Source organism: Odocoileus virginianus, chromosome 21, assembly GCF_023699985.2.
Source record: "Odocoileus virginianus isolate 20LAN1187 ecotype Illinois chromosome 21, Ovbor_1.2, whole genome shotgun sequence".
Classification (NCBI taxonomy): domain Eukaryota; kingdom Metazoa; phylum Chordata; class Mammalia; order Artiodactyla; family Cervidae; genus Odocoileus; species Odocoileus virginianus.
Window position 1 is genome coordinate 52,456,048 of NC_069694.1, and position 72,089 is coordinate 52,528,136.

Here is a 72,089-nt window from a genome sequence, read left to right on the forward strand (position 1 = left end):
ACAACTCCAAAAATTTATATCTTTTGTTAAGACTTCTCTATTAAATCCAACATGTACATTCAGATGCTTCTTAGGCCTCTCAATGAACACTGCAAGTCTAAACTATTGATCACTCCATTTCTCAAGAACATCTGCTTAGAATATCAAAGAGTATATGTAGATGCTCTAAACTGAATGGTGCATGTAGTCAAGGCTAAAATACTGAGCATTATTCTGAGACAAAGGCCCCTCACATTTATGGATACAAGTCTGACTCCCTTACCTCCCTGACTCAGAGAAGAGATCCACGCAGGTTTTGAAAGGAGGCAAGAAGCTATCCTTGGTAGCTCAGATGGTAAAGTGTCTGCCTAAAATGCGGGAGTCCTGGGTTTGATCCCTGGGCCAGGAAGATCCCCTGGAGAAGACAATGGCATCCCACTCCAGTACCCTTGCCTGGAAAATCCCATGGGCAGAAGAGCCTCATAGGCTACAATCCATGTGGTCACATAGTTGGACAAGACTGAGCGACTTCACTTCACTTTAAGAAGCTGTCTGTTCAGGGAATTCTGCAGTTGAGGTCCTAGAGCATGTCTGGGTGTGGGGACACAGGAACATCTTGCTCCTGGGGATTTCCTCCTACTGTTATAACACTTCCACAAACAACTGAGAAACCGTCCTGGAACAGGTCTACAATACAGCCATGAAAGGGAGGGATGCAGTTTCACGACTTTATCACTCCAAAATGGCAATCCATCCCTGAGCTGGTTTGTGAAGGCCTGTATTTGGGCCTTATTGCATTCCTTCCAGCCCAGGAGTATGTGGGCAAATACAGTCTGAGTATCAACCATAGCATGTGTGGGAGTTGGAAAGAGCAACTAGTGACTGAGCAATCTAATAATTTCCTGCTTCAGGTATGAGTAAAGCAGGGGAAAAAATCAAGGGACTTACTATGCCATGACAAGTTTTGCCTAGATTTATAGACATAATAATCTGTTCCTTGGTTGTAAAAATACTTATGAGGTCATAATAATTTTTCATATTTTCCACTGTCATTTTTTTGATGTTTTAAAGGACTCAGACCTAATTCCATATACATTTTATTTTTTAAATGGTACATGTTTAATATTCTGTTGCAAGTGTTTCAAGAGGATATCATTCAAAACCAAATTCTTAGCAAAAGTAATGCTGCTGGAGTAAATGTTCTTTTTACAGGTATATTTACAGGTATAATTACAGGTATATTATTCCTATACACCATTAATAATGTTTACTTGCCAAAATGGCAAGTGTCTTGCAGGATTTACATGTTTTTAATAGGAGATACTGAGTCATAAAGACTTTGGCTCATCATTATTTTCAAAATGAATGAAACATCTAATAGTATTAATAATTACATTGTGTAAAATTTAGTACTAAAATAGTTCTTTGTCATGATAAAAATTAAGCATTTTTGCTATTTTATTTTTTTGTAAAAATAATTTCCACAAACTTATTGCTAACAGGGTAATACTGAATATGGAGATAACAGAAAGATATAAATATACTTAGGCAAAGTAAGCAGCAGTAGGGACCAAGTATCCTGCAGTTTCATCACTATGAAAACTTTTCTCTTTTTTTTTTAAATCCAGAGAAGCATTAATTTTATCAATATTGCTCCAAAAAAAGCTTAAAATAACATAAAATGAAAAGCTATAAATTATTACTCTCTAATATTATCTTTCTAAATAATAATTTCTCAAACTAATCCTGTGATTTGTATAGATAGAAAATAGCTTCAGTTTGATTTCCATATTTAAAAATACTTATGAAGCCATAATAATTTTATATGTTTTCTACTGCCATTTTTTGATGTTTTAAAGGACTCAGACCTAATTCCATATACATTTTATTTTTTAAATGGTTCACATTTAATATTTTGTTGCAAGTGTTTCAAGAGGATATCATTCAAAACCAAATTCTTAGCCAAAAGTAATGCTGCTGGAGTAAAATTTTTTTTTTTACAGGTATATTATTCCTGTACACCATTAATCATCACATTCTGATAATTAGAAATATATTTAAATTATTTTATAAAAATCATATTAAAATGGAATTTAACCATAAGCTGAATACATTTTATATCATTTAGGCTTATTCTGGGCTATATCTTTGTTGTGTCCTTTTAAATCTCCAACTGCGTGAGTCGGAGAGCTTGGAAATCAATTTGATGTTAGCATAAACACATGATGGCCTTACCAAGAAAGAAAAGGTCCTTCTCACACAAAAAGAGATAAAACTCAAAATTCCCAGAGTCATTCATCATTTTGGGGTCTGACTTTACAGAAAAAAAAAAAAATGAGCTCTTATTTCATGAAAAACAATTTCCTCTCACTATTGTGTTGTAAGAAGGAGAATCTGCTGAAAGCGAAATTGATGCTGTAACATACCCTGCCTATAACTGGTATTCAAATCTTGGGAACTCACAGCTGGTATTCGGAGTACTGTGTCAGCAAGAAAATACCTCCTGTAGATGTAAGATTGAAGATGCTGACTTAGCTTAACGGTATGTCTTCAAACATCTGTATGACTTTGTGATTTTTGTCTCTAACATACAAAAGTACAATAAACATATTTTCTATTTAAATTTTGATATAGATAAAATCCCTTTGTGATGGTAAACCAGATTATTATAGCCTTAGAATTTAATGAAATATTTAGACTTTACAAATTTTTTTCTTGAAAATAAAAGGTGATTGCATTTAACAATATGTTACTGGGTTAAATTGGAAAAACAATAAGGATAATAGCAACAAAAACGCTGGACAAAATAGGAAGTCCACTTTTCCACTAAAGTTATTACTACTTGCAATACAAAGATAAACTAGCATAATGTTAAATCATAGACGATAAATGAAAAAATAAGTGAAACAGAAAACTTCTTGTCCTGTTTTAAAGGTTGTTTTCCTTTTTGAGAAAAGATTGCTTTTTAAAACAATCTTAAGCAATTATTATTTAAAATTTATAGATCAATAACTGGAAAAAAATGTAGCAAATTCAAGCAGATTATGAACCATCTTCTATGAGTAGCTCTTTCAGTTCCTCTTAAAGGAAAGCTCACTCATATGTAAGCCCTGTCAGCAAACTGACATAAAATCCCACTTACTAATAAATTATATTTTTGCAAAAATTTGTCAGTAACTGAATCCCATGGTTACTAAGAAAATCTGGCACAGTCAACAACAGTCATATTTTTAACATGAAATTCTTACTTCTAATACTATCAAAACAATTCAAAATGAATTTAATGTGCTCTCATTCACACATTTTGTAAAGTTAAATACTGCATGCATATAAAGAAGGAGAAAAAACAATAGGAGGTATATTTGACAGAAAGTCATGATTTCCATATTTAGTCTTAATCCATCCCTCTTTGAACAAACTTCTTAATCTTTTGAAGCACATTTTACTAATCTCTAAAATGTATGTTTTTCCAATCTATAAGAAATTTCCAAACTCTAGTTTTACATTTTTGTGAGAAGCCTGATAAATGACCACTAATAAAAGATAAAAGTAGAAAACAAAATAATTCATCAAACCATAGAATTATTATCATATGTATTTTAAAAGTTTTTTAAGACCTAGTATGCTTAAATTGAATTAAATTATTTCAAATGAGACTAGGAGGGCTTTGTCCTGCTTTGATACCTAATTATCAACTCTAATACATGTTACCATGGCATCCCAAGGACTTTCAATGTGTCTGCTCAATATAGTTTTTTTTTTCTTTAATTACAAGAGCCATTGGCTTTATTTATTTTTTAAATTTTTATTATTAATGTTTTAACATAAGCATTTAATTTTTTCTAAGACTTGTATTTTGTGTGCTATTTGTATACTGTTTTATTTATCCATTTTTGTTTTTGTTTAATGGCCACTTTTTTTGTTGTTTTAATCTTCTTACATCATTCAGTTTTAAGTATTTCTTGAGTATCAAGAAATCAAACTAATATCAAATATGCACTGGGGTCTATTTCTTGTCCTGAAACTAGATTTTTTTTTAAATGTGCTCTTTTCAAAGCAACCATACCTTTCTCAATTTTGTTTCATAAATATTATATTTGGTTTTATCATTCATTTTTTGATTTCTTTTTAGTTCTATTTTATTTCTGTATGCTATCATTTGCTGAACTATATAAACTTTGTAGGTCCCCATCATCTATACAATGAACTTCTCAGATATACAACTTTCTTTACAGTAGATCAACACTTACCTTAACATTTTAAACCACACATTCACCAGAGACATTCTTAAAAATATATTTAACCTACAGTTGAACTTACTATCAGAACAATTTTTGTTTCTTCCTTTTGGAGCATATTTTATATTCCAAATTCATCTCTTCTTTCAAATTTCTCCATTAAAGAAAACACTAATTTCTCTTATGAGTAAACAATTAGGCCATCTAAAAATGTGCCAGGGTTGGAGTATGCCTGTACTCTTGGCAGGGAGCACCAAACTCTTAGCTAGAGCTAGTTAAAGTTTTGATGGTTTCACTGCTTCATTAGTTAATATATCTCCTTGACAAGCACATTAGTTTTATAGCACCTTCCCAGAAATTATGGATACAAAAATAAACTGAATAAAGAAAACTAGCATGAACTTTTTGAATCTTAATTTTTTCCAGAATCACTCCCATAGTTTTCATTTGGTTTACTACTATTGTAGAGTAAGAGTATCTGTACATTCTCTTGATATAAAAAAAAAATCTAGTAAGGCTTCTCTTGATGTCATTAAATTCAGCTTCAAAATAAATCCATTATTTTACTTCCCCAATTTAGTTAATACAGTTAAAATATACAAAAGTGGAGTTTAAATAAAAATAATTGTAAAATAAAGTTAAATAATTATGAATGTTTGTATATTCTCAGATTTTTATACAACTTTGGGTTACCACTGACAACCTAATCTTAAAATATCACAATGGAACCTACTGCACATGGTAAGTACATAGCTTGCTAAACATTCAATTTGCATAAGTCTGACAGAACTCTTTGGATGTTTAACATTTTCTGAGATAGGCCGATTGATAATATACTTGCATGTAGCAGCCATGCCAAAATTCTGAAAACTTTTCTAATTAATTTTTCTCAGTTTCTGAATTTATCTAGTCCTGGATGGGTAATGAATAGTTTGGCAAGCAGCACTGATCTGCTGGATATACATTTAGTAATAATGTCTTAATCATAACCTTGGTATCTCAAAAACATATCCCTTAGTCAAGGAATTCATATAATTACCAAAAAGTGGGCTATCAGTTCATATGCAAGAAACCACGGGTCTTAATGTGCTCCATCACCCAGAAGCAGTTCACCTGGTAAAACTGCAAAACAGCCTACTTCAGAATGATTTATGATGTCAAGAAGCAAAGCAAATTCCCTGCAAACATAGAGAACTGCTCTAGAGCATTCACTCTTTGCCTTTAATGGGGGTGATTATGTAACATTATGGAAACCAAGATGTTTTCAGAGGGAAAAGAGCAACCACTCAAAGTCTCAATATGATAATGAACAAAAGGTGTGACCTGGTACTGCCTTCAGAACATAGGGAGCCACAGTCACTGTGAGCCAATATTCAGTGTGATCTCTCCCACAGAAAGGAAGCAAAGGCCCAGAAGCCATGGTGGGGGTGGTTAAGAATGCCCCTCCCTACTATTATATCTAATAACCCACTTAAAACATTTTTGCATTCAACTTCTGTGATCCTTCAGTTCAGTTCAGTGACCCAGTCACATGCAACTCTTTGCGACCCCATGCACTGCGGCACTCCAGGCCTCCCTGTCCATCACCAACTCCCAGAGTTTACTCAAATTCATGTCCATTGATTGGTGATGTCATCCAACCATCTCATCCTCTGTGATCTCTTTCTCCTCTGGACTTCAGTCTTTCCCAGCATCGGGGTCTTTTCAAATGAGTCAGTTCTTTGCCTCAGGTGGCCAAAGTATTGGAGTTTCAGCTTCAACATCAGTCCTTTCAATGAATATTCAGGACTGATCTCCTTTAGGGTGGACTGGCTGGATCTCCTTGCAGTCCACAGGACTCTCAAGAGTCTTCTCCAACACCACAATTCAAAAGCATCAATAACACAATAATAGTGGGAGACTTTAATACCTCACTCACACCTATGGATAGATCAACTAAACAGAAAATTAACAAAGAAACACAAAGTTTAAATGACACAATGGACCAGCTAGACCTAATTGATATCTATAGGACATTTCACCCCAAAACAATCAATTTCACCTTTTTCTCAAGTGCACACAGTACCTTCTCCAGAATAGATCACATCCTGGGCCATAAATCTAGCCTTGGTAAATTCAAAAAAATTGAAATCATTCCAGTCATCTTTTCTGACCACAGTGCAGTAAGACTAGATCTCAATTGTAGAAATAAACTATTAAAAATTCAAACATATGGAGGCTAAATAACACGCTTCTGAATAACCAAAAGAATAAATTTCTTGGCTTTCAGCTTTCTTGACAGTCCAACTCTCACATCCATACATGACTACTGGAAAAACCATAGCCTTGACTAGATGGCCCTTTGTTGATAAAACAATGTCTCTGCTTTTTAATATGCTGTCTAGGTTGGTCATAACTTTTCTTCCAAGGAGTAAGTGATTTAATTTCATGGCTGCAATCACCACCTGCAGTGAGTTTGGAGCCTTCCAAAATAAATTCTACCACTGTTTCCACTGTTTCTCCATCTATTTGCCATGAAGTGATGGGACCGGATGCCATGATCTTACTTTTCTGAATGTTGAGCTTTAAGCCAACTTTTTCACTCTCCTCTTTCACTTTCATCAAGAGGCTCTTTAGTTCTTCTTCACTTTCTGCCATAAGGGTGGTGTCATCTGCATATCTGAGGTTACTGATTTTTCTCCCAGCAATCTTGATTCCAACTTGTGCTTCCTCCAGCCCAGCATTTCTCATGATGTACTCTGCATATAAGTTAAATAAGCAGGGTGACAATATACAACCTTGATGTACTCTTTTTCCTATTTGGAACCAGGCTGTTGTTTCATGTCCAGTTCAAACTGTTGCTTCCTGACTTAAAATATTTTTGCATTCAACTTCTGTGATCCTTAGTATTACTCTATTTATTCTCTAGGACCCAAAAAGAAGTGCTTTCACCAGGAAGCATAATTATGGGTTTACTATATTGAAACCTAAGAGGTCCACTTCCTATTTGAAGCTTTGCTACTAAACTGAGAGGAGTTTATGTACTGGACAAAGTGATTGATGCTTATTACTAATGAAAAAAAAATAAGCTTCTCTTCCACGTCTGTGTCAAGAACACATATATTATTCTAACCATAAAGTGAGGAAGTTCTCTTAAGTGCCTCCTATTTCCCGTAGGAGATAACAGTGGTCACCCTGGTAAATACAGGTGCATGGAAAATGTGTGTCTCAGGGGAATGAAGATTTGCATTACGTTTACCCTCCACATAAAAAATCTCCAACCAGTTAATACACTTATAGAAGGTAAGAAAACATGTAATAAATGATATAAGAAGGAAAACTAAATTGCTACATAAAAGCAACCCTGCTTTATATTAATGTGTCATTTCCATTATTCTTCCATGTTATATGTCTTCCATCCAAATCATCTAAGTTGACACTAAGGGGGAAGGGGAAAAAGAAGTAGGTTGTATCAAGTTATTCCCTATTTGTCTTTCCAGCTTCACTATTCCATCTACTTTATGTTGCTACAAACACTGAACATCTGTCTTCTAAGGGCTAATAACCAACAAAGCTGTTATTTCCATCTTCCAGGAGAGTTATCCAATAGAGAGCAATGGAAGGCATTCAAGGGCAGTTGGAGAGAAAAGTCAGGGTATTTATTACCTTGGTTCATTTGATTTCTGTCTGGTTGCACTCTGGCAGTGGTTGCTCACCACTATTTCTTTATTATTGTTATTTTAAATAGGTACAGCCATCAGATATAATAACCACTAGCTCTAAATCCCTACCAGCCTAGGGGTGACAACAGATGACTGCTATTGCTAGTCTTGTGGTGATTCACCATCCCTTATTAGTTTTCTTTAACCTTGTCTTTATATCCATAGTTAATGTTTCATGAAACCCTCTTCATTTATACTTTTTTGAGATTGCCATCTGTTTTATTTTAGTATTCTGACCAAATGGACATTTTATGCTGTGATTGTTGTGATTAAAAAAATATATTTATCTATACTAATTATAGTTTCTGCTATACAGAGGATAATTACTGGTAGTAAAGATACAAGAAGGTGGAATCTAAATTTTAAAATAAAAGATAGCTTTGATACAAACAAATGAAAAATTATTTTCTACTTTATATCTGTATCTAGGTTAAAGTTATAAAGACAAACATATATATATATATGTATATATATATATATATATGTGTGTGTATATATATATATATATATATATGCACATACATTTATATGTATTGATATACAGCTGGAAATTTTTTATTCACACACACACAAAAAAACCCCATAATCTGCCTAGGAATAAAGACCTGAGGATACAGTTTAGCAAAATGTAAATGGAGAAAAGAGGACAGATAAACTGCTCTGCACATGAAAGAGTGTTTTTAAAGTAGGGATAAATAGAGAAGAGAGAAGATGGGATGTAAATCAAAAGGAGGAGGGAGTGATTAAGCAATTATGTAGAATGCTAGATATTATAAAAATTCCTTGAGGGGGTTGTCAGTTAACTTTTCATTAATTTCAGAGATATGTTATATTCACTTTGGGTTGATTGTCTTGTTACATAATAAAGCTGATTCGTCTACTCAAACATTGAGTAAAATCTGATTATGTCCAGGAAAGCCTCAAATTATGGTACTGTGTGCAAAAATATCATAAAGAAGTGCTGTTCGCCTCCAATATTCGCACCTCTGCTTTAACTACAATGGGGAGGCAAGCACTGGGAAGGGTGGTACGTTTTTCAGATCCTTCCTGCCGTGATAGTGAGCAGAGTGAACGCAGCAAACGGGAATGGCACAGAGAAGCAGCCACATCTTAGAATTACCCAAGGAAATTATAAAGACTAATTCTTCTTTTCCCGAATACTCTAGGGAAAAGAAGAGACTGATATCAGGTAAGTTTTAAAAAATTAAAGTCTATAATGTAAAATTGCACAAATCAGAAAACATATGTTTAATGGCTGAAAAGTGAAAGTTAAGTCACTCGTCGTGTATAACCCTTTGTCACCCCATGGACTGTAGCCTATCAGGCTCCTTTGTCCATGGGTTTTTCCAGGCAAGAATACTGGAGTGGGGTGCCATTACCTTCTCCAGGAGATCTTCCCGACCCAGGGATTGAGCTCACGTCTCCCACGTTGCAGTCAGATGCTTTACCATCTGACCCACCAGGGAAGATTAATGGCTGGATAGGCATCATACGTTCCTAATACATACGCTAATTTCGAATAAACTAGACTGCATAAGAGTCCATACAGTATTTTATAGTATTAGCATATACAGGTTTAAAGCATTTTGAATAAACTAGATGCTATAAGATAAACATTTTAAGTTTATTCATTATCTTTTCAACCTTTCCCCTTGAATAAAATTGCATACGCATATGTTTGTTTTCTCACTTCCTTGCTCTACATGTCGTTTCTGATTTTTGTCTTAGCCCCTTCCCTATGACAGGGGCAGCTTCAGGACAGCAATGGAGACACAGTGAAGGTTTACAGACACCAGTCTCATATGTATATAAATACACACACACACACACACACACACACACACACACACAGTGGATTCAGAATTCCTGCCTGTTTCCATGAGGCGGTATTTCTGTGGGGTTGATAGAGAATCCCATTGTGGGGCAGCTCTCTGAGAAGTTAGCGATGCCTCTTCTAACTGGGTGCTCTTCTACAGCCTTAGGATGGTCCCGTGCTGTGTACCCTAGCCGCTGCCTGCATTTCTACTGGACAGAGATGGGCCTGGCTGACTCAACCAATTGTACGGAAAATTACGTGCATCCTTACCTAGTCCACTTCTGGGACAGCCAACTATCCATGCTCTGCTGCTAAACGGTAGCAGCTCTAGTAATTACCGTTCACCCTAGAGTTGGTCAGATGGACTCCGGTATCCCCTGGACTCTGGTGAACACATGGCAAGTTTTCCCAATGATTATCTTGAAGTCCTTCAATGTCTTGATATATATATACGTATGTGTGTGTGTGTGTGTGTGTGTGTGTATATGTACGTATATATATATATACGTACATATATACATTTTCTTACATTCCCCTTGACATGGGAGAGAGAATACAAAATACACCAATAGCTCGATACAATTTAAACCTTCCTTGGTCACATAAATAATTCATATATACATCTTAACTAAACAAATGACCTAGTTTAATCCCCTCAGGCTCATCTTTACTTTTTCTTATGAAGCGTGGGGGTCGTAGGTAATATGCTGTTTCTGAGAGTACCCTTTAATTTCCATTTAGTGTATTCTGTAAAGGTGAATCTAAATGAGGATTTTGCATTGCAAATATATTTTTTATTTTTTCAGTGATATTAATTCAAGCTCTTTTTTTTTTTTTCCATGTTATTTTTCACACCTTCTTCTCCAGTTCTCATTCAAGCACTTAGGACTTTTGGTGCTCATTTTCCCAGGGGAAGGATGAAACGAAAAACAATTTTAAAAATTTTTTTAAAAGTTATTTTTAATGCTTTGGTTTCCAAGAACTCAAGCAATTTTGAAAGACTCTATTCATAAGCAAAATGTTTGATAGATGTTCAAAATTTATATAGCAATGGATCTGAGAAATAAACAGACTTTTTCTGAAGACTAGAAAATATTCTCCTTGGAAAAGGCAAAAAAAGGGCAAATAGTAGAACAGTCTGTTCCAAAGTAGTCTGCATCTTATGATTTGAAAGAAAGAGAGGCCCTGTGCCCTCCTTTCTATAGAAAGAGGTGTTCTGTAAGAACTTTGAAAAACAGAGATTGTGAACCTAGTCATTTTGGACTGTAAAGAGCTTGTCAGCGATTTTCTTACCTCGGTATGATGGAAAAGTAGCAAAGTTAATTTTAACTATAGCATGAGATGATTGGGGAAAGCTGCTGGACCCAAGAGTCTTTATTAGAGACAAGAGTAAAGAACATTCTCACAACATTTACAAATCGAAAACAAACAGATGGAATGATGCATCTCAATGGGTCAGTTGACATGTCTATAGACACATGATTCAAGGATTACGTAGGCTTCTTTGGAGACTCAGATGGTAAAGAATCTTCCTGCAATGCAGGAAGGGACAGGCTACCCACTCCTCTTGCCTGGAGAATTCCATAAGGAGTCTGGAAGACTACAGCCCATGGGGTATCACTGAGAGACTAACACTTTCATTTTCATGCTCCCAACTACTTGTCAGTGCAAAGTCCTCCTAGAATTTTTACTGAACCTTGAAAACAGGAGATAAGTGGCAGGTTAAGATTAATTTTCTCCTATCTTGGTTGAAAAGTAATTCAAAATAAAAATTAACCTGAGTTACAGAAAAATAAAGATGAACCAACAATGCATATCAGCTTTAAGTTTGAAAACTAAAATGTGCATCTATGTGTGAGAAAGAATATGCATTAAATAAGTACAACTATTTGCAAAAATAATATTCATATATCACAATTTACTTGCTTATATAGTCAGGATTAGTGGCAAATAAATTGAAAGCTCATATAGGATAATGAGTAGTAAAGTTAACATTTCATAAATAATGTAAATCTAAGTTATAATAAACAATCTGTGTTGTTTCACAGCATAGAGCATTTTCTAAAACCTGCAAAGGGCAGGGTGATGTTTTTCATTATCACTTTGAGTTAAAGTTCACTGCTTGCAGTGCCTTAGGTGTTATAAATTACTCAATTCTGCAAACATTATTTATGCCACCAGATGCTATATTTTCATAAAAATCAATTTCCCATACTTTCCAAAATGATTAAATTGTAAATAAAATATCGTAAGAATGCATACAAAAGAAGTTAACCTCAGAAATTCTTTAATGTCTAATTATTTTCAAGTCTGTCCCTTATGGAAGAAATAAAATGAATGACAGATAATTTAAGTGAGAGAATATTAAGCAACCTTTTAAAAATACTGGTTAATTTGCCCTTTGAGTATAATTTGTACAATGTGCATATCTCCTTCTAAAACCAACAGATCATTCACCCAGTCCTCTCTAATTGCAAAGCTGTCAGGCTCCGTACCTTGGCAAGCAGTGCCTGTTACAATGGCTGTTCAAAAAGTCAGTGCTGATGAGAAGACTTGTGCCAGAAACTGTAAGCAATTAATTTCCACATTGGCCTCTGGAACTCATCCAGACTTTTCAAAACTGAAAAGAGCCTCCCACACTGTCACTCAGTAAATGTATTTCCAGCTAGACTGCCTGATAACTTTGCTGGGAAAAGCTGGGATTAACTGAGTCTAGTATTAAATTATGTGGCTCCTATTATTATGTACGATGTGTAATACATGTTTTCATTAGTGAAAAAAATATTTTTAAAAACAAACAAATGAACAAGTCTAGTAGTTGTTAAAGCATAGTTTGGACTAGAAAAAATAATCTTAATTTCAACATGGATAAAAATGAAACATGGCAATTGGCACCTTGGGTTTATCCTTCCTCAAAAGATTAATTTACCTCACATCCCATATTCACTTTGTCTGGAAATTCTTATGGCTCTAATTTCCTTGTATATATTAGTACCTAAATATCTCCTGCCATTCCCCACACCTCTTTAGCCCATTTCACCAATATCTCACTCAGTAGTACCTTTAGTACTACTTCTAAACCTACTTTCCTAATACATGTTTTCCACATATTTGCCAAAGTCATTGTATTAGTTTTCTAGGGCTGCCATAACAAAATACCATACACTCAGTAGCTTATAAAAAAGAAATTTATTTTCTCACAATTTTGGAAGCTAAAGTTCCAAGATCAAAGTGTCAGCAGGATTGGTGCCTTCCGAATCTTCTCTCCACGCCTGTAGATGCCTGCCTTCTCACTGTCCTCATGGGGTTCTTCCTCTGTGTGCATGCATCCTGGGCATCTCTCTGCATGTCCAAATTTCCTCTTCTTATCAGTCATACTGAATTAGGGCCAATCCATATGAACTCATTTTACTTCAATTTTCTCTTTGCAGGCTCTGTCTTCAAATGCACTCACTCTCTAGGGTACCAAGATTTAGGGCTTTAATTTATGAATTTTGGAGGAACACAATACAGACTATAACAGTCATTATTTTCAAGCAAAAACAATATTCTGTCATACCTCTGCTCAGAATCCTACTCTAAATGACAACCCTACATCTAAAATGAAAACAGCACCTAGCTCTACCTCTTTCCTATGGCTTTCCTCTCCACTTACTGTACCTCAGGCAAATTGGCTCTTCCCTTTCCATGATATAGAAAGCAAGCGAGAACACCAGAGACATTCCACTGGTGGTCAATCTGGAAGAACCATCGTCCAGATATTACTAAGTACTACTTCCATGCATTCAAGTCTTTGCCTTACATTTCCTCTGATACTCACTGAGGCATCCTTTATCTGATTTCCTTTTGTTGTTTTTATTACTACTCCCAAATATTTCTTTAAATATCTATTAAGTATATGTAAATCTATTACTGGCACTAGGATATAAGTTCCACGAGGCCAAGGAAAACTCAGTTTCTAGAACAGCACGTGATGCATGGTACAAAGTCATTTGTTAGAGTGAGTGAATCAATCAACTGATAAGTGTTCCTGATATGTTTCAATCATTAAATCTCTCTTTGAAAAAGCTATATATTTAGGCAAATTTAACAACAATGTTTTTACATTTTCCAGGTCACTCAGTGTTCCCTCTATATGCTTTTTAATATAGAACTCAATGACTTCCCACAGATTCTGTATTAATGATCCACTCAACTGTCTCTGAGAAGTATCTTAGCTTTAGGTTTCTGTTTATAGAAATACATTTTAAAACCTATTATTTTTGTAGTTTTAGTCAGACATTGGATTCTTCTAGCTAGTTTCCATGGTAGATATGATCTAATAAACATATTTCAAATAAAAACACAATAATAACTATTTTACACTTACTATATATTCACCTATTTCCAGCTTAACAACCTCAAATAATATTGAGTGGTAAAATTTCAGATATCAAAAATAGGATGGTTTTGTCAGATTCTGGGTTTTGTTCTTCCAAGACCGGTTGAAACAGAATTTCAAGGAAAAGTCCATCTACCCTTCTTGTAAGTATAAACCTCATTTCTCATGTTTTAATTCCTACTCATTGAGATCTGCACTTTTTCTCAATGAAACATTGTTTTCTTCACTATTAGCTTATAGTCTGATCTTTCTCTGAGTAGGGTGTTTATCTACCTAGAAGGTCTTCTGTCCTATTGATATTTTCTCCCATATTTTATCTTGAGAAAAGGTTACATTTATTTCCTGTAGCTGCCATAACAAAGTAACACAAACTTGGTAGCTTAAAACAACTAACACTTATTTACTAAGTTCTGGAGACTTGAAGTCCTAAATTAAGAGTCTGAGCAAAGTCATGCTACCTCCAAAGACTCAACTGGAGAATCTGTTCCTTTCTCCTAGCTTCTGATGGTCGGCCCAAAATCCCTATGCTTAAGGCCTCATTACTACAATCTCTGCTTCTATCTTCAGATCATTTTCTCCTCTGTGTACTGATCTCTTTCTAAAGGTGCTTGTGACAGCATTTAGTGCTATGACAGACAGCTGATTTAATACAGGATTACATCTCAGAAACTAACTTAATTGTCTTCAAGAATCCATTTACAAATAAATATTGATAACATTCACAGATCCAAGGATTTAATGTGAATATCTTTTGGGGATCCATTTTTATATTACCATAGAAATAATAGAGGGAATTTTTCAGCATGACAAAGGAAATGTGTACCTTCCAAACTGAATGGTTCTTTCCAATGCAATTGAGATGAGTGAAAAAAAAAAGAAAAATTGCATTGCACAGAATGTAGGACTGAGGTTCCAGGTTTCTTGCCAGCTGGTGGCTGGAGGTCACTTCAGATCCTAGAGACATCATTCAGCTCACAGAAACCTCCCATAATATCTTGCCATGGACAGTCACATCATCAACCCAGCAAAACAAAGTTTTAAAGAGACTCTATGAGCAATATAGAATCCTATCTAATGAAACACTACCACAGAAATGACATCCCATTAATTTTGCTATAATCTATTAGTTTGAGACTTATTAGTTCTGTATCCATTTCAGGGAATGCATTATACTTGATCCCAGGAAACAGGCATCATAATGAGCCATCCTAGAGTTTGCCTGTCACACTGTGTTACTGTAGTGAAATAGATTTGCATAATTCAAAAAGTATACATACTTTTAATGGATTAAAACTTACTAAATCAACCTACACATGAAGCATGGAAGGCAAGAGATATAAAAGAGAGATATAACAGGCAAAACTTCAGCAGTATAACACAGCTTAGAGAAATGACCCTAGAATTCTGAGAGCACTCACCTTGAATAATTATGCTATATCCATGTCATTCATGAATTTTTTTGTCTTTGCTGATACTGGTATATGATGAAAAATTATCAGCACATTTGGTATATGCTATTATAAAAATCTCACAAGATGAAAGATTAATTCTCTCATCAAATTTAAAATGAACACTGAAGAGATCAGTCAATCCTGCTCATGGCACAGTCCTTAGCCACCACAAACAAATGCAAGATTATGGAAATGTGCAACAGACAGCACAACACATTCACTAAGGCCCAGTAATCTGTTGATAAATAGAATCAAGAGAGTCTAAGAAAAGTCTTTCAACTTTGCTTCCACTAGTAACACCTCTAGTAATGAAGCTAAAGATGAGTCACGTGATTATCTTTACAGATAACTGAAAATCAATCACAACAACACAACAATGCACTATATGTATGTATTACAATGTAATATGATGTACTATGAATTATGCCCTACTTAAAATTTTAAAATAAAGGATACACCTGTTTTCAACTTTGCTATTTGCTCTTATGGCCTCCCTGGTGCTCAGTGGTAAAAGAATCTCCCTGTCAATGCAGGTGACCGAGTTTGATACCTGCGTTGAAACAATCCCAGCAGAAGGGAACAGCAACCCATTCCAGTATCCTTGCATGGAAAATCCTATGGGCAGAGGAGCCTGGCGGGCTACAGTCCATAGGCTTGCAAAGAGTTGGACACATCTTAGTGACTGAACAATCCAGGATACCCAACATGAGAAATTCCTTGTTAACCTACAGATTAACTTGCAGATTATAAAGAAAAAACAAAACAATTAAGTTAACTAGTTTTGTACTAACCTAGCATTTTTTAACAATTTTTGTGCTCTTTGAATGAATTTCACCATTTTACTGGTGCCTGCGTGCAAGCTGAGTCGCTTTAGTTGTGTCTGACTCTTCTGGATGTTATGTACTGTAGTCTGCCAGACGCCCCTGTCCATGGGATTCTTCAGGCAAGAATACTAAAGCAGGTTGCCATGCCCTTCTTCAGGGGATGTTCCTGACCCAGGGATCAGGCCCAGGCCTCCTGCATTGACAGGTGGACTCTTTACACTAGTGCCATCTGAGAAGCCCTAGCTGGTGCCCAGTTAATGGCTTTCATAGAGTTTTGTTTCTTTGCCCTTGGCTCCATATTCATTGATATTGTATGAATATTACATTTTAACTTAAATTGTATACTTTGACATACACTTTGTCTCAAATTATGGCCCTCCAAGATTTCTTTTAGCCTTATATGTGTCTGATGAATCTTCATAATTTCATTTATTTTAACCTTGATGTTCCTCTGGTTTAAATGTCCATTTTTCTATTAATTGAAGAATTTAATAAGCTTACATTTATGGTCATAACAAACTTTAGTGGTCTTATACCGTCACCTTGCTTTATGCTTTTATTATTTTCTTTGTATCGTTGATTTTCTTTTATACAAGCCAATTTTGAACTTTTATGGAAAAATTTAACTTTTGCAAGCTTCTTAATAGAAAGAAGACACATTACAGTTTAGAGGTTATGGGAGCATCATTAGTCTAAATGTTTTACACATATCATATAACTATTGTGATATGTCTGTAATTGCTATACTGAAAATTTTATTCACAGAAATATATTCAAAAGAGTGGTGATATTCTTAAGGATCTCTTTTCTGATTTCAGCCAAAAAATGTTTAAAGGGTACATTTTCATTTTTGCCAACTCTTTTTAAAATCTCAAAGTCTTAGTATCCAAATTTGTATGGGCCGTATGGTTCCATCACTTCACGGCAAATAGTTGCAGAAACAATGGAAAGTGACAGACTTTATTTTCTGGGCTCCAAAATCACTGCAGACGGTGACTGCAGCCATGAAATTAAAATATGCTTACTCCTTGGAAGAAAAGTTATGACCAACCTAGACAGCATATTAAAAAGCAGAGACATTACTTGGCCAACAAAGGTTTGTCTAGTCAAAGCTATGGTTTTTCCAGTAGTCATGTATAGATGTGAGGGTTGGACTATAAACAAAGCTGAGTGCCAAAGAATTCATGCTTTTGAACTGTGGTGTTGGAGAAGACTCTTGAGAGTCCCTTGGACTGCAAGGAGATCAAGCTAGTTCATCTGAAGGGAAATCAGTCCTGAATACTCATTGGAAGGACTGATGCTGAAGCTGAAACTCCAATACTTTGGTAGCCTGATGCAAAGAACTGACTCATTGGAAAAGACTTTGATGCTGGGAAAGACTGAAGGCAGGAGGAGAAGGGGACAACAGAGGATGAGATGGTTGGATGGCATCACTGACTCAATGAACATGAGTTTGAGTAAGCTCAGAGAGTTCATGATGGACAGGGAAGACTGGTGTGCTGAAGTCCATGGGGTCACAAAGAGTTGGACATGACTGAGTGACTGAACTGAACTGTACTGAAAAAATATATACATTATTTAATGTATTTCAGAATAGTAGCATATTTAATTGATAAAGCCTAAATGTATAGAAGTTAGCCATTTTAAAATGAAAGCAGAATTTTATTATGCTCTCTACAGGGATATTTAAATCTTCTTTGTGATTTATTTTTTCATTTTAGAAGAAAAAATATTCATTAATTAGTTACAGGTACTAAATTTTATTTATACATTTGAGTTGTTTTATTTTACTTTAAAATTACAATAATCATTCAACTATAATCTACTTCTGATACTACCCCATAAAGACTTTCTATATAAAGTACTGAACAGTCTGACAATGATTTCTTTCTTTCTTTACTTTCAACATTGAGGATAACTGAAGAACAGCTTTTTAACATCAGTATAATTTATTCGTTATCCCTCAGGGAACAAAAGTATACATCGCCACATATACTGCAATTGCACTCACAACTGCACTCATCTCACACGCTAGTAGAGTAATGCTCAAAATTCTTCAAGCCAGGCTTCAAAAGTATGTGAACCATGAACTTCGAGATGTTCAAGCTGGATTTAAAGGCAGAGGTCAAATTGCCATCTGTTGGATAATCAAAAAAGCGAGAGAGTTCCAGAAAAACATCTACTTCTACTTTATTGACTATGCCAAAGCCTTTGACTGTGTGGACCACAACAAACTCTGGAAAATTCTTAAAGAGATAAGAATATGAGACCACCTGACCTGCCTCTTGAGATATCTGCATGCAGGTTGGGAAGCAACAGTTAGAACTGGACATGGAACAACAGACTGGTTCCAAATAGGGAAAGGAGTACGTCAAGGCTATATTTTGTCACCCTGCTTATTTAACATATAAGCAGAGTACATTATGAGAAACGCTGGGCTGGATGAAGCACGAGCTAGAATCAAGATTGCCGGGAGGAATATCAATAACTTCAGATATGCAGATGACACCACCTTTATGGGAGAAAGCGAAGAAGAATTAAAGAGCCTCATGATGAAAGTGAAAGAAGAGGAGTGAAAAAGTGAAAAAAAAAAGTGAAAAAGTTGCATTAAAACTCAACATTCAGAAAACTAAAATCATGGTATCTGGTCATGGCAAATAGATGGAGAAACAATGAGATACCTTATTTTTTGGTCTCCAAAATCACTGCAGATGGTGACTGCAGCCATGAAATTAAAAGACAGTTTTCCTTGGAAGAAAAGTTATGACCAACCTAGACAGCATATTAAAAAGCAGAGATATTACTTTGCTAACAATGTTCCGTCTGGTCAAAGCTATGGTTTTTCCAGTGGTCATGTATGGATGTGAGAGTTGGACTATAAAGAAAGCTGAGCACCGAATAATTGATGCTTTTGAACTGTGGAGTTGGAGAAGACCCTTGAGAGTCCCTTGGACTGCAAGGAGATCCAACCAGTCCATCCTAAAGGAGATCAGTCCTGAATATTCATTGGAAGGACTGATGTTGAATCTGAAACTCCAATAGTTTGGCCATCTGATGCGAAGAACTGACTCATTTGAAAAGACCCTGATGTGAGAAAGATTGAAGTCAGGAGGAGAAGGAGATGACAGAGGATGAGATGGTTGGATGGCATCACTGACTTGATGGACATGAGTCACTGACTTGATGGACATGAGTTTGAGTAAACTCCGGGAGTTGGTGATGGACAGGGAGGCCTGGCATGCTGCAGTTCATGGGGTCGCAAGGCGTCGGACACTGAGCTACTGCACTGAACTGACATACACTGTCTTTCCAGAACATGTTGTTATGAATGAGACTAAGTAGGAGATAGACAATTTTACACAAGATTTTCTTAATAAATATGTATCACACAAGGATGTTTCTGTATGTCTGTGTCTGTAGGGAAGGTAGAGAGGGTCAGGACAGGAGCTGGCAGTCTCAGCCAACTGTCAAAGGGCTGCTTACAGCTATTGAGAATCATATCATCATCTTAATATTCCCAGACACTTTAATGAGTTTTCACTCTAACTAAATGTGTGACTTGTAGAGATCATGGGTGCCAGATTGCTGTGACTGGCAACAAGCTTTCTTTGTTCAGTCAGATTTTACATCACCTAAACACCTCCATTTTTTGGTAGTTTCATTGTAGATGAAGTCGGAGTATATGTCAGTTAAATAACTTACATTAAATTGTGAAAAAAAAAAAAAACCAAGAACAGTATTTAATTAAAATCTTTAGGGAAGCAAGTGTAAACAGAACAGAGGAAATAGTAATAAAACTATATCAACCAGGCAGGAAAACTGATGGGAAAAGTGAAGTCATCAAAGTTCAGTATTAACATTTCATGCTGGAATGCCAGACTGTTTCTTAGAGTCAACCACGGTGTGGCTCCATGTTACTTCCATCTCTTGGTAGCGATTCATTAACAGAAATTTTTTTTTTCCTTTGCTGGCAATAAGGTCAAATGATGCATTTTGCATTATATGGTAACTTAGGTTAGAAGTCACTTTTAAAGCATCTTTTAAAATCCACTGGAAAAATCACACATTTTTAACTGTAGAACACCTAAAATATATCTAGTTATTTTTAAATTTTAGATTACTTTTTTATACTTCACCCATTTAAAATTATTCTGGTAGGGCCTGTGTTAAAATAATTTATCAGTTGTTTTCTAGATATTGATATTTTGTTAAAGATAGCCAAGTAGGTGTACAGGTTATCCAAGGAGGCACTTTAAAGTGCCATGCAATAGATATCATGTTATCATATTTCTGCCCAAATGCCAATCCATTTTTAGCTTGTCTCCTAAGCAGGAAGATATACGTGAGAAGCAGGATAAAATGTTCCCCATTGCTTTAATGTGCTTCAAAAAAAAAAAAAGTGAAAAAAAATAAAAGAATCCACAGAGAAGAATATAGGTCATGAAGGCACAGTATTTAGGTCAGCAGTCTGTGGAGAGAGCCAGTCCCAGGTTATAATGCAACAGGCTACAATACTTTTGCAGAACGTATCAGAGGGAACAAATGTTTCAGGAAGACAATTGAAAAAGACTGAATTTAAAATGAACTTTGACACACCTCATTACAGATAATGATATACTTTTTTCAAAGAAAAATAAGAATATCATGCCCAACTACCACGGTTAAACTGGGTCAGTAATATTCAGACAAGTATCAGCAAAAGATAATCCTTGTTAAAAGAAAAGAGAGATTTTTAGAAAAGCAACATTCATTATATAAGAGCTACATTATAGTTCGTCATAAATAATTATATAGAAGTTAACTGTATGCTGTTACTGCTTAGTTTTACTTAATAGTAAGGACTGATATTTTCTAAAGGAATCATTTACAAGATTACTTTTTTTTTTCTATTTCTTGATGTGACGCAATGATAACCTCTGTCCATAGTGTTGATTTTCATCTAACCTGGTTGCAGGGTCTTTTACCACAATAATTGCATTTATTTTATAGGATATTCATTCTGAAGAAAGAAAGGAGACAACACAAGCTGTTGTACATGGAGAAATGCCATGACCTCTCTGTAGAAAAGAGGAGAAAGAGCTATCTTTCCATATCTGACCACAGGAGTTAAAAAGGTGGGGTGATTAATGCTGTTAGATTGTGCAAACATTCCAGTGGGATGGAAAAGGGATTAATGAAAGAAGAAAGAGCAGGAGAGAAGGAACTTTCATCTACTCTTCATGGATGAATCTTGTTCAAAAGTGCCGATCAGAAGGCTTATGTTCTTTCTGGTAATGATTTCTTTACTTATGTTTTGGGTAAGGATAAACAATACAGGACAGTGCTATATTTTAAAGAATTCATAGTACAATCTATGCTTCTCATTTTCCTTCTTTTTATCCTTATCCATATATTAAATCAGGTAATCAGAATCTCTGAAGGAATAGACTTGTATTCAGATTTAATTCTCACTGAATGTATGTAACTGAGAAGATTCGAAACACTGGCGGTAAAAGCAGATGCCTATTATTCACCATCTACTAAGTTTCAGACACTGTTCTGAGTGCTTGTAAGTCCCTGGAAGCATGCATTATTTTGCCAATTTTATTAAATAGAAAGGTTGCCCAGAGCATCCAAGTTTACATAGCTGGAATGGAAATTGAATTGAAATTTCATTAACTGCAAAGCCCTTTCTGCTAACATCACACAAAGACGCGCATGCGCGCAAGTGCGTGTGTACACACACACACACGCGCGCGCGCGCGCACACACACACACACACACACACACAAAGACTCTCATAACACATTAGATTTGAAGCTGCCTCTGCCCTGGTGGATTTGGAGCATTATTTTTAAGCTCAAATATTTTTCTCAAGTAGTATACATTATAAAATTTTATGGTGGACTGTACAATTCCTCCCAAACATAAAAATCCCTGAATCTGTTCTTGCTGAATTCCTCAATTTCATCCATACTAGCAAACAGAAAGGCAATCTTTTCTGTCTTTTGTCCTAATACTAAACAAATATTCCCAAACGGATGCTACTCCTGCAATTTCTCTCCTTCTTAAATCTTTTTTCCCCTCAGCTCCTGGGATTCCACGTCTTCTGGATGTTTCTCCTACTTCCTGGGACCTCCTTTATTCAGTTTTTTTTTGCTAGCAAACTTCATATTTTTCTGGAAGCTCTATCCTTGGCCTTATACCTTGACAACTAGATAGTCAATCCCTGATCAACAGTATTTATTTTTCTGGCCTCATCTAATGATCTTGATGTCTCATCAAGCCGTGACACAATTATACATCATATTCATTCAAAATGATTTCATTCAACATTCATCCATGCAATAAACTTTCAGGAAGATAGTAAGCTGTTGGTGGTGCTAGTGGTAAAGAACCGCCTGCCAATGCAGGAGATGTAAGAGATGCAGGTTCAATCCCTGGGTTGGGAAGATTCCCTGGAGGAGGGCATGGCAACCCACTCCAGTGTTCTTGCCTGGAGAATCCCATGGACAAAGGAGCCTGGCGGGCTGCAGTCCATAGAGTCACACAGAGTTGGATACAACAGGACTTAGCATGGACGAAGGCATTGTAGGCACAGTTGGTGACTCTGGGGATACAGAGCCAAGCACCTCTCTCAAGAAGTTTGGATGATCCATTGATATCTCGAATTAATTATGTCCAAATCAGATTTTGCCATGTCCTCAGAAAATATTTTTCTCTTATAGTCTCTAAACAGTAACTAACTTGTTATTCATTCTTAAGTCTGAATTTTCAGGTTAGTGTATCATTTAATTGACCTTCGATCATGTCAGTAAGTCTGCAGGCTCTATCCATCATTATAACAAAACCCCTATTTCTCCCTCAGCTACAGTTCAGACTCTCATGGATTCTCATGTGGATTCATCAGGAAAAGCCTCCTGACTACTTCCCCAATCTCTCAGGTGGCTCCTGTGTAATCTGTTTCCCACCCTAATTCTGGAATGACCTTTCTAAAAAGCAAATTTGATCAAGACATTTCCCTGCTCAAGAGCCTTGCCAAAGCACTCAGTATAAAGTTCAAACAGCTCAGTGTACAAAGCTTTGTCTTATTTTCTCTCTTCAGACTGAGTTTCTCCTTATAAACACAATCTTATATGCATCCTTGCATGCTATATACAATTGCATAGTGCAATTTTTCAGTGCTTCGTATTTGTTCATTATGTCTTTCTAAATAAAACTTTCTCTGAGCACATCTTGATACATTAGAGAAATCTCTGGCATGTCTCCTTTCACATTCAACTCATCTGTAAAATCACTTTTGCATTGCAATTTAATTAATTTTTTGATTATTTTACAGTTTGAATTATGAGTGTGTTGAGTACATTTAAGATTTAGGAATCGTAGTTTAGGAACTTGTATTTCTAAACCTATTATACTTCCTTGGGCCATGACATCCACTCAACAGGTACTAAATAAAGTAATGTAAGGAATAACTGCACTCCTGATGCATGCTGTGGAATTAGTCCAAGGCTTCATGTAAGAGTGGAATAGACTTGTAAGTAAGTACACATACTATTTCAGTTGGTCTTGAAGAGAAAACCTTTTGAATAAAACAGTGTCATGTAAAAAGGGACAGACACACATATAAAATACAAAGTAAAGTACAAAATATAAAGTAAATACACTAACCGATTGAGAGATTGTGTCTGTAGCTCGATAACTTGAAATGTGCAATGGGGCTGACAGATGAGATCAGATGAGATCAAATGTCATGAAAAACTCTCGAGACTGCTTTTTCTTTGTTTTCTTATTCCACTCTCCCTCTTCCTTCCTTCTTTCCTTTCTTCCTTTTCTTTCTTTCCTTTAGTTGTTTCTATTAATTCCCTTTTTCCTTTTTTTTCTTTTCATTTTCTAAAGACACACAAAAAAGAAGCCCTCAAAGTGCGATGCTTTTCTATTCCTTGAGATCAAAGCTTTTCCATATTTATGCAATCTTTTCTCTTTTGCATGTTTCCTTTCCATTAGATCATGTGCAAAAATTTACTTACTTTCTCATCTGATTCACACAACATAAATAATTACATAGAAGTTAAAATGGGGGGGGGGGGCATGCTGTTTATCCTGTCTCGTCCTGTTCTACTGTTAACATATTATGAATCAAATCTTGAATTCAGACTTTATGGTCTTCTGTTTTATTTTCTTCCTCTTTTCTGTTATGTAGATTATAAATTAAACTTATGCTTCAAAGGTTCTCGGCTTGATTTTCAAAAGCATATTTTGAGGCTGCTTGTATACTGGACTAATACCTAGTCTCTTCCCCAAGATTATATTTTCTTCTATTTCCTCTCCTCCATAACACTACCTTATAGAACATAGAAATCTAATGTAGCATGATACCTAAGGACACAGTCTATGCAACAAGACTTTCTTGGTTGAAATAACAGTTCTGATCCTTACATGCTCTGTGACACTGTGCAAATTAATTAACATGTCTGTGCAGTAGCAATAAAGTAGAAATAACAATGTGACCCTCATAGGGAAGTCACAAGGTTTAAAATATTTGATATGCATAACATACTTAGAATGACTTTAGAAATACAATAAGAACTAAGAAGATGTATATGATAATATTCTTTAAAATCATCACCTCTTGCTAATGACAAAAAGATATATATATATATATTTTAAACATGTGAGGTTTATTTAAACACTTAGAATGGTGTTCATGGCCTGGTTGTTCTATGCGCTCTTCTTTTTACATAGGTTACAAATGTTTTAGCATTCTTCTTAAAAGGTCTTTACACTTTATTGCTCATTAGTTGATTGCCAGTGCAATAGCATTTCTTTCCATCATCATGAGTGACAAGATGTCAAAAGGAGGCATTTCAATACTAATTAAAATGGTCAATTATGTATCTTGATGGTTAATGAACCCCTAGGCAACAGTGCTAGAAGGTTTATGTGCATTCTACTGAGATTCATCAGCCCTCTCTGACATTCCAATATGATTAAGTGTATATCTCTATGCTTACAGATATAGAGATAGATGTATCATTAAAACAATTACTATTGGCAGGGAAATAAAATTCTCATAAGCTTGAATTTATATTTCTTGCAGAGTAAACAGGTTCTAGCTTTCTTTTTTCTTGAATACCTCATTTGAGATATTATATTGTAAGAACTCAGTGATATTTTAATATCTTCTATTCGAAGCAACTTTTTCTTAACTAAGAAGGGCCACTGATAGTAAGCATTATAATGTCAATAATCACATTAAATAAAATAAACCTGGAAAATAAACACTTTCACCCAAGACTTACAAAGCTGAGCAAAAGTGTAATACTATTTTGTGCTATTTTTAATTGACACATCTGAAAATTAAGAATACCAAAAAAATAAAAAAAATTAAAAAAGAGAATACCAAAAAAAAAAAAAAAACAAGAAGGATAGAGTAGAATTCAGGGCAAAGAACTCATGGGTACATATACAAAAAAAAAAAAAAAAAACCAAAAACACTAATTTGAAAACATACCTTAAGGTGCATACCTTAATGTTCATAGTGTTATTTGCAATTTCCAAGATACTGAAGCACCTTAAGTGTTCATCAACAGACAAATGGATAAAGAAAATGTTCTCTGCAAGTTATAGAAATTTACATAACAAACTGGAACTTATGTAATGCAGTCAGCCATAAAAAAGAATGAAATCTGGTCATTTGCAATAACATGGATGAACTTAGAGTGTATTATGCTAAGAGAAATAAATCAGACAGAGAAAGATAAGTACTGTATGATATAACTTCTATATGGAATCTATAAAATAAAACCAACTAGTAAATATAACAAAAAAGAGACTCACAGATACAGAGAACAAACTAGTGGTTACCAGTGGGAAGAGGGAAAGAGGGGAGGGGCAGGAAAAGGGTAGGGGATTAAGACATATGGACTATCAAGTATAAAATAATTAAGCTACAGCAATACAGTGTAAAACACAGGTATTATAGCGAACAATTTATGAAACTACAAATGGAGTATAATTTTAAAATTATGAATCACTATTGTACACCTGAAACTTATATCACACTGTTCAATTATACTTCAATAAAATTATATAAAACAATTGGAAAAACTTAGTTGCCATTAAAAAAATTTAAGTGCAAAGAAAAGTTAAAGGCTAGCTTGGATAGACACAAAACTCGCTAGAACTTCTCAAATTAATTTGGATTTTTGTTTTTTAAAATTTGATATTATGTAAAAATATGAGTTTATTTTCACTTTCATTTTCTCTTATGAGTTATTTCTTTAAATAATTTGTATAATAAAATTATTCTCAGCTATTAAGTATTTATATTTTAGATATAAATATGTAGTAGTCATATAATCATATATATCACATAGTCATGTATATCAAAAATATTTCTTTTTCTTTGCCAGTGGTATAATATCTGGACCATAGTTTTAGTGTTTTCATGGCTATGTGTTTTATTTGCTATTTACTCACTAAGTCATATCCAACTCCTTTGCGACCCCATGGACTAGCCTACCAGACTTGTCTGTTATGGAATTTCCAAGGCAAAAATACTTGAGTGGGTTGCCATTTCCTTCTCCAGGGGATCTGCCCGATCCAGACACTGAATCTCCATCTCCTGCACTGGCAGGTGGATTCTTTACCACTGAAAGTGAAAGTCGCTCAGTCATTTCCGACTCTTTGCAACCCCATGGACTAGACAGTCGATGGAATTCTACAGGCCAGAAAACTGGAGTGGATAGCCTTTCCCTTCTCCAGGGGATCTTTCCAACCCAGGGATCAAACCCAGGTCTCCCTCATTGCAGGTGGATTCTTTACCAACTGAGCCACGAGGGAAGCCCAAGAATACTGGAGTTTGCAGCCTATCCCTTCTCCAGCGGATCTTCCCAACCCCGGAATTGAACCAGGGTCTCCTGCATTGCAGGCAGATTCTTTACCAACTGTGTTATCAGGGAAGCCCTTTTACCACTGAACCCCCAGGGAAATTTGTGATTAAATCATATAAATTTATTTCTATTTATAATAAAATACATGCTCAGGTTTAATTTTATTGTTTTCACAAGTGGAAAGATTGTCATATCAATTTCTTATATTGAAACCTATCATTCCCTGGTGACTCAAATGGTAAAGAATCTGCCTGCAGTGCAGGAGACCTGAGTTCAAACCCAGGGTCGGTAAGATCCCCCCTAGAAATAAATGACAACCTACTCCTGTATTCTTGCCTGAAGAATTCCTGGACAGAGGTGCCTGGTGAGCTACAGTCTGTGGGGTCACAAAGAGTCAGACATGACTGAGATACTAATACAACCTATGTATATATGTCTGTGTACAATATATATTATAATATTATACTAATTATTAAGTACTAATACACATCAGTATTTATTGACATTGTGTACTACAATCTGTTTCTAAAATTTTTATATCTATTATTTCCTTATGGTCATTTCAACACCAATATCACCTTTCTGTTAATTTTAACAGTTTTATTGAGGTTAATTGATATACAAAAAATTGCATGTGTTTAATGTATACAATTTGAGGAGTGCAAACATATGCATACACTCTGCATGCATATGATACTACCACCAAAATTAATGTAATATAAGCATATTTCTCACCTCCCAGAGTTTCTTTGTGTCCCTTTGCTTTTGTTTTTGTGGTAAGAATGTTTAACATGAGATGTACTCTTTTAACAAATTTTTAGGTAAACAACATCTTACTGTTAACTACAGGCACTGTGTTGTACAATGGATCTCTGGGACTTATTCTTCTAGTATAATTGTAATTCTATACCCATTGAACAAAAGCTCCCCATTTCTCTCTTCCTCCACCTCTAGGCAATGACCATTTTATTTTATACTATAAGTCAGGTTATACATCATCTCATACCTGTTGGATGGTTATTATAAAAAATAATATAAAAATGACAAGTGTTAATGAGAACATACAGAAATTGGTACATTTGCACACAGTTGGTAGGAAAAAATATGGAGTTTCCCCCAAATTAAAGATAGACTACCATATGATCCAACCATTCTACTATTGGGTATTTATCCAAAACAATGGAAATCAGGACTTTGAAGGGATGTTTGCACTCTCATGTTTATTGCAGCATAATTCACAAAAAAGATATGGAAACACCTCTAATCCCCATCAACAAACAAATGGATGAAGAAAACATGGTATTTATCTTCATGTTTCTCTCTCCATCTCTACCTACATCTATATACTATGAACTGTTAAACATAAAAAAGGAAGCCTACCATTGAAAACAACATGGATGTATCTGAAAGACATTATGCTAAAGAAATATGTTAGTTACAAAAGGACAAATACAACATAATTCCACACTTCTGTGATTTTTATAGCACATATAAATTGATGCTGTATTTCAAATTAATTACATTTGTCACATTCAATCATTCATTGGCTGTGAATTACTTCACAGTATATTATTCTTACCAAAATTGCTTTTCATTCTTTTACTTCTTTTTTCATTTTTCCTTGGTATATCCTTGAATATAAATTTAATTTTTAACAGAACACTTTGGCATGCTGCCTTTTCCCAAGACAACCATAGCATCTTCTCTCAGCTAATATGCCTTTCTAGAATCTCACTAATTCTCCTCACAAATTACTGTATAATCTTCTTCTCTTGAATCTGAATGAGTTTTTAAATCATTTAAAACCATCAGAATGTGTCAGAAATTATTCAGTACAACTTCCAAGGATGGGAAGTGAAAGACAGTGAAACTTCTGACTTTTTACCTGAAACATCGGGATACTCATGTTTTGAAACTTCAAGTGGCATGTACGTATTCCAACTGGCATATCATCATGCTCTTAAGAAGATCAAATCAGCATTCCATGGAGAAAGACCAGCCGGACTCACCATATCTCATCCAGCACCCAGACCTCACCAACACTCCAGTCTTAGTCACAGTTAGACTAGATCTACATAAAATCCCAGGACATAGTCATTCTGGTGAACATTTCCTGAATCCATCATTCACAAAAACCATGAGAGATGATAAAATACTTGTTTTGCTTTATGTCAGTGAATTTTGAGGAGATTTGTTAGTTATCAACAGCTAGCTGGAACGAAATATGATAATTGGAATTAGGAATCTGATAAAAGAGAAATTAAAAATTGTATCATTGAGCTTGAAACTGGATGGTTGATGAAAATTAGAAAAAACTGAGGAGGCTATTGATGAATACTACAGATTAGTGAAGAAAATTTATGGGACACTGGATATGATGAGACCTAAAAAATACTTTGAGCTTCCCCCTAAATTATCAATCATTATGCAAGAATTTGATATCCTATCTCTGATTATAAGCAATGGATTGTAGCATACATATAGCTAGAGTAACTTTATTTTTAAATAGCTTTTTTGAGATGTAATTTATATACTGTAAAATTAACTCAAGTACACAAAGTAATACTTTTAGTGTATTTACCAACAAAATTTACAAAATCTAATTTTAGACATTTTCACCCCAAACTAAACCCTATGCCTACTAGCACTCACTCCTCATTAATCTATATTTTATATAGGCAGGTTTGATTATACTTAACATTTCATATAAATAGAATAATAAAGGATGTGGTATTTTTTTTTTTTTTTTTTTTTACTTAGAGCTTTTCAATGTTTATCCATGTCAAACTATGTGTCAGTTCATTCTTTTTTTAACACCTAAACAATTCACTGTATGGATCTACCACATTCTCTTTATCCATTCTTCAACTGAGAGGCAATTTGATTGGTTCCACTTTGAGGCTATTACATTAATAAATAAAACTGCCTTTGTCTACAAGTGTTGGGTGAACATCTATGTTTATTTATTATAGGTAAATAGCTAGGAGTGGTTCAGATGTTAAAGAATCCACCAGCAGTACAGGAGATCTGAGTTCAGTCCCTGAGTTGGGAAGACTCCCCTGGAGGAGGGCATAATCCACTCCAGTATTCTTGCCTGGAGAATCCCCATGAAGAGAAGAGCCTGGAGGGCTACAATCCTCGGGGCTGCAAAGAGTCGATAATGACTGAGAGAATAAGCACACATATAGCTAGGAGTGGAACTGCAGGGTTGGATAGTAATTCTATGCTTATCATTCTGAGGAACTGAATTTTTCTGAAGTGGCTACTCCATTTTACAGTATCAGCAGCAATGTATAAAAGTTCCAATTTCTCTATTTCTTCACTAAGTCAAGAATCATGAGCCCTCCAACTTGTTATTTTTTTTTTTCCAGACTGCCTTTAAATAGTCTGGGTCTATTGTGTTTCCAAATAAATTTGAGTGTCAGCTGTTGATATCTGCCAAACATTTTAAAAATAAATTACGAAGGGAGACAATAAAGAAGGGAAAATGGTTTTATAGGGATTGAATCTGTAGATCCACTTGGGTAGTGGTGAAATTTTAGAAATAAGTCCTTCAAGCTATGAGTATGGGGTGTTTTCCAGCCCTCAGAAGCAGGATGAAAAAACAGGGAAATGGAAGTGGCAGTTTCCCAGTTTAAGCATATATTCTGGAAGTGGCTGTTCTGAGCTGCAGTGATTTTCAGAGCTTGGCTACTTGGCCTCACCTACTACAGGGAGACTGGGAAATGCAGGCTTGTGTTTGGTCTGCGTTACTTGCTGTTTATCAAGATAAATGCTGGGCTTCTGTAACTAAAGTAGAAGAATATATATTCATACTATACTTTAAGATTCTCTGCCTCCTTCCATGTACTGCTGTTTCAAGGAATCAGACAAGGAAATCAGAATCATCTTCCTTCAGATTATTTTCAAGAAAAGCCATCATAGTGTGATATTACTCAGGCGTGTTTGGAAGGAGTAACCATTGCAAGCCATTATTAAACTATCCTTTGCCACCTTTTATTACATTTTCTGAATGTATCCATTCTAAGGAATGTATCCTTAGAATACATTAAAAGATTTACATGTTGTTTAGAAATATTTAACATTGCTTTCATGTTTTTCTAGCAAAATAACTTGCTTTAATGATTTTTATGAAATATTAATAATCAAATATAGTTGCCTCTTTAGCTTTATAGTATACTTAAGATAGCTATGATTTTTGTTTGCAAATATATAGAGAAAATAAGTAAAATAAATCATAATTATTTTCTAATTATATTACACAGCATTTCGTGAAAAAGTAGAAAATGTGGAGTTTCCATAGCTGTGCATTGGAGGGAAACATGAAAATGAAAGATTTATTTTTGGTTATGCTGAGCTTGAGATATTGATCATACATTTATTTGGAAATGTCCTATAGACAGAACAAATATTTGAAATAGAAAATTGAGGCTTGAAATAAATGAGATTTTTGAAAAGCAGATAGCTGCTCTAAATGATTTTAAATCTCTTGATCTCTGTGAATTATATCTTAAGATACTAAAAGAACTGACAGTTGAGCCTGATAACCTTTTAAAATATAGGCAATATGTCATTAAACTGGAAGTACCACAAGTTCATGTGAAGTAAATAAGGTTGTGGTTCCACAAAGGAGAAAAACATAGTTACAAAACAATCTATCCCAGGGAAGAGTATCAAGTACACTGCTTAAAAGATCAATTTCTCATCTCTAAAAATGTAATTAGAATCTTGAACCTTAAAAAGAAAAAAATAAGTGATTATCATAGGAACAATAAGTCATAACAGTACGTTATTTTGGGGTAGACTCCCAAGGGAAGTGAAACTCTAGCAACATTGGCATTGAGGATAGTTGATGTAGCAAATCATGAGAAACACCCTGGGTCTTGGATGCAACTATGAGGTGAAACAGCAGTTGACTGAAGCACCTTGAGAAAAGCTTTTCTTACTAGTCACTAAACATGGTTCGGCTTAATGGAAATAACATGCCTTTGCTTGTTGGCATGTGCTGTTTCTTGTGTAATAAATCCCAGTTTTCACTCATTCCTAAACATCCTTTGGAAGAACTCAGGGACTGTTTCCTCCACTAAGGATTATTTAACCTCAGCCTAAGAGAACACCATTTACCACTTTCACAGCACCACATTCTGGCTTTTTTGAGAATTCGCCCATTTGCTTGGGATGTTTGTTTATTTTGATCACACTCACTTGCAGTTCCTAGATTTAGAGGGCAATGAGTTCTGACTCTTAATTTTTTGTCAGTAGCTTGGAAAAGTACTTTGATACTATGCTGATGAAGATGCACGGAAGTGAAAGATTTAGCAATATTTTAGATAAAAAAAATTCAAAGGACTTTGAAGAGTAAGAACTGGATATATCATGATTAAATGAAATACCAACAATTTAAATTCATATGCATAAATACACAAAAGACCAAGAACACAAGAACTGAATAGGAAATATAGTAGTGTTTATGAAAAAGTAAAGAATATTTAACTGATTTTAATCTCAACATACTTCAACTGTGTAAAATAAATATTGCAATTGTCTGAAGTGTTATAGAAACATGTCCATTAAAACTGTCTAATTCATCAAAATACCATACTTTGGTCAGTACATCTAAATTGTTTACACTTCATTTATATTTTGAATTATTATTACATTTATTTAGTATAAAAGGATGTCAGCATTGAAAAGACTTCCTGAATCACAATCCCTCAACTTCTCAGTCTCTACCCTTCCCAAACTCTTCCTTGAGTTTTCTTAAGATATACAAGAAAATATTATTATAGATTATCAGCACCACTATTTTGTTTATACACACCTTGCCTAATTAAAATATATACTTTATAAATATTTAATTTAAATATATTTTATAAATATTTAAAATCTTTAATTTTAATTAAAATATATTTTATAAATATTTCCATATTAATATAAAATCTTCATTATTTTTACTGATGAGATGGCTTGATGGCATCACCCACTTGATGAACATGAGTTTGAGTAAACTCCGAGAGTTGGTGATGGACAGGGAGGCCTGGCGTGCTGCAATTCATGGGGTTGCAGAGTCGGACACGACTGAGTGACTGAACTGAACTGAATGTTTTATTGGATAGATGGTCTGAATTTTATCCAGTACCATACTGATGAACATTTTTATTCAATTATTCAAAGTTGCAAATGGCAATTAAGTTAAAAATATTGGAAACACTATGTTTCACATAATCACATGTGTGAGGTCACATAATCATATAGGATATTCTTAGATGTAGAGTATCTGAGTCACAGTGTGTGTGGGAGCATTTGCAATTGTAAAACACATTATCAAACTTCCATCTTACTATCTCATATTTTAAATATATTTTGCTGTAATGCACATATCTTTGTATATTATTCTACTAGGTTATTGGTCATTTATAATCATTTTGTATAAGCTTCCAGCTCTTAGAGAAAGTAATAATTTTTGTGCTATCAGTTGTCGTTTTTGCCTTTTGCTATTTGCATTTTTAATGGTATATACATATATATATATATATATATATATTTCAGCTAGTCAAAAATTTAATTAATTTTGGTAGTTGTGGTCTGCTTTTCAATCTTTTCATATCTGCTTCTAGACTGTGTCATAGCTTTAAAATAAAATTTTCTGTACTTAGAAAAACCTGTTCCTCTAGTGTTTTATATTTCATTGTTTCTATTAAGATTTTTGATTTATTTGGAATTAATTATCCTGTTGTATAGTTTGAGTTCTATATCCAACATTTTCCTCACAATCACTACTCCATTTTTCCAGTAATATTTAGTCAGTTGTCCCTGCATCTTCAATGTTTGTAGATGTTACCTCTGGCAGAGACAGTTGGCACTCACTAGATGATCCAAATGTTTTCCTATATATTTCTGTCAGCTTTGCTATTTGGTAGGGCCATATGTGTCTTTGTGTCCAAAGAGCAATAATTAGTTATATCATCACTTCTCAGTAGGAGGTAGTTGAAAGCTGGTATAACTCTCCCATCTCTCCTTTCTCATTTCATTCAGACTTCCAATACCACGTTTCAAATTTCAGTTCCAAGCTAGTCAAGCCTCCCCATCTACATAGAAATCTGAGTAAGGAGGCATAAATGAATTCTACCAAAAAAAAAAAAAAGAAAAAAGAATTCTACCAATCCAAGCTAGCAATGTAGTGTAAGCAAGAGACACACCACTGAAGTTTGGAGGTTAATAACAGCAACACAATCTCTCCTATCTGGAACATTAAGCCCAATTTATCATATACTAAAGCCCATGGATATTTGGACCTATTTCTGGATGTCTGTAACTTTCTACTATTCTGTGAGCAAAGAGATAGCAAAATAGATCTGGAGATGCCTCTACTTCTCCTTTTTAAATGGCTTAGCAGAAAACTTAGGGGTAGGTTAAAGTAGGAAAATAGCAATAGCACAGAATTCTGAGTATTTTCAACAAAACAGTTTTTTCCTTCAATCAGAGAGCTAGAATTTGGAAGGTGTTAGGTATTTATCAGCTTCCTTTTGTATACCAAGATGTGTTTGAAAAATAATATTTGGTTAAACTGATGATGTTAGTGCCCAAGCCTGTAAAAGTATATTCTTTATAATAAAATACTGCATTTGAGGTTTAAGACCACCATCATTAATATAAGCCTTGAGTATATTTTTTATATTGAGTTGTTCTAAATAAATCAGTGGTTAACATTTATTCTTTAATACATGGTTATAATGAGTTGATTTAAGCAATTTTGGACATTTCTTGCATTCATACCCAAAATTCATACTTAAAATTGTGCAGAGTGCTTTAAAATATGAATCTGCATATAAATTTGGGCTACTAATAATCTGCTCTCCTAACCAAAAAAAAAAAAAAAACAACGGTGAAACAAGGTAAATGTTTTTAAATCTGTAACTTCAGAGTACTTGTCTTTACCTGATTTATGTTGTGAAAACCTTTAAAAGTTGAATGTAAGTTAGGTCAATTTCCAAAGAGAGGGGGGGAAAAAAAAACATAACTAAAAAAAACTGTACAATATTTCACAGAGTTCACTGTTCACAGTACTTCCCAGGTAAGAATACTGACCTGGGTCACCATTTCCCTCTGCAAGGGATCTTCCCAACGCAGGGATCAAACCCACCTCCTGTGTCTCCTGCATTGGCAGGTGGATTCTTTACACTGAGCCACCTGGGAAGCCCCAGAGTTCACAGATCCTACTAAGTCCATAAAGGAGGCTCAACCTGTAAAGTTAGGACAGCCACAGATAGTTCTTGCAAATGTTTTGAAATGTACATGACACACAAAAAAATGTTTGAAATAAATGTAATTTTATAGGTACTTTAAAAGCTAGGATTAAGTCAAATAACAATTATATAAACCCTTTCAAAGAAAATCTCTGGTACATAAATGCCAATAATTATGATTGCTATATTTAACAGTAAAAATTTCATAAACAGTGTATATGAACTGAAATGCATTTATAGTATAAGCACAAGTCTAATATGATATCTTTAAGTTTTTAGATGTAATACAGGTATATACTTTAAAACATATTCAAAAGTTGAAAGGTATAAAAAATGTCAGTTTTTATTACTTCTCTAAGTTTTGGTTGTTGTGTTCTATGATGCTCAACATTGAGAAATTAACATTTAATGTATAAATCCATTCGCATTGTTCAGATTGTTCAGTTTTCCTTCACCCTCAGTACATCTGTTAACAGTGATTTCATTCAAAACCAAGTAACAGACTGGCCATCTTTCTAGTCTCTAGCACAAACCTTTGTACTGGGGAATATGGGAGACAAGAAGAGAGAAATCAAGTTCCAGCTTTTAGAAGGGTTAGGCAATGATTTGGAGGCAATAAAAAGCTTTGCATCACTTGTTCTAAGGCTACTGATTGAGAACCAGTTATAAAAATAAAGTGTGAAACTGTTCATACACTGGTTTTATGTTTGCTTTTGAATTATATTAGGTGTGAATGGTTTATAATTGATAGGATATTCTTTATATATTCTTCCAAAATAGTGACTTATAATGATAGTTAATACTATTAAGAGAAAAATAAATCATGTTCCAACTTGTTGACGTCTGTGTTTGTCCTGCTTTTTATGCAGCTATTGCTGTCCATTCCAAAATTTGGCCATTGCCAGCATTTTCAGGTTGATTTGATTTACAGCACCTTCTGCAGTTATATAATTGCTGTACTCTTGCCAACCATTATAAGATTCATCTTGTGCCTGTACTCTTAATTTGTTCTGGAAATTAGTTGGCATGAATTTCTCTTCTCTGTTCTTATTTGATAATTTTCCAGATTTACAACTAAACTTTTGCCTGAGTTTTGCTAAGTCCATTTCACATTTTTCCTTTGATTTTCATGAACTTTATAACTTTCCTGTGAAATGTTCTACATATAATTCTACTTAATTATCTGGAAGAAATTCAAAATGTGAAAGATTATAAATTTGAATATTGCTTCCATTGAAGGCTAATGATCATGTTTTAAAATTTTGATTTGATTTCATAGGTGATTTAGTTTACAATATTTTATGCATCTTATATATTGCATTTTAAAAATCAGTATAAAATATATACCTTGTATGTAATATATATTTCATTTTCACCTATCTATAAATTTCTTGTCAATCACTATTTAATTTTAATATAATACTTTTGCTTACTGTCTCAAACTTTTTTCCAGAGCATAACTGCAAATCTTTAATATGCTGTATTCCATCTTCCTCAATGTATATGTAATATCTCTGAGTTATTTATAAACTCAGATTAATAGCTTACTGATTATTCACTGATTTTTTTCCAGGATCAAAAAATGTCACACATATTCTAACTTGTGAACACATACACATGGAAGTTATTTATGTTAAATTGATATACAAAATATTATTATAGCATCACTCTTTTCTATTATTCCTTTTCTCATTCACCAATAATTGCTATTAATTTCTCATAGCGACAAACTTTCTCTCTATATTCCTATTTTGATATTGACCTCAAATTAGTCACTAATTACAGTGAAAATATAACTGTCAAAGCAACTATTATTTCGTGTGTAATTGTAGACGGTAATAAAGTGTAAGCAAAACTTACTTTATTAACTAATTAGAAGAAATCACTTTTGAATGAAAAAAAAAATCAAAACTATATTATTTTTGAATTTTTCCTCATGAGTCAGATCTACTTAAAACAAACAGGCAGTAGATGGCAGAAGTTAAAACTGCACAGCCTTGTGTAATAAAGACTTCCTTTTAAACTTCAGGAAGATTCTCATTCTTCAGCAGTGCAATCACTCTTTATCTTAATTTCCTTCCCAACAAAAAAAGGGACCGTAATAGAATCCCATCAGGGTGATTGCAAGAACAAACTGAAGCAACACTCGTGAAATGTTGATATTGGTACCTGGTACCTAGTTAGTATTCAGGAAATCATGCTATGTCTATAAAATTGTTACTAATAAATTGTTACTATTCCTTGGATGGCATTAGAACAAGAGAGATTACATGGTCCAAATATTAAATGACTACAAATTCTGACAGTCTAATCAATAACCACACAATAGAAATGTAGGTATTACTGAGGGGACTGTTAGTTTTAAATTATCATAATTTCTTCCCTAGTGATGATCCATAAATATTCAAGTTCTGATGGTTTCAATGTTCCTGGGTATCTTGTCTAGTATACAGATAGACACTGCCCAAACTTTTTTGAATCAACGTTTCCTATTCTTGTCTCCCATGACTTTAAAACTTCATCAAACATTTATTTCTTGAATGGATAAATTCACTCACATTCATATTCTAGCCAAACTTTGCTGACCTGAGAACTACTCTGTCTCTTTTGACATATATCTTATCAGATATATTATTTCAATTATTAGATTTTACATTCTAAATCTCAGAGGAAATCTCACTTTTCTATCAAGTTTTTCCAGCATTCCCACTAAGTTAAGGGACCAATTTATGGTACTATCTACCTGTGCAGGTCATTTATCTCTGTAATACATTATACAGATCTGGAAATCCAAATGTTGTAACATCAAATACATTCTTTCTGGGCATAATTATTGATAATACTCTGTGTAAAAAATTGCCAATTGTAGGTAATATTTTGCTAGTTAAACCAATCCAATCTAACTTTCTTCTATTGGAGCTATCATTAGGCAATTTGGTTTTATTTCTCCATTTAGATATTCTCATTTTCCTGATTTTCTACTTAGTTAGGCATTTCATATATCTTGATCTACCCTTCTGAAGCATGACATTTATATCCATTTTCCTCTGAGTGATCTGTCATACAATGTGTTGTTGTGGTTGGTATTTGTGATTCTCTTTTATTTTCCAATTTCCTGGCATACATTATATGTGAAAAGTTGTCTTTAGTTATGAAGCTATTCATTCCCCATACTTGAATTTATCAGTTTCTTTTAAAGATGTAGCAGGCAGTATGACAAAAGGAATTTTTCATGCTGTTTCCTTTGTGTATCCATATATTAATGGCTAATAAAGCATCTCAATGCCCCTTCAAAGTAGCTTATGTGTATTTCTGAACAGGCAGACGTCCTGATCTCATGGACATCTGGTTCTATGGCCTTTAACCTAATTTCAGGAAGTGAGGAGACTTTGACTATAAGTCTTATTTCTTGTAAAACAGTAATTCAAGGAATTTAGACTTGACCCACTGTATGGCTCCAAAATAAATATAAATCCAGATTAGTTCACGAGGAACCAGATTAAGTTACCAGAGTAGAAAGGTATGAAAGGCAAAATAATTCAGAGATGGTAGCTTTCCCAAATTGAAGTGGTCTAAACTCATCTACTTTTGTGTCTTTTGACCGCTTACTGCTGAGGTCTGAAATAAGTCTGGCTTCAAAGCCCAGTCTCTTAAACACTTGGTTATATCCTTCTCTAATGAGATCTTACAGATCTTTGGAAAAATTCTATAAAGTATGCATTAATAAATGACTTCCAGTCTCTGTGGTGAACTAAATGGGAAGGAAATCTATAAAAAGAGGGAACACATGTGCAGATGTAACTGATTCAGTTTGCTGCATAAGCAGAAATACATTGTAAAACAACTAAACTCCAATAAACATTTTAAAAGTTAATAAATGACTCCCCAAAATCACTGATTCAGAAGTTAACAGGAATGAAGATTATAACAAAAATGACATTAAAACTAATATCCAAATTACATCTTTGATTATAAATTTTAGTCACTGAATTTTTCCAGAAAACCATCAATATTCTTTAACATTGTACTCATTTTGCTATGTAATTGAATTTATGTTTTTTCTTTTAACAAAATTATTATTTTTTAAATTTCTACAGCCATGGTTATATCTTTTTTACTCATTTCTAAGTTAACCTAATTTAGTTAGCTTCCTCTTCCTTGTACCTTTGACCTCTGCAATTTATCTTTATTTTATTTATGGTTTACTTTAACAAATATAAAACAAGTTATTCATTTATTTACTTTTTAAAAAGCTAGTTTGGGATTCTCTCATCATTTCTATATATTAGGTTTTTTAACATTTCATTTTGTCAGCTTTTAGATTTAGTAATTTACATAGAAAGTTTCAAGTTTAACTTGTCATTTTTCTAACATTTTTAAAGTATAGTTTCTTTTCTTCTTTCTTAAATTATAATAAAGTCACTGAAAGCTAAATTTTTTCCTCTGAGCAAAATTTCCCATAGGCTTTCACTGAAATCTTTCTTTTTTTATTGGTTTGTGGAGAGAATATAATTTCACTTTGAATTTCTTCTGTGACAAAAGGATTATCTAAACATGTATTTCTTAATTCCTAAGTATATAAAATTCAATAATTTTTATTAACACCTAATTTCATTGGCTTACAGAATGTGAAATTTTAAATGTATAATTTAAAATACTTTAAAGAAAACCACAAAAACAAAACAAAAAAAAATAAAGAAAACCAGTACAATATTGTAAAGTAATTAGCCTCCAACTAATAAAAATAAATGAAAAAAAAAAAAAAAGATTTTCCTTGAAGTCAACTACAAGCATTTTTTCTGAAAATATCTCTAAGACATTCCAATTACACATCTCACTTTATGTTAAAATTTAAGAGAAGTATTACTGTTTTGCTTTGCTGTTTTTAATTTTCTCTTGGATTCCCTTTTATTTTTGACATTTTATCAACATAACAGTGTATTAATTTCAATGCCAAGATTGTGCAGAGATAATTGAAGGGCTTCTATTTCCATGCTATATATTAATTTATTACTAATATATTTCTCTATTTTAAGAATGTTTAATAACCATGAAGTTAAAAGACACTTACTCCTTGGAAGGAAAGTTATGACCAACTTAGACAGCATATTAAAAAGCAGAGACATTACTTTGCCAACAAAGGTCTGTCTAGTCAAGGCTATGGTTTTTCCAGTGGTCATGTATGGATGTGAGAGCTGGACTGTGAATAAAACTGAGCACCGAAGAATTGATGCTTTTGAACTGTGGTGTTGGAGAAGACTCTTGAGAGTCCCTTGGACTGCAAGGAGATCCAACCAGTCCATCCTAAAGGAGATCAGTCCTGGGTGTTCATTGGAAGGACTGACGCTGAAGCTGAAACTCCAATACTTTGGCCATTTCATGCGAAGAGTTGACTTATTTGAAAAGACCCTGAAGCTGGGAAGACTGAGGGCAGGAGGAGAAGGGGATGACTGAGGATGAGATGGTTGGATGGCATCACCGACTCGATGGACATAGGTTTGGGTAAACTCCAGGAGTTGGTGATGGACAGGGAGGCCTGGCGTGCTGCAGTCCATGGGGTCACAAAGAGTCAGACATGACTGAGCGACTGAACTGAAGTGAACTGAATAACCATGGATAACTAATTATCATACATCTGAATTATTTTAAAAATATGTAAACACATATATTAAAAGGTTGGTTTTTCATTGTAAATAACTTAAAATTACTTAATCTGATTTTAACATCTCTATAGCTTCCTTTCCTTTCTTGACTTATTTCTTGAATATTTCTATAATATATTCCTCAAATTGACATGCATGGGTATTACCATAGTTATAGGTAGGTTCATTTTTGTTTGCTCTTTAGCTTTTTTTCTTTCTACTATTCTTCACTTCTCAGTTTTCATTCCTACTGATTTACCTTTAGGCCTCAAAATCTACACTCTGATTTACTTTAGCAAGTTTTTTTCCCCCCCTTATTTAAATCTTGACCTAATACATATAACAAGTATTTAAGATTTATCACATTTGTATCCATTTTTTTTTTCTTTTGATTCAACCAATGTTTATTGGGAGTCTAATGTCAAGACTTGAGTGAAGCAGTAGAAGAGATTGTTTGGGAAGTAGACAAGTTATCCAAAGCTTCTTGTTCTTATTGGAGATCAAATTACTTCTCACTAACAAGCATAGAAGGGCAGACAAAAATGACAGTGCATAATTCTTCAGTGATGCCAGTCTAAGTAATAACCCTTTCTTATTTTAGAGCTTCATGTAGCAGAAGTACTTTCCTTAAAATATGCTTTTATTATTATCACATTTTGTATTAACAAAATTGTATCAACATTTTGAAACTTGACTATTTATAATAAAACCATATTCATGGAACTATAAAATTATGTTAATCAGTTTGAATCTAATTTACATTAAATTGAAAACTCTTGCTCAGTCATGTCCAAGTCTTTGCTGCCCCATGGACTGCAGCATGCCAGGCCTCTCTGTCCATTGCCAGCTATCAGAGTTTACTCAAACTCATCTCCATTGAGACAGTGATGAAATTATTGCTAAAATATATGAAAATGTTTCCTGAAGGGGTCCATGAAATCAGCCTTTTTGAAGCAGTTATAATAATTATTTAGACCCACTTGAGATAGCTGGAAGCTGAATTAGAGAATAGAGATCATAAAATCCTTGTGCTTATCTAGAATATGGCTATACTATTTCCATAAGAAAGGAATTTATAAACACACCTTTAGTATAAATAAAATATTTACTGGTTCATTAAATCATTTTGGCCTTACATAAGCCACATGTTACAGAAAACAAACAGGAGAAAACATCAAGTTTGCACTGGCAACATGAAGTCCTAACAAGCCTTTTAAAGTGACACAATTTTAAGCATAAATTCAAAATCAAGTATTAAACTTAAATCCCTAAATATGCCACCTTTACAAATTCAAAAGTAGGAACAACTCTTTCCTGTTCATTTTCTTCCAATTGATTCCCATATTGACCATCTGCCATTTGTTGGAAGGTGTTTTTTTTTTCTCTTGGTAACAGCTTTGTTGAGGTATCCATACAACCTACCCAATTTAAAGTGCACAAACCAATGGCTTTCAAAAATTCACCCATTTACGTGTACAAGTCAACATTTGTATAGATATTCAAGAGTTGGGTAACAATTTCCACAGTATATTTTAGGATATTTTCATCACCTCAAAAAGAAAATATGAAAAAAAAAAAAGAAAATATGTACCACTCAACTATCACTGGATAATTACCCTAAGCCTCGAAGTCTTAAGCAAATATTAATCTCCTTTCTGATTCTATAGAGGTTTGTTTCAGACATTTAATATAAATTAAATCATATAAAATATCTTTTGTAACTTTTCACTTAACAGGATGTTTTCAAGTTTCCTCCATGTTGTACTGTAGTATCTACCAGAAGGTCATCATTTTTCATGACTGAATGATATTACTTTATATCTACATATCACATTTTGTTTATCTGTTCATCAGTTGATAGATATTTGGGTTGTTGCTACCTTTAAGTTTTTCAGAAAAATTCTCATATAAACATTCTGCATCTTAAACAAAATTGCGATTCTTCAATTTTAAATTATGTTTGCATGATATATATCTTTTTTTTCTACTTTGTTATTCCATCTATTTGTATCTTTGAATCTAAAGGGTGTTTCAAGGAGATGCCATATGCAAACACTATTTATTCAAATCTTTTGATCTCTCTATTTTGATAGAATTATTTAATCAATTTAAAGTTATTATTAATACAATTTAATTTGTCTACAATTTTACCTCTATTTTTTGTCTCTTCATGTGTTTATAACTCTCTCTTTTACTGCTTTACTTGCGATAAGAGGTTATTTTCTACTTTTAACATTTTAAATTCTTCTACCATTTTCCATTATTTAGTTTTGAGTTAATGATTTCTCTAGGGTTACCACACAAATCATAACAGAATCTGTTTCAGATTTATTCCAGTGTGATATGAAATGGGAGTATTAATGTACATTTTTCATCTATATATATAACCCACTCAGTGTACTTTTATGATTATTATTTATAAAATTTGTGCAACTTTACATATTTCAAAGAATAGAGTAAAAGAATGGAGAGTAAGTACATATTTATAGCTTTTGTAATATTAACTATCTATTTGCTAATTTTGTTTCCCTTCATTTTTTCCAGTGGGTTTCAGTTACAATCTGGAGTAATTTACTTAGCCCAATACTGCCTTGCTTTCATCTGCCTCCTTTGTGCTAGTATTGAAAAAATATATGTTTTTATATGCTATATGCTCAGCAACATTATGTACATATTGTTTAATGTAATTGGTTTTTAAATCAGCTAAGAAAAGAAAGGAGATGAGATATACATTTACACTGTCTTTCATAATTGCATAGTTGTCTTTACTGGTGCTTTTTGCTTTTTCATATGAGTTTGAATTACTGTCTGGAATAATTTACAGAAAGCCTGAAAAACTTCCTGAAAAAAGTCCTCTGGCATACTTTATAAAAGTGGTTTACTAACTACTGCAAACTCAGTTTTTGCTTTTCTTATAATCTCTTTGTTTCATCTTTGCTAAGGTGGCTTTTCAGGGGATATTTAATTATTTGTGAATTATTATTGAATTATTGCTATTTTTTCTATTTTCATAGTTTGAGTATGTTATCCTACTGCCATCTGGCCTTGATTGTTTCTTGATGGCTTCCCAGGTGTGCTAGTGGTAAAGAAACTGCCTGCCAATGTTGGAGGCGTAAGAGACGTGGGTTCAGTTCCTGGGTAGGGAAGATCCCCTGGAGTAGGAAAGGGCAACCCATCCAGTATTCACACCTGAAGACTCCCATGGACAGAGGAGCCAGGCGGGCTACAGTCCATGGGGTTGCAAAGAGTCGGACACAAATGAAGCGACTTAGCACACAGCACAGAAGCAGTCATTTTTCTCTTGCCATCTTCCAAATTTCTCCTTGTCTTCGGTTTTTGTTATTTTTACTGTGATAAGTCCGTGAATGGTTTTGTGTTTATCCTACTTAGATACTGGTAAGCTTCTTGATTGTGTCTACAACATTTTCATGAAGTTTTAAGATACTCATCACGCATTTTTCACTCTTCTCCTTCTGGCATGCCCATTACATATACATCGTTGTCTTTAAGGTACTCGGCATTTCTCTGAGGCTCTGTTTGTCCTTTTTATGTAATTTTCTTTATTTATTTATTGGCTGCGCTGCATCTTCCCTGCTGCACGGGCTCTTCTTCAGTTGCGGTGAGTGGGAGCTACTCTAGTTGCGGTGCACAGGCTTCTCATTGCAGTGGCTTCTCTTACTGCTGAGCACAGGGTCTAGGGTTCAGGCCTCAGTAGTTGTGGTTCCTGAGCTCCAGAGCACAGGCTCAAGAGCTGTTCTGTGCAAGTTTAGTTGCTCCCTGGCATATGGGATATTTCCAGCCCATGGATCAGACTTGCGTCTCTTGCATTGGCAGGCTGATTCTTTACCACTGAATCGCCAGGGAAGGCCCTGTTCGTTCTTCATAATTCTTTCTCTTTCTTCTTCAAATTGCATAATCTCTACTAAAGTATCTTTATGTTAGCTGATATTTTCCCTGCTGTTTAAAAACTACTGTTGAATCAATGTAGTGAATTTCTAATTTCATTTATTAAATTTTCATTCATTCCATTTTTATAATTTTTATCTCCTAATCTGTATTCTCTATTTGATAAGATATTATCATATCTTCCTTTACTTCTTATATTTATTGTTTATTAAGTATAGTTGATTTATAATGTTGGGTTAGTTTCTGTTGTACAGAAAGTGATACAGTTTTATATATATATATATATATATATTCTTTATTCATATTTTTTCCATTATGGTTTATTACAAAATATTCAGTACAGTCCTCTGTGCTATACAGTAGGACCTGGTTGTTTATATGTTTTGTATATAGTAGTTTGCACCTGTTAATCCCAAACTCCTAATTTATCCCTTCTCCTCCGTTCCACTTCGGTAAATATAAGTTTGTTTTCTATGACTGTTAGTCTGCTTCTCTTTTGTAGCTAAATTTATTTGTATATTTTAGCTTCCACATATAAGTGATACAGTATGATACTTGTCAATTTATGACCTACTTCACTTAGTATAATATGCTCTAGATCCATCCATGTTGCTGCAAATGGCAGTATTTCACTCTATTTCATTGTTAAGTAGTATTCCATTGTCTACATGTACCATATCGTCTTTATCCATTCATCTGTCAAAGACACTTAGGCTGTTACCATTCTTGGCTACTGTTAGTGCTGGATGAACACTGGGGTGCATATATCTTTTTAAATTAGATTTTTCTCCAGATATATGCTCAAGAGTAGGATTCCTAAGTTATATGCAACCCTATTTTTAGCTGATTTTAAGAAACCCTCATGCTTTTTTTTGCAATGGCTGTACCAATTTACATTCCCACCAACAATTTAGGAGGGTAAATTTCCCCATGCCCTCCACAGTATTTATTATTTGTAGACATTTGATGGTGGTCACTTTGCCTAGCATAAAGTGACAACTCACTGTAGTTTTGATTTGCATTTCTCTAATAGTTAGTGAAGGTGAAAATCTTTTAATATGTCTGTTGACCCTCTGTATATCTTCTTTGGAGAAATGTCTATTCTGGTATTTTGCTCAGTTTTTAAAATTTTTTAAAAAGTTTTTGTTGGGGCATATAATTGATTTACAATGTTGCATTAGTTTCAGGTGTACAGCAGAGATAATCTGTTACACAAACACATACATCCACTCTTTTCAAGATTCTTTTCCCACACAGTTTATGACAGAGTATTGAGTAGATGGAGTTCTCTTTATTTTTATATTTTAAATTAATTCATTTTTATTGAAGGATAATTGCTTTACAGAATTTTGCTGTTTTCTGTCAGACCTCAACATGAATCAGCCATAGGTGTACATATATCCCCTCCTTTTGAACCTCCCCCCCATCTCCCTCCCCATCTCACCCCTCCAGGTTGATACAGAGCCCCTGTTTGAGCTTCCTGAGCCACACAGCAAATTCCTGTTGGCTATCTACTTGACGTATGGTAGTGTAAGCTTTCATGTTGTCTTTCCATACATCTCACCCTCTCCTCCCCTCTCCTCTTGTCCATAAGTCTATTCTCTATGTCTGTTTCTCCATTGTTGCCCTGTAAATAAATTCTTCCATACCATTTTTCTAGATTCTGTATATATACGTTGTTGAATGAAGTGAAGTGAAGTCGCTCAGTTGTGTCCGACTGTTTATGACCCCGTGGACTGTGGCCTACCAGGCTGCTCTGTCCGTGTGATTATCCAGGCAAGAATACTGGAGTGGGTTGCCATTTCCTTCTGCAGGGGTTCTTCCCAACCGAGGGATAGAATCCCACATTGCAGGCAGATGCTTTACCCACTGAGCCACCAGGGAAGCCCAATATGTACATTAGAACATGGTATTTATCTTCCTCTTTCTGACTCACTTCACTCTTCATAATAGGTTCTAGGTTCATCCACCCAACTAGAACTGACTCAAATGCATTCCTTTTAATGGCTGAATAATATTCCATTGTGTATATGTACCACTACTTCTTTAACCATTCATCTGTCACTGGACATCTAGGTTGGCTCCATGTTCTAGCTATTGTAAATAGTGTTGCAATGAACAATGGGGTACATGTGTCTTTTTAAATTTTGGTTTCTTCAGGGTATATGGGTAGAAGTGGGATTTCTGGGGCATAAGGTGCTTTTATTTCTAGTTTTTTAAGGAATCTCCATACTTTCTTCCAAAGTTGCTCTACCAAATTATATTCCCACCAACAGTGTGAGAGCATTCCCTTTTCTCCACACCTCTTCCAGCATTTATTGTTTGTAGTCATTTTTGATTAGGGCCATTCTGACCAGTATGAGGTGAAATCTCCTTGTTTTGATTTGCATTTCTCTAATAATGAGCAACGTTGAGCATCTTTGCATGTGTTTATAAGCCATAGTTATGTCTTCCTTGGAGAAATGTCCATTTAGGTCTTTTTATGACTTTTTGATTGGGTTGTTTGTCTTTCTGGTATTGAGTTGTATGAGCTGCTTGTCTATTTTGGAAATTAATCCTTCATCAGTGGTTTCATTTGCTATTATTTTCTCCTATTCTAAGGGCTGTCTTTTAACCTTGCTTATAGTTTCCTTTGCTGTGCAAAAACTTTTAAGTTTAATCATGTCCCACTGATTTACTTTGGTTTTTATTTCTGTTACTCTAGGAGGTGGGTAATAGAGGATCTTGCTTTCATCTACGTCATCGAGTGTTCTGCCAATGTTTTCCTCTAAGAGTTTTATAGTTTCTGGTCTTATATTTAGGTCTTTAATCCAATTTGAGTTTATCTTTGTATATGGTGTTAAGAAGTGTTCTAATTTCATTCTTTTACATGGAGCTGTCCAGTTTTCCCAGCACCATTTATTGAAGAGGCTATCTTTACCCCATTGGATATTCTTGCCTCCTTTGTAAAAAATCAGGTACCCATAGGTGCATGGGTTTATTTCTGGACTTTCTGTCTTGTTCCATTGGTGTATATTTCTGTTTTTGTGCCAGTACCATACTGTCTTGATGACTGTAGCTTTGTAGTATAATCTGAAGTTGGGAAGGTTGTTTCCTCTAACTCCATTCTTCTTTCTCAAGATTGCTTTGGCTATTTGCGGTCACTGTGCTCCCATGTGAATCGTGAAAATGTTTGTTCTAGTCCTGTGAAAAATACCATTGGTAATTTGATAGAGATTGCATTACATTTGTAGGTTGCATTTGGCAGTATAGTCATTTTCACAATATTGATTCTTCCCACCCAGGAACATGGACTATCTCTCCATCTGTTTATGTCATCTTTGATTTCTTTCATCAGTGTCTTCTAATTTTCTGTGTACAGTCCTTTTGTCTCCTTAGGTAAGTTTATTCTTAGATATTTAATTCTTTTTGTTTCAATGGTGAATGGGATTGATTCCTTAAATTCTTTCTGATATTTCATTGTTAGTGTAGAAATGCCAGTTATTTTTGTGTATTAATTTTGTATCCTGAAACTTTGCTAAATTCACTGATTAGCTCTAGTAATTTTCTAATACAATCTTTCATGTTTTCTATGTAAGTATCATGTCATCTGTACACAGTGAGAGCTTTACTTTTTTTTCCAATCCGGATTCCTTGTATTTCCTTTTCTTCTCTGATTGCTCTAGCTAGGACTTCTATAACTATGTTGAATAATAGTGGGGAAAAGTGGGCCCCCTTGTCTTGTTCCTGATCTTAGGAAGAATGCTTTCAGTTTTTCACCATTTAGAATGTTTGCTGTAGGCTTATCATAAATGGCCTTTACTATGTTGAGGTAGGTTCCTTCTATGCCCATTTTTGAAGAGTTTTAATCATAAATGGGTGCTGAGTTTTGTTGAAGGCTTTTTCTGCATCTATTTAGATTATCATATAGTTTTTATCTTTCAGTTTGTTAATATGATGTATCACATTGATTAATTTGCATATATTGAAGAATTCTTGCATCCCTGGAATAAACCAAACTTGATCATGGTGTATGAGCTTTTCGATGTGCTGCTGAATTCCTTTAGGTAAAATTGTGTTGAGGATTTTTGCATTTATATTCATCAGTGATATTGGCCTGTAGTTTTCTTTTTGCGTGTTGTCTTTGCCTGGTTTTGGTATCAGGGTGATGGTGGCCTCGTAGAATGAGTTTTGAAGTGTTCCTTCCTCTGCAATTTTTTGAAAGAGTTTTAGAAGGATAGGCATTAGCTCTTCTCTAAATGTTTTCACAGAATTCTCCTGTGAAGCCATCTGGTGCTGGGCTTTTGTTGTTTGGGAGATTTTGATCACAGTTTCAATTTCAGTGCTTGCAATTGGGTTCTTCATAATTTCTATTTCTTCCTGGTTCAGTCTTGGAAGATTGAACTTTTCTAAGAATCTATCAATTTCTTCCATGTTATCTATTTTATTGCCGTGGAGTTGTTCATAATAGTCTCTTAAAATCCCCTGTAATTTTGCATTGTCTGTTGTAACCTCTTTTTCATTTCTAATTTTGTTGATTTGATTCTTATCTTTTTTTACCTCTTTTTTATCTTGATAGTCTAGCTAAAGGTTTGTTAATTTTGTTTATCTTCTCAAAGAACTAGCTTTTAGTTTTATTTCTTTTTCATTTATTTCTGCTCGGATCTTTATGATTTCTTTCCTTCTACTAATTTTGGGGTTTTTTTGATCTTCTTATTCCAGTTGTTTTAGGTGTAAAGTTAGGCTGTCTATTTCATGTTTTTCTTGTTTCCTGAGGTAGGATTGTATTGTTATAAATTTCCCTCTTAGAACTGCTTTTGCTTCGTCCCATAGGTTTTGAGTTGTCATGTTTTCATTGTCAGTTTTTATAGAATTTTTTGATTTCCCTTTTGATTTCTTCAGTAACATGTTGGTTATTTAGAAATGTGATGTTTAAGCTCCATGTGTTTGTGTTTCTTACAGTTTTTTTTCTTACAACTGATACTTAGTCTCATAGCATTGTGTTTGGAGATGACTGATATAATTTCAATTTTCTTAAATTTATTGAGGTTTGATTTGTGATTCTCTATCCTGGAGAATGTCCCATGTCCACTTGAGAAGAAGGTGTATTCTTCTGCATTTGGATGGAATATTATTGAGATCCATCTCATCTAGTGTATCATTTAAGACTTGTGTTTCCTTATTAATTTTATATTTTGATGATCTGTCTATTGCTGTGAGTGGGGTGTTAAAGTCTCCTACTATTATTGTTACTGTCAATTTCTCCTTTTATGTCTGTTAGTGTTTGTTTTATGTATTGAGGTGCTCCTATGTTGGGTGCATAGATATTTACAATTGTTATGTCTTCCTCTTGGATTGATCCCTTGATCATTATGTAGTGTCCTTCCTTATCTCTTGTAATATTATTTATTTTAAGGTCTATTTGTCTGTTATGAGGATTGCTACCCCAGGTTTCTTTTGCTTCCCATTTGCATGGATATATTTTTCCATCTTCTCACTTTTAGTCTATATGTGTCTTGAGGTCTGAAGTGGGTTTATTGTAGACAGCATATATATGGGTCTTGTTTTTGTATCCATTCAGCCAGTCTGTGTCTTTTGATTGGAGCATTTAATCCATTTACATTTAAATTAATTATTGATATATGTGGTCCTATTGCCATTTTCTAAATTGTTTGGGGTTGATTTTGTAAATCTTTTTCTTCTGTTGCATTTCTTGACTATATAAATTCCTTTAACATTTGTTGTAAAACTTGTTTACTGGTACTGAATTATCTTAACTTTTGCTTATCAGAAAAGCTTTTTATATCTCCATCAATTCTGAATGAGATCCTTGCCAGGTACAGTAATCTTGGTTATAGATTTTTCCCTTTAAGTACTTTAAATATATCCTGTCATTCCCTTCTGGCCTGCAGAGTTTTTGCTGAAAGATCAGCTGTTAAGCATATGGGGTTTCCCTTGTACGTTACTTGTTGCTTTTCCCTTGCTGCTTTTAATATTCTTTATTCGTGTTTAGTCTTTTGTTAGCTTGATTAGTATGTGTCTTGGTTTATTCGTGTTTAGTCTTTTGTTAGCTTGATTAGTATGTGTCTTGGGATGTTTCTCCTTGGATTTATCCTGTATGGGACTCTGTGCCTCTTGGACTGCATTGACTATTTCTTTTCATGTTAGGGAGATTTTCAACTGTGATCTCTTCAAAACTTTTCTTGTACCCTTTTTCTCTTCTCCTTCTGGGACCCCTGGAACCCCTATAATTCAAATGTTGGTGCATTTGATATTGTCCCAGAGGTCCCTGAGACTCCTCAGCTCTTTTCATTGTTTTTACTTTATTCTGCTCTTCAGAAGTTATTTCCACCATTTTATCTTCCAGCTCACTGTTTCATTCTTCTGCTTCAGATATTCTGCTATTGATTCTTTCTATAGTATTTTTAATTTCAGTTATTGTGCTGTTTGTCTCTGTATGTTAATTCTTTAATTCTTTTAGGTCTTTATTAATTGATTCTTGCATTTTCTCCATTTTGTTTTTTCAAGGTTTTTGATCATCTTTACTGTCATTATTCTAAATTCTTTTTCAGGCAGTTTGCCTATTTCTTCTTCACTTACTTGGACTTCTCTGTTCCTAGTTTGTTCCTTCATTTTTGCAGTGTTTCTCTGCCTTTTCTTTTCTTTTTTAGGTTATTATGTTTGATGTCTCCTTTCCCAGGCTTCAAGGAAAGTTGAATTCTTTCCTTGAAGAAGGTTGAATTCTGTCTTCCTTTGTTTATGCCCTCCTAAAATTGGTCCAGTGGTTTCTGTGAGCTTCCTATAGGGTGAGATTTTTGCTGAGTTTTTGTTTGTTTGTTTCTCCTCTGATGGGCAAGGCTGAGTGAGGTGGTATTCCTTTCTCCTGATGATTGGGTTTGTATTTTTATTCTGTTTGTTGCTTAGTTGAGGCATCCTGCACAGGGTTCTACTGGTGGTTGTGTGATGCTGGGTCTTGTATTCAAGTGGTTCCACTGTGTGAGTTCTCACCGTATGATACTCTCTAGAGTTGGTTCTCTGGTGGTCTAGGGTTCTGAAGTCAGTGCTCCTACTCCAAAAGCTCAGGGCTGGATCTCTGTTCAGGAATGAAGACTCCACAAGTGGTTTGTTAAGTGAGATTTGGTATTAAGTGAGATCAAAACAAAAACCCAAAATGAGTCATCGAAGATGTACCCCAGACAAATGGCAGTTACAAAATCAGGCAAATAATAATTAAAATAATGGAATATCCACATATACACATACACCCATAAGCAAAGTGAAAACAATTCAACAAAAATAAAGTACAGTAGATCAACCTGACAAACAAAGGAAATAAAAAATTATATTTACCAGTTAAGAACAAAACTAACTTAAGAACAAACGAAAACAGAACTAAAGTAAGATACCAACTGAGCAATAAAGAAATGAAAATAAAACTAACAAATACTTTGAGAGGAAAGGAAAGAAGAAAAGAAAGAAAGAAGAGCTATGTAAAGTTAAACAGAGGTAGATGAAGATGATTTATATACATTTAATACTAATGCAAGGGGGAAAGAACAGTAGGAAAGGCAAACAAATGAATAAATGTAGAAAAAATATAATAGGTTTAAAAAATTAGAAATTAAAATTATAAAAAAATTTGAAAAATGAAAGAAGGAAAGAAAGGAAAACTCCACATAATTTCTAAAGCCCAAAATATAGGCAGAGGTTTATAACAACAAGAGAAACTGTTACTGAGTATACACATATACATATACATCCATAATCAAAATCAAAACAGTCTAACAAAAATAAAGTACAATAAATTGACCCAGCAAACAAAGAAAACCAAAAGTTATATCTACCAGAACAAAACAAATTAAAGCACAAACTAGAAAACAAAACTAATGCAAGATGCCAATTGGGGAATAAAGCAATGAAAATAAAACTAAGAAATATTTGAGAGGAAAGGCGAGAAAGAAAAGAAAGAATAGATATGCAAAGTTAAATGGAGGTAGATAAAGAAGATTTATATATGTTAAAGATAAACTGCAAGGGGAAAAGAACAGTAGGAAAATCAAACAAAGTCATAAATATGGAATACATAATAGTAGGTTTAAAATTAAGATTTAAAAAAAAGAGGAAAAATCCACAGACCTGTAGAAGTCCAACATAGAGGCAAAGGTTTATGACAAAAAAAAAAAAGTGACTGAGGTGGAAAAAAAATAAATAAAACCAGCTCAAAAGCTTAAATGGATTTCTTAGTGCCTACAAAATTGATAACTGCAACAAAGGGGGGGATAAAAGGGAAAAAAACAAAAAGAAAAAAAATTCAAAAGAATCTACAGAACAAGTCAAAAAATAAGAATAACAAATGTTTTTCTTGATCACTGCTGTCAGAGTCCTTTCCCTCGCTGGGAGTCACAGTCCACCTCACCTCCCTTGGACGCCCTCCAACACTGTGCTGATCCCTGGACTGCTCTGGGTGCAGCTCAGATTCTACTCTGGTCCTACTTCTGTGTGTTCTTGCCTCCAATGTCCGCATCTATCAGAGCCACTGCATTTCCTTTTGTGGGATTTCTCAATGGCCTTTTATATATTCCATAGACACAGGGTCTGCCTAGTTGACGGTGTGGATTTAATCTGCAGCTTGTACAGCTGGTGGGAAGGTTTTGGGTCTTCTTCCTTAGCCACACTGCCCCTGGGTTTCAATTGTGGTTTTATTTCCACCTCTAAATGTGGGTCGTCTACTGAGATTTGGCTTCTGAGGCTGCCCTGGAGGGCTTGGGTTTGCCCTGTGAGGGCCAGGAGTGGAAGTGGTACGGCTGCTTGGATCGCAGGGGTTCTGGCAGCACCAGGTACTCAGGGGGGTTGGCGGCTAGGGCAGCAGGAAACACAGTGCTATAGAAGGGTATGGCAGCCAGTATTGGCCAATATGGTCCAGTATTCTTGCCTGGAGAACCCCCTCTCTGACAGAGAAGCCTGGCAAGCCACAGTCTACAGGGTCACAGAGTCAGGCACGATGAAGCGACCCTGCACATATAGACAAGAGACACCTTCTGCTTGTGGCAGCTCTCCCCAGTGAGAGTTGAGCATGAAGAAGGCGCAGCTGCTTGGTTTGTGCAGCTCCTGGCAGCACCAAACATGCAGGGACGTGGACTGCCTCCACCACAGGAGTTCTGGCCCCATCATAGTCTTTTTTTTGAGCCTCTTGCAGCTGGCGATCAGAAGGCCTCTTTGGCTAGTCTCTCTCTGTAGCTCTGCCCATTCAGAGCACTTAGAGGGCTCCCTTGCCTGGGGTCCTTCTCTATTGTTCTTGTTCAGCATGTCAGGCACACAGAGGCACCCCCCTGGCTGGGGTCCTACTCTGTAGATTGGTGCCTCAGGCACTTAAAGGGGCACCCGGGGTGGGGTCCTACACTGTAGTTCAGCGCATCTGGTGTTTGATGGGCCAGACTCTATTGCTCAGTTGCCATTGCTGGTGAGTTTTATGTGGTTTTATACAGCCTTTTCCACGGGTCAGGTACTCTGCTCTCAGCTGGCGTTCTGCATGTCCTGTGTCTGAAGGTGTCTTCCTGATATATCCATGGAGAGAGATATACTCCATGTCCAACTAATCCTCTGCCATACTGTTCTCCTGAATGTCTGCTCAGTTTTTGACTGGATTTTTTTCTTTGTTTTTTGTTATTGAGTTGTATGTGCTATTTGTATATATTAGAAATTAAGTCCTCATTGGTCATATCATTTGCAAATGTTTTCTCCCAGTTGGTAAATTTTCTTTTCATCTTTCTTTTCATGTTTCCTCTCATCCTATACTGTGCAAAAGCTTATAAATTTTATTTGGTCCCATTTGTTTACTTTTACTTTTATTTCTTTTGCCTTGGGAGATTGACCTAAGAAAACATTGCTATGGCTTATGTCAGAGAATGTTTTGCCTAAGTTTTCTTCTAGGACTTTCACGATGTCATTTCTTTAAGTCTTTAAGCCTTTTTTTGGTTTACTTCTGTGTGTGTGTGTGTGTGTGTGGTGTGAAGGAGTATTCTAATTTCATTGATTTACATGCTGCTTTCCAATTCTCTTAACAACATTGGTAAAGAAACTGTCTTTTCTCCATCGTGTATTCATACCTCCTTTGTTGAAGATTAATTGACCACAGGTGTGTAGGTTTATTTCTAGGCTCCCTATTCTGTTACACTGACCCATAAGTCTGTTTCAGTGCTGAAAGCATGATATTTTCATTACTGTAGCTATGTGGTATTGTCTGAAGTCTGGGAGGGTTATGCATCCAGATTCGTTCTTTTTCCTTGGAATAGCTTGGCCAATTCTGTGTCTTTTACATTCCATATAAATTTTAGGATTATTTGTGCTAATACTGTGAAAAATGTCATCGGTAATTTGATAGGGATCACATTGAATCTGTAGATTGCTTTAGGTATTATGAGAATTTTAATAATATTAATGCTTCCAATCCAAGAGCATGAAGTATCTCCCCATTACTTTGAATCATCTTCAATTTCCTTTATCAAGATGTTACACTTCTCAAGGGGCTTCTCTGGTATCTCAGGGTAAAGAGTCTTCTTGCAATTCAGGGGACCTGGGTTTGATGCCTAGATAGAGAAGACCCACTGGAGAAGGCAACTGTAACCCACTCCAGTATTCATGCCTGGGAAACCCCATGGACAGCCTGGCAGGGTACAGTCCATGGGTTTGCAAACAGTTGAACAAAACTGAGAAACAGCGCAGCCCAACACACAGCCATTATATATGACGGCTACTCTAAAGTTTTTGTTTTAAATACAACATATGGTTACTCTCACTGGCAGTTTCTGCTGTTTGCTATTTCTGTCCAGCTATGCTCAGGTTATTTTGCTTCTGTTTGTATTTTATAATTTTTGCTGTAATCTAGACATTATGTAATACAGTATAGCAATTTTCATTTCTGCCCCAACTCCCATGGTTTGCTATTGTTATTTGCTGGTTTGCTACTTTACTTCTCTGATGGCGTCCCTGGTGGTTCAGATGGTAAAGAATCTGCCAGACATGCAGGAGACCTGGGTTTGATACCTGGGTTGGGAAGATCCCCTGGAGAAGGCAACAGCTGCCCACTCCAGCATTCTGGCCTGGAGAATTCCATGGACAGAGAAGTCTGGCAGGACAGTCCATGGGGGTCACCAAGTTGGACATGACTTTGACTTCACTTCTACTATTCAGAAACATTTATCTACTTCTCCCTAGGTCCAGGGTAAGGGGTGAAGTTGCTAGTATCCTCAGTGTGCAGAGGCCAAGGTACAGTCTATCCTGTGAAAGCAAACTGGGCAGAAAGGCCCGCTTCCAAATCCAAAACACACACAGAGGCACAGACACAGGCTATTTCTCTCTTTCTCTCTCACCTCTATTGGCCTCACTCAGTCAGGACATGGCTGCTATGACAGGTAGCTGGAGGAATAATGAAAACTATGGATGGCTTTCCCTGGTGAGAATATATCACAGCCCTTCCACTAGGAGCTGGGGGAAGAGAGACTCTTGTGTTTGGGCTGCACCTATTTTATTTATTTGTTTATCTGTTTGACCTTGCATGCATGGGGTCTGTGGAGGCAGTGCACTTTTTTTTTTTTAAAGCATCAGAGTTAAACTCCAGAGAATTAGATTTTGTTCTCAAGTCCACAGTTAACTCTGTGAGTTAATTTGGCTTAATCACTTAATAGCTCTTGGCTTGAGTTTTCTAATATTTAAATTGTATGGCTGAGCTAGTTATTTTCTAAGGTGACTTTCTCCTCTAAGTTGTAAGTGATAACTTCCGCTGTAATTGTCACAAATGTCTTTTTTAATATCTGATTGCTTGCTGCTTAGGCTTACCCATTCATGAGCCACTTCCCCTATCCTCAAGACAGAAGATTTATTCTAACTTCTATTACTCACAGAAAGTAAACGAGGCCATTTAGCTTAATTTTAAATAGTCTTGAATTTAACCTTCAGTGTTTTCTGTGTTTGAATAGCTGATAATTACAGAGAAGAAGACCAAATGTATCCCATATTTAAGTATCATCCTACCCACAGGCTAGAATATATTGCTTATCTCTGTTAGTATGTGCTTCCATAATACATGGGTAGTAACATTTTCAACTTGCATACCTAGAATACCACATGTAAAGCACAGTGTTCAGGCATACAATAAAAATTGATTATATAGAAATATTGCTTTCAATTAGTTTACAATAAGATGCAGTCTAAATAGAATATACTACATAAGTGACTGGTAAACTTAAGGAATATTAAGTGGAAAAATAAATATTCTTGAGTAACTGGAAAAAATTTTATTTGCAAGACATATATATATAAATTCCTTTTATATGATATCTGGATTGATATACAAATACTTGTACTCCATTCTGTATATTCATAGACAGATGTAGGAAAGTGTATTATACACACACACACACACACATATATATATATAATCTATTAAAATTTTAGTATAAATTAATAACATGCAGATGCACAACATATACAGAATATATCAATAAACTATCACTTTTTTCATGCTTTTGTTTTACCCTTGGATATTTAACTTACTCTAGTTCTTATGTATTTTTCAGGGTAAAGTTTATATTACTGTGTTGCTCAATGCTTTTCAAATTTTAGAAATTTGAACTTGGACTTCCCCGGGGTACATGACAGTGTATAGAAAATCATCCTCAGAAATACTGGTTCAGTGGGTCTGTAGCAAGGAACAGACTGTAATTTTAACTAGTAACTACTGAGGAATGCTGACCTAGATTTTCAAATTCCTTCAAATGGAAATGAGTTTCAATGAAAGGAAACAATAGAAACTCATCTTGCCCGATTTGAACTGAAGAAACAAACCTATCATTTTTGAGAATCGAAGAAAACATAATAATGAATAAACTATTTCTTTATTCTATGCTTAAGCTATAATGCCATTATGTATTATTTCTTTTTTTTTTTTAATTTTCACTGTGAGGTTCTTTATTTCAGTGAGGTGTGAGGCAGAGACAGTGTATCTACTCTTAAACTCAGTTACTGAAACTTTTTTAGGTGACAATGAAGTAATATTTCTGATGAAGGGAATAGAGATTAAAGTTCATTCATTTAATTTCATACTTAGAGTAAAACTCTTTAAATTTCCCAATGTTTTTGTTCTTGTTTTGGTCTAATGTCTTTAAAGATACTTTTGCCCTTGTAGCTTTCCAATTTCTCTGTTAAGGTTAATAAAAATGACTTTGGTGATTTCTCTTGATATTTGTCGTTCTCTTAATTCCACCCCATTACTTCCATTTATTCCTTCTTGCACCATGGTAAAGTATCCCTTTCTGCCTCTAATGTTTACATATGTCAAGTGCAGATGCATTATTCTAAATTGAAATGGATACTGTGGCAGCAGTAAACAGAAAAAGTGATGAAACAAGGCAATAAATAGGCCCTAACTAAGCATATACGAGGATTTACAAATGCAACAGCAAAGATTAAAAGTCACTCAGATAAGAGCACTATAATGTCTTTGGTTGTCCTTTCCTTAATTGGTGGTCACGCTTCAGTGCAAAAACTTTGTTGCAGAAGTGAATATCTAGCAAATCTTTAGTACTTATGTCCCTGGCTATTGTAAATACAATCAGTTATTTGGATTATTTCATATTTAGAAATATATTATATTGCAACTAAGAGAAAAATCTCCATGCTTTTTTTACATAATTCTTACCTTAGCATATCTAAATTTAAAGACATATATAAACTGCTATAGCTAAACAACTCTCCCACACCCAATTTTTTCCCTTGAAACATTTCAAAATGTGTAAATTGATATAGAAACACATATAACATGTTAATTTTACATATCTATAATTGTTCAAAATTAAAACCAATGTGAAATCCTATGTATATTTATTTTCTCATTCAAATATATGTAATCTGGCAACTGCATGATAAATATGCTTGGTTAGAATCATTTTGTTTCAATGTTATGTAGAATATTGGGCTTCTCTGAGAACTCAGTTGGTAAAGAATCTGCCTGCAATGCAGGAGACCCTGATTCAATTCCTGGGTTGGGAAGATCTGCTGGAGAAGGGAAAGCTGCCCACTCCAGTATTCTGGCCTGGAGAATTCCATGGACTCTATAGTCCATAGGGTGGCAAAGAGTTGGACATGACTGAATGACTTTCACTTTCATGATATTTCAAAGTAACATTACAATTCCTTGGGCTCTTACATATCAACTGGAAACTCCATATACTTTTAGTTCCAGAATTTGATATTTCTTTTAGAGAAAACTTAAAATTCATTTTCTTATCAATTAAAAATAAACACTGCTGGCAGTATTTTTTGCAGAAATGTAATACTGCCTTTTCTGTATCCATGTATATCCATGTTTTCTTTTCCAGTCTGTAACAGAATTCCAATTATATCCAGTGAGGCAATGTCAAGTTACAATAATTTTGTCATCCTTTCTTGCAATTAAGCTTGACTAAAGATACTGCAGTAGTTGGAAGAGATTCTAGAAAGGCTCCTTAAAAATAGCACAGAGATTTTAAGAATAAAATCCTCAGAAATATGTGCTTATTGTTCCCTTCCTTCATCATCAGTTTTCAGTTAATATCCTCCTGCCAGTGGCTCTATTTTCCCATTCATTTTGCACTTCATCTCTTCTGTGCTCTCATGATAATACACTTAGATAGTAGTAATCTCACCCACTCTCTCATTTTCACTTTTTTATTTTCTTATATTTCTAACAATCCTGAACTCTACAGTCTAATTAAATTACTTTCATTTTACCATTGTTCTGTTAGAAATACTTATTACCTCTGCATTGCCATACATATACCTTATTCTCTAAGACTCTCTTCAATATGGCTGCATCATAACTTTCCATTTCTTTCATCTACTTTACAATAGAAATAAGTTGTTCCTGTGAGAGTAGTCTATTCAAGATCATCTGTTTTGCACATCTTGTACATGGAAATGGGCCTTCTCTCATTCTGTATCCAGATCCAATTATTGTCCATTGATTGTTTCCTAGTCTAAGTCACATCTTCTATGTGACTGGACACACTTGTATACCATGAATTTTCTTCTTTTAAATGTTTATGCAAAATATAATAATAATAATATAACACAATATACCTGTTGATGGACACATTCATTTAAAATCGGTTGGATAAACTTTATATTGCTAGAGCCTTATCTCCCCAAATGCCTCTAAGACAGGAAACATCTCTTATACCATTTTGTACACTTTATAGCCCATATTCATAACACCCAACATATCTGTCTCTGAGCACTGCAAAAGGTCATTCCATGTCCTTAAATATCCTTCTCCATAGTTTTCATTTGTTCAATACAGCTACAGATGTTTAATACAGCAGCTCATCACTTTCCTCTTCACCCTAACTTTTCACTGTTAGTCATCACAGAATATTCTATTTCTATTAGCCTTAGAGTTCTACTTGACTGTTGTGAATCTACACTAACTGTTGTCTTCAACTGTTCTAAAGAGTTTCCAGGTTACTGGGAAACACATATGCATATAAATAATAATTTATTGTAATTTAAAAATAAATATTCAAGCAAAGATCTTCAATTCCTTTTTTAAATCTAATCATAGTTATGAAATGCATACTCAAAGAAAGCCAGACTGATCAGATTACTTTCCTAGTATTTCCTAATTGGAGATAATTAGGAATTGTTCCCATTCATTTCTTGGTCAGAAGTTATGAATGTAATCTCAAAGATAGCAGTCACAATAGAGAATGGCAGCAAAGCTAGAATGGAGAATGTCAATTCTAAATAATGTAAACAAGCAGAATCTTATGAGGCCTTCCCAGGACAGACTCCTCCTCATGTCCTCCACCCGCTTCTTGTTTGTAGAAAAAGTAGGTTCCTAGGCTTCCCCTGGGTTAAAAAAAAATGCTGGCTCAAGAGTTAATGACTGAAAGAATGTTAACATGTTAGAAACAAAATACATGGCAGTTGGGATAGGAGGACTGGTAACAATTTCAATCTGCCATATAGCAGTCACGGAATCTTTAGTTCCTCACTAAGGAACATAGATAACAGTGTCTGATGCACAATCCTGAGTTGTTTTCAGTTGTTTTACAAATAAAACTGGAACCAGACAGAAGAAGTTAACTGCATGGTAATCCTAAACACATAGTTTCCAGACTGCCTGGCACATAATAATGTTAACCTGTGACTCCATTCAGTGATGTCACCATCAGCCAATCAGAGAAATGTTCATAAGCTGATCACATGCCCAGAAACTCCCCTCCTTTACCTTGCATTTAAAAACTCTTCTCTGAAACACACTGGGGAGTTTGATCTTTTGATCACTAGCTGCCCATATTCCCTGCCCTTAAAATAAATGCTGTGCTTTCCTTCACCACAATCAGCTAATATGCTTGTTCAGTAACAGTATGATCCTACAGGTTTTCTCATACCATGTAAAAGTGGGATGTAAAGAAACATAGCAAAAATAATTCAATTCCTGTTCTAGAGACTAAATTACCTGGAACTCTCCTGATTCTTAAAAGTTTTTTTTTCCCATAGTATCTTAATAAATTCCTTCTTACAGCAAGTTGAACTGAATGTCTGCCCAGCACAGCTTAGATAGTTCTAATTAATTTAATTTCATTTAAGTGTTTTGAAACTTAAATATTGTTACACTCAATGTGAAGTACTTACTATGCATCTTTTCCAGTGGTGGGCCAACAGTGGGTCAGGTAAAGTGGTTTGTCCAAGCTGTGGAGAAAAAAAAGAAATATTTACTGGAAATCCATAAGCAGTGATAAAAATCAATTCAACATTGGATTTAAAAAAAAAAAAACAAACTCATTCTGTGTTGGTAATCTTATGGTGGTTCAGATGGTAAACAATCTGCCTGCAATGAAGGAAACCTGAGTTTAATCCCTGAATTGGAAAGATCCCCTGGAGAAGGGAATGGGTACTCATTCTAGTATTCTGCCTACAGAATTCCATGGACAGAGGAGCCTAGCTACAGTCCATTGGGTCACAGAGTGAGACATGATTGAGTGACTTTCAATATTATTAACATCACTGATTGAACATTCTTTTTGAAAAAATATCAGTTGTTATTAGAGAAAATCACTGAAGTTAATACTGATGAAAATATATAACTGAACTTCTAATTAGTGCATTTATGTTACTGTAACTTTAGTAGAAACTGTAGTCTATGTGGATGTTAATTTGGAGGACTCCCAACAATAGAGTGAGTCCTAGACACAACACAGCTTTGCCACATGAATCCCCATTGAGAGTTAGTTCATAACATTCAGAATCATTTGTGGTTGCTTGGGGCACAGTTCACATCTCCACGTCTTGTGATGCTCCTTATTCCATTTCACTGTTTGGATATCAAAATAAACAACAATAACAAAGCAATTGTAAATACAAAGAAACAGAAATCATTACTTTAATGAAATCATTGTGAATAGCATTCTTTGTACACTGTAGAGTGTACCTTTTGGCAGTGTTTTCATTTCGTATTTATATACATTTTTCAAAAAAAATACATTAATGTAATAAAATCCTTTCTCTTTCCCACATTTATACTATACGATTACTTCCAGTTATGTGTATTTAATTTCTCAATTTATGTTTTCATTTTATTTTTACTGATATGATTAATATAAAATAAAATGTCCTCTGCCTTCCTTTACAGACATTATTATTTGGCTTTTTTCATGATTATTTATGAAGAAGCTGGTTAAAAATGATCTCCTAACAAAAGTGTCAAATATGCCCTACTCCTTCCCTAAGAAAATCAAGCTATGGAGTAGAGATAATAAGAATACATACACACACAAATATGTATGTGTGTGTATATATATATATATGCACCTAAGCTAGATAAATATATGTGGGTCACCTGTGAAAAGTATGTCTCATTAGCTTTTTTCTTAAATATATCTGAGTCAATAACATCCTAATATATCAATATTTTATATCTAGCTACTATTTCCAAAATGGCATGTGCATTTGTTTTCATTTTATCTTCTTTATTTCTATTTTCTATAAGGTGTTTCTACAAACCCTTTTTAAAAAGGAAAAATCGCCACCAGCACCTGTCTTGTTTTGAGAGGCAAGATCTTATCACTGACAGCTAATCAATAAAAACAAATGAAAAGTAATAACGTCAGACTTGAGAAGTAAGGTTTTTATTCCTAGCCTGAAGCGAGGGTTCGCCAATATGCTAAAATTAATCAATCTTTCCCTCAGACTGAATCTAGAGCCTAACCGTTAAATCTTTAACAGGCCCCTAAGCAGAGCGCCCTGCTGCTGGCTCTCTGCACAGCACAGACTGTCTACCTTCCCCCTTCAGGTCCTCATGGCCAAGACAGATTGCGGTGCAGGAGAACACCTGACCCTGAGGGCAGAGGGAGCAACGCATCTGCACAGCTTTTCTTGCTAAATAGATTTTAAGCAACCTCCTTGCACCCCCTGTGATCAAAGTCATTCTGAGCTTTCTGAGAATCAGGCAGAAAGCTGACTAAATGCAAAGTTGGACAGTGATCAAATGCAATGGAAGCAATGGCCAAAGGGCTGTAGGTGGGCTTGCATATGCATCATAATCTATTACCAGTAAGACTTGAAGCAATGATTTTGCTGGAAATCGCTTACTTCATCAAATGAGAGAAACAAAACCATACAAGCTTCAAGCTAATGTTTGGAAGTGTTCTTGTATGTACAACTTGCATATATTTTATTCTTAAAAAAAATATTCTCTGCATGTACCCTAATTCAGCTTAGTCCTGAGTCTGCCCTGAGCCTTGCCCATTAACACTCTCACAGAATTGTCCTAATCATCCAACAGACCTAATTAAAATATCAATGCACTTGAAAGAAGTCAGGGTATGCAGTGTAAGATAGGACATTTGGCAAAATTAACAAGACATATTTTTTTTTTCATTTATTTTTATTAGTTGGAGGCTAATTACTTTACAATATTGTAGTGGTTTTTGTCATACATTGACATGAATCAGCTATGGATTTACATGTATTCCCCATCCCGATCCCCCCTCTCACCTCCCTCTCCACCCGATTCCTCTGGGTCTTCCCAGTGCACCAGGCCCGAGCACTTGTCTCATGCATCCAACCTGGGCTGGTGATTTGTTTCACCCTAGATAATATACATGTTTCGATGCTGTTCTCTTGAAACATCCCACCCTCGCCTTTTCCCACAGAGTCCAAAAGTCTGTTCTATACATTTGTAGGACACATATTCTTATAAGAGCTCGGAAACAGCCTTATTTATTTTATCCACTATTTCTCTCTTATACATAATGGAAAAAAATATACATAGTGGAAAAATATTTACTTACATTCACATGACCACATTTCAAACACTAACCCAATTATTTTTTTTTACACAATTTCTCATAGGTAAGATGAAATATATAATTTAGCAAATAGGATATTTTCCAATGACAGTTGTGGCAAAAATAGTCAGGCTCTTCTCTCCCTTATAGGCTCACTCTTCAGCTTAAGCAAGCACAAAGCAGCATAACATTCTATGCTGAAAACCTTAAACCCTTAAAACATTCTAATAATTGACTGACTTCAGAAGAGAATATATTCCTGTTAAACACCCCTATCATGCCATCTGCTCACTTCCATCTGCTTGCCCTACTCCATCACAAAGTGCTTGCTAGCCCTGCTTACACTTCCCTACAAAGGAAAAACCTTTTTTTTTTTTCTATTTAATTTTGAAACATTTTTAGATCTAATGTTCCAAGCATTTTCCCTATTGCAATAGTCTTTTTGCACTAAGTTTCAAAAGAGACTCTTCTCAAAAGAGGAGTTCTTTTCACTAGTTAGCAAATTGTAACTTCATCCCTTTCCATGTTTCTATAGAATGAATTCTGCATTTTCAGTTTACAAAATCTGCTTTCTTCAAGCTCACAAGTCCATTCTAATAGACTATGATCAGTTCTCAACCTGCGTGTATGCTTACAATGCATTTATACTGTAACTGTCCCTTTCATATAATACATATCTTGGCTTTCATGAGAATAACATTTCCATTTTTCTCTTGTGACTATATTTAACAATATACAGGGACCCTCAGTCTTTCATTTCCTTGTCTCTTCTGTTGAGATATTTCCTATTTGGTTACAATTGATCAGTTTCATAGATTCTTAGAGAAATCTTAGATCTTTTTAAACTGGAGTTTCCTTTCCAAAAAGGTTTGCTTTTCATGGTCTTCTGAGATATTCAAACTATAGCTTTCTATCTTTACAGGTGGGCTTCTCTGGCTCAGACGGTAAAGAATCCGCCTGCAACGCGGGAGACCTGGCTTCGAACCCTGGGTCAATCCACACGGTGACATTCATCCAAAGTTTGACCATGTAAGTCAAAATGATATTTTCATAGAAATAAATGAAATAAATGAACATATGCTGTTGGGGTCCTTTAATGGACCGGAAGCTGGGGTACAGAGTCGACGATAAAAAAGTAAAAGAAAAAGAGAGAGAGAGACAAAAAAAGACCCGGGGACCTAAGCTCTAATGGAACAAAGGTGCTTTAATGATTTTTCTATGAGTATATACAGGCTGCAGTACAAGAAACTTCTTTCGGGAATGATAGATTTCAGCAAACCAAATGTACAGCAACCGTTACCAAGGGAACAAGGGGTAATGTTAGTCACAAGGTCAGGACACAATCCATATCTCAAGAAAGGGGAATGAGACTAAGCAGTTCTGTCCTAAAGAGAATGTTTAGTAAAGGAGACCCAAGCCTGCCTCACACAATGACCTCAGTCCCTGGGAGCAGCATGCTGTTCCGCCTGAAGAGGGGCAAAGGGCTCATGAGAGACAGCACGTAGGAATCCTCCCGTCTAACATTCCCCGACAATTCCCCCTTATTTATTTATAATATTTGTAAGAAGAATTCTGACCATCAGAGTTTGTTCAGTTTTGACAATCTTTGTATGAAGGCAATGGTAGACAACAAATATAATTGCTAAGACAATCACCAAAATGATAGTTCTAGACCCAATGCTATGAGTAAGGCTTTGAAACCATCCATGTGGGTCTAGCCCAGATAATTGTTTAGATCAGCTAATTGTTTAGCTAAAGTTCCCATGCTAGTGGAAGAGGGCAGATTATTAGAAAAGGTTTCACATATTTCTTTTTTGTAATAACTGTACATTCAGAAAGGCATTATCATATGTGTTTTGTAAATGAAACTTAATTTGTTTCCAGTTGTAGCTACTATTATAGAAATTAACAGGAGTAACATGAAATTGAGTAGAATTTCAATCACATTTTAGCATCATCTGTTTTTGTACATCTGTTCATTGATCTCCAACCCATTTGATGGCTGTTCTCAGTTTCTGTATTTCTTTTTGAATATCCTCATCTATCTGAGCCTGAGTGGCCCACATAGTATGAGCATCTTTAGTCTAATTTTGGATAAAATTATGTGTTTGAATTGAGGTTTGTAAAGTAATGCTAGTGATGGCAGCAATGGTGCAAATAGATATTAATCCTATAATGCCAAAATCAGCCATCTAATGAATCGTTTAGATCGCTAGAGTAATTTAGTAAATAACTGGGAAGCAAGTCTAGCCTTAGGACCTTCTTTCCAGGGCCACTGGAGATTTATTTGTAACCATAGATTATGTCGAGATCGAAGAATCAAAAGGGAGTCATTTTTTAAGGAAATAGAGGAGTTAAGACAAGTATATAATTTACAATTTATGCAAGTTACAGAAAAGTCTTATTGAATTGTAAATTTCCTATAGCTACAACAAAAGGAAGTGGAACATAGGCTTGTATAAAATATGATTGATTATAGTGAAAGAAATAATTGCTATAGCTATGATTGGTCCCTGTGAAATGTCTGGTCCAAGTCCCAAGTTCTTTGGCGTTTGTAGTAAGTTTTTAGATGTCCCATTGTTTAGGCTCAATCTGTTTATCAAGGATGATTCGAGGACGAGGTGGGGGCCGTTCCATTGTCAAGCTAGCCAAGAAGTCCTCTGTCATGGTAATGTTCCATTGTAGTATTAGTGACCTTCCATGTTACTTGAGTAATATAATCATACATAGTATTGTTAATATCATCTGAGCAGTTCAATAACCACATACTATGGGGTCCCCAATTGACAACTGTATGATTAGCTGTAAACATTAATTTTCCTGATTTGGCCTGACACTTGTCTTAATGAACAGGGATATATTTAAAGTTCTTATTAGTAAACCCTTTGCATAGTGTTCTTTGTTTTTTCTTTAATTCTTTCCCTAAAGTTTTAGTATAAACATGATTCATGGACAAAGAAAGGGCAGTAAGTAATCCAAGAGGCATCAGAAAGTCTTCTTTTGGAGGCAGGGGAAGGCCTAAGTTTGTCGGCTAACGTTTATGTATAATTTTGTTGTGCCCATACACAAAGGAAGGATTTCATAACCTAGAAAGATATTAATTAGTTTTTCTTTTTCTTCAGGATGAGAGGGCCCCTCCAAGTTCCAAGGAGGGGGCACATGTGTTGACTCATTAGTGGATATGATTGGTCATATATCTGTCTATTTTATCACCTACAATAAAAAAGGGGGGTTAGGTATATAAGCCCAGTAAGTGTGGTCAATCAAGTCAGCCTGAGCGGGGGAAGAAAAGCAAGCAAAGTAAGCATAGCGAAGAAAAATATTTTCAGGATTCCGAGGCATTCCCTGTTGAGAAATCAGATTTTCAGTTTGATTAGTAAGGGTTTTTATCTGTCCCCAAGTAGGGAGATCATAAGGTCGATGATGTTGAGTGTGGTGTTATTTGGAAATTTTTAATGTCGCCATGGCTTGTGTTGGAATTCTTTTTCTTGGGTTTTTTGCTGTTTCATCTCTAGTCTGACTGCTGGGGGCCCCCTTAGTTTGAATCTTCTGAAGAGGAAGTCATGTGCTCGTTGGATCCATCTGGAGAAATAGAAGCATATCCTTTCCCTGTAAGATTAGCATCTTAGATTTCCATTGATAAGTTAACCCGTCTTGATATCAAATGGGCAAAGGAAAGGTGGTGTCGTTTAATGTTTCAAAACTTCTTTTTTTGTTTGTTTTTTGTTTTTGTCAAAACATCTCTTTGTGGTAAGTTTAAAAAGTTTAAAACAAATAAGGCTATATTAACAATAGTTATAAAAAGAAAGGAAAGCGATAACGATGAAAACATTCTTAGGAAATATTTCTGCTGAAGATGAGCTAAGGTAATCTATAGTATAAAAACTTCTGAAAGCTCATAATATTTTTGAGGTGTGTTTTTGTTGCTGTTGTTTAGTCGCTGTGTCCAACTCTTTTGTGACCCCAGGTGTGGTATCTCTCCACAAGTTTGCTTTATTGAACTGTGTGTTTTATTATTTTTTGAAATATCAGAGAGATAGTAGTGACTGTGACAACTTCACTAATTTATATATTGAATTTTTTCCAATATGGCTTATAAATAATATACTCATTGTAGCTACTCTACCAGATGAAAATAAATCTGTGAAACAATATTTTTTTTCTTTCAGTAACGTTGTGGATTTTAAAATTTAATTATAAGTAGCTTGTGACTTACTTCTGAACCAAGACACATTTTAGCAGGACAACAATCCAGTGTGTGTGTGTCTATTTTTGTTTGTTTGTTTTTTGTAGAATTGTTTCTCAACTATAGGTCCACTGATCTTTTGCATTGGTCTCAACACAAACCCTCGGGCTTCACACCACATAGCTCAATTATAATTTCCTGGATGGAGGCTCAACTTTTTTTTTTTAATATGCTGGTGATTCTTCTTATACACCTTGCCTATGAAGATCACTGACACTGAGAAATGAATGAATTTACCTCCTACCTGCCCCCTATCTAGAGGTGGTAAAAGAGAACACAGTCAGTGAAAAGACATACTCAGCTCTCCATCTAGCCCGATAAGGCACATCAGATGTAAATCTCCCCAGCTTAAAAATTCTCTACTCTCATCTGTCTCAAATCTGCTAGCACCTGTTAACAGGAGGGATGCCATGGTCACGATTCCAAAGTGGTGTGGCAGAGACTGAATTCAGACCACAGGGCCCTACTCATGGGCTGGGGAGGGGACCTGCTTCAGGTTTCAGCCCTTGCAATGGGAAGCGATGCTTCTACGCTTGCAGCTGTTTCACTCTTCATCTGAAGTCCTAGCCGAAACTCTCTTTTGAAAATAAATGGATTCTCTTCAAAAGACCTAAAATATGACATCTTTAGATCCACAGGTTAAGATTTATTGGCCTATATATCCTTTGAAATTGTCTGTACCATATTGTCAGTTCCTATGAAATTTTGAATTTCAGATTAGTAACTGTATCCGGGTTACTTTCTTGAGTCTCTTAAGAGTTAGGTTTTTTTTTTTTTTTTCCTTATTTCCTTTTTGGGCCAGTAATTTTACATCTGAGGTTAAGTTTCATTTTTTGAAAGTGATGTTTTAGCTAACCGTCAAGCTTCAAAACTTATTAATTCAATTTACTGTTGCATCCCAATGCCTAATATGCAACAAAGTGGTATATTAATATTGCTTAATTTGTATTGGATTACTCAAGTGGAAGACAAAGCACATGATCTAGGCAGCAGTAAAACAGGCTCCAAAATGATTTTGGAATGAATTAGGTATTAAATTTATTTTTAAAAGAAGTCATTATAGAAAATAAACTTTTAGGGCATTTTATTTTTCTTACAAAATAAACTTTTTTTAGTCACTGAATTATAAATGGCTGAAAAAATTTCCACAATTCTTTTATATTTGTAGCACCTAAATTTCTAATAATATATATGCTGATTTCTTTTTTTTATTTTTTAATTTTTATTTATTTATTTATTTTTAAAATTTTTATTAGTTGGAGGCTAATTACTTTACATCATTGCAGTGGTTTTTGTCATACATTGAAATGAATTAGCCATGGATTTACATGTATTCCCCATCCCAGTCCCCCCTCCCACCTCCCTCTCCACCCGATCCCTCTGGGTCTTCCCAGTGCACCAGGCCCGAGCACTTGTCTCATGCACCCAACCTGGGCTGGTGATCTGTTTCACCCTAGATAATATACATGTTTCAATGCTGTTCTCTTGAAACATCCCACCCTCGCCTTCTCCCAGAGTCCACAAGTCTGTTCTATACATCTGAGTCTCTTTCCCTGTTTTGCATATAGGGTTATCATTACCATCTTTCTAAATTCCATATATATGTGTTAGTATACTGTAATGGTCTTTATCTTTCTGGCTTACTTCGCTCTGTATAATGGGCTCCAGTTTCATCCATCTCATTAGAACTGATTCAAATGAATTGTTTTTAATGGCTGAGTAATATTCCATGGTGTATATGTACCACAGCTTCCTCATCCATTCGTCTGCGGATGGGCATCTAGATTGCTTCCATGTCCTGGCTATTATAAACAGTGCTGCGATGAACATTGGGGTGCACGTGTCTCTTTCAGATCTGGTTTCCTCTGTGTGTATGCCCAGAAGTGGGATTGCTGGGTCATATGGTAGTTCTATTTCCAGCTTTTTAAGAAATCTCCACACTGTTTTCCATAGTGGCTGTACTAATTTGCATTCCCACCAACAGTGTAAGAGGGTTTCCTTTTCTCCACTAATGAGTAAAGTTTACCTAGTCATTTATTGATTATAGCAGTAGATATGATTCTATAAACCCAATAATTATTATTGGCATTTAATTTACAGCCAATGCTCTAACCATGACCTAAGCTAATATACTGTCATTCTGTATAGAAAACATTCATATACAATCATTTTTGGTATGTTAGTACACCTGCTATTCTATTTGTGAATATATGGTCATTACCACTTAATACTGCATCTGTATAAAGCTGGCCAAATGTTATCAGTTAAAATGACATAGGTTCTATAATTATGAAATGGGCACAACTGATTGCTAAAATATTACATATACAAAATATATATAGAAATAATAAATAACCATCATAAGGGTTCAATTTAGATAATTGCTAATGATTAAATCATAATTTAATATCAAGTAAAAAAGTATTTGATATAATACCATTTCAATCACAGAAATCATAGATAAAACTCCTGTGGTAAGCTAAGATTAAACAAAGGAAACCAAAATATTATAGCCAGGTAGAATATATAAAAGATGGAAACTCCATAATATTCAGAGGAATATTCTATATGCATAAATCATTTTAACTCAGTATGTTAAGACTGGTTTGAAGTAAGACTTTCAAGGTAACAGCAAGAAGAATCTTATTAATAGCATAATAAAATAAGAATATAGAATATTTTACTACTATATTTTTGTAGTACAAAGTAGTCTCTTTTTTCCAATTTTATTGACTTGGTATTTTAATTCTTTTGATATGGTCCACTTTAAGTCATTGGCAAATGATGATATATCTAACATCCAACATACAAAACATCCAAAATAAGATATTAGATCATTCCACTTCTTCCAAAGTAAACATATAACATGATTCATATATGAAGAGTGCTAGAGTGCTACTGATTAGACTTCAATGTATACTTATTTTTGTTACATTTATAATCTTTTGCAAGGAGGTGATGAATTTGTTATCAGTTATATATACATACCTCACCTTTCCCTTGTAGTAAGCACCAACATAAATTTGTGAGGTTATCATAATTAAGATTACAACTTAGAGTAATAATTATTACAATAATAATTTGTACAAAGTTAACTGAAACATACATGGGATGACTGTTCTAAATGTGTTTGATAATTATTCAACAAAATAACAAAGATAATTTTAGCTAACTTTTCTCATGAACTTAACCATGATGGGTGAATAATGGCTGCAAACATATTGAAAGCAACAGTGACACAGTTGGCATGTATACTATTGTTGTTACTCAGTCACTGAGTTGTGTCTGATTCTTTGTAACCCCACAGACTATAGCCCACCAGGCTTCTTTGTCCATGGAATATCTCAGGCCAGAATTCTGGAGTGGGTTGCCATTCCCTTCTTCAAGGGATCTTCCCAATACAGGGACTGAAACCGCTTCCTGCATTGCAGGAGGGTTCTTTACTCTTGCGCTGCCAGGGAAGCACTAACATGTGTGCACA